The following is a 72,089-nucleotide window of genomic DNA, read 5'->3' on the forward strand; positions in this document are numbered from 1 at the left end:
CAATCTCCCTTTAGAGAGATCCAAAGTGGCAGCCATCACAACTTCTTGTAGAAGTGGATCCCAAAGTTTAACGATGTGCCATATAAAGACATGCTTTATTTTCGCTGCCCTGCATCTCCCACCAGTCAGCTTCCTGTGATGACCCTTGGATTTAGCATTATGGGAAAGGAAGAAAAATGTCACCCTATCCATTTCCCCGGACCATGCATAATTATGTACACCTCTGTCATGTCTCCTTTAGTTGCCTTTTTTCTAGGCAAAACAATTCCAAATGTAAGCTTTCCTTATAGGGGATTTATTTATTTATTTAGAATTTTTGTATGCCATCCCATTCGCATGAGCCTTGGGACGGCTTACATACAATAAATAAATACAATACAAATAGTGCACATAAAATCCAGATTCACCTTAGCTGCAAATTTAAAAACCTATAGATGACATTAAAAATGGTTAAAACATTGTTTAAATAAAAAGGTCTTAGCCTGGCACCAAAAAACAAATAACAATGGCGCCTGGCGGACCTCTCTGGGGAGCGCATTCCATAGGTGGGGCGCCACCGCAGGGAAAGCCCTCCTTCAGGTACTTAGCCTCCTAATGTCTTTCATGGAGGGTTCCCGGAGGAGGGCCTCTGCTGACAATCTCAGGGGGTGGGAGGGCAAATATGGAAGAAGGCGTTCCTTTAGGTATCCAGGTCCCAAGCCATTAAGGGCTTTATAGCTGATTACCAGCATCTTGAATTGAGCCCGGACTTCAATGGGGAGCCAGTGCAGCTGGTAGAGGACTGGGGTTATATGAGAATAATGCCCAGTCCCCGTCAGCAACCGGGCAGCTCTATTTTGCACCATCTGAAGTATCTGGACTGTCTTCAAGGGCAGCCCCACGTACAGCGTGTTACAGAAATCCAATCAGGAAATAACCAATGCATGTGTCACTGTCGCTAGGCAATCGTCCTCCAGGTAGTGATGCAGCTGATCAATTAGCCGAAGCTGAAGGAAAGCGCTCCTCACCACCGCAGTCACTTGAGCTTCCAAAGACAGCTCTGGGTCGAGGAGCACTCCCAAGCTGCGGACCCTGTCTTTTAGAGGGAGTGCAACCCCATTCAGGACAAGGTCCAAGTCACCTACCCAGGAGCCCGAATCACCCACCAACAGGACCTCCGTCTTGTCTTGGATTTGCTCCAGCTCTTGATCATTTTCATTCTCAAATCACCTTGCTACTTGGAAGAATCACATTTTCTCAACAACCATTTGTTGAATGTTTAGTAGATATTATTAGACCTTGACCAATGATTCTCTAGACCAGGGGTAGGAAATCTGATATCCTCCAGATGTTTTTAGTGGCAACTCCCAGCAGCTGTAGCCAGTATAGGAAATGGACAGGGGTAATGGGATTTATGCAGAACAGCTGGAGGGCCGCACAACACCTATCCCTGTGCTAGCCCTTATTTGATAAATGAGCCATAGCTGTGCATCAGTTGTACGATAAACCAAACATTTAGATAGGTCCATACTGCACTTTCTTCTAGTACGAGATGGACTTTAAGTGAGTTCCAGACAGCTGCTCCACTTAGGATCCCTTGCAATGGAATAAGTCTACTTAAAGTCTGCTCTGTCTTTTTCTTGTTGCAGGGGGCTTTGAGCAGGTTTTAAGCTTTAGGGAGCATTGCCCTTCTTACCTGGGATTCTGCTTTGGCGGAAGCAGGGTAAATGGGCATTTCTAACGAAGCTGCCACAGAGCTAGTCAGCCACTCGGTGTAACCTTGCACTTCTTATTTCTGTTCAATAGCTGATAGAGGCAGCATTAGGTATAAAGGCTTGCAAATCTTTAATCTCTCTGAGCTTCAGTTCTTAATCTGTCAAACTGTAATAACGATATCCCAGCTTCCCAGTGATGAAGATAAATCCATTGATGTGAAGATCTGAGGATAAATCCAGGCCACTGAGATGACTTCACAGGTGCTAGATAAAGCAATCGAGATTTTACTGAGCAACGAGTGACGAGAGACGGAAAGCTCCCAAGCTTGTTTGGTTGGAAGTGGCTACTCACTGGGGACACCGAGGGGCTGCTGAAGTGGATGTACTTACGAGAAGGTCAACAATGAACACATTGGAGGGCCTTTTCTAATTTTAATCCAACTGCTGTTTACAAGCTTTTACAAATGAAAATGCGGGACTGCAATTTACACTTCCAGAAAAATATCCACTTTCCTAACCTCAGGAAGGGGTTATAGGCACTGCACGTGTATCAGAGGTTTCCATTGGCAACTGCCACAGACTAGCATGCTACCTATTCAGAAACTTGCATGAATTGTTTCTTTGTAAAACACTCATTTGCTAGCCCTTAAGAAACTCTCTCTCTCTTTCTGTGCATGTATGTATGTATGTCCTTGTTTTCTTCACCAGCAAATAGGTCACAAAGAGAAGAAAAGAATACTTCAAAATGATGCTGGTTTTTTCCCATTTGTGATTGCCAAACTGTTTTTCCACAGAGCTCACACCTTGCAGAAAATATCCTACAAACATTGCAGACTTTTCCATGATCACACGGGTTTAGGATTCAATAGTCAGCATATGAAAATTGTGCCTACATTCTTTAAATGGGCACGATTTGGGATTGTCTGTTTGTCAGATGTAAGTTCTTCAGCTGAAGGACCTGAATCATCAGTCTGGGATTTGGTTATGCCATGCACCCTTAATTACCATTGCTCTTAACTGCACAGATTGCTCATTATTTCTACAAGAAGGAGGTGTACAAATCTAGCCTATAGCTATTCTCATTCCCACTCCCACTGGAATGACTGGGGTGCAATTCAGGGCTGAATGAACTGTAGCCAAAGTGCTCACTGAGGTGGCCTCACTGGAGCTGTGGGGTCTTGCAGTCAACATCTAAGTATTGGGGGGCTGATGAAAGAGATAGTACTAGGGAGTAGCAATGAGCTATGTGTATACAAAATAATGTAAGAGTTTGGGGGTGGGTACATGAGTCATTATATTTTCTCAGCAGCAGAAGGAACAGCAGCTGAATAATGCTTCATAAAACTTACCCTCTTTCTTCCAAGTGGAGAGGCAGACAGCTCCTGCTGGAAAAGGCAGAAAGGAAGAAACAAAAAGGAACCATTTTCCCTACCACAGGCCAAGGAAGAAAAAGAGTGAGTGTGTTTGTTTGTTTATTATAATGATAGATGAGAAAGTTCAGTTTGGCTTTCCCCAGTCCTAGCCTGCCATATTAACCATTTCAACACTCTGGCTCTCTGATTTGTTCTTGGGTGTTTCCTGTTGCATCCTCTCCTAAAACCTGCAGCAATTAGCAATTTTCCCCAGGTGTCTGTTCAACAGAGGCCCTGTGCAGCCAGAGTCTGCATTTGGGAGTCATGGCCTATTAGATTTTTGATGTGAGTGTAGCCTTATGAGATGTACATGCTGCTTTTTCATGTAGAATTACAGGACCAGCATGTTTTTGATGTTTTAGAAATTTCTGCATGTATGCACACATGTGGGGCCCTTCATTCTTTCATTATTATTCTTAAGGGAGCTGATCCTGTTAACGAAGAGGAAAGTTATCAAATGTATTAATGTAATTGCCTACCTCTCAAAGCAAAGTTGCCTTGAAAAATCCATGGGCAGTACTATAGCTAAAGGACCCCTTTAGGCCTTGGCATGTTCTTGTGGGTTTTATTCCTGCTAGATAGAAATAAGAGAACAGATAACTGGATAGATATCGGCCTCTTCCTTTTCTCCCAAGCAGTTCTACATTCCTTGATGCACCTGAATATGTTATGCTACAGTGTAGGTTTGAAAGAGCTGGAAGGGTATTCTGAAGACTGCAGGTGAGCTTTGATGCTCTGCCAGAAGTATGCAGGATAGCCTCCAGATAGAAATATTTTTACCTCTCACAAAGCAGGAGCCTCACAGGTCTCTGGTACATCAGCTGTATGTGTTCCTTAATCTCTAAGGTCACTAGCAAAGCTTGTGCAATGCTGGATATGATTGAGGATGGGAATAGAGATTGCCAGGTTGAACAATCCTTGATGGTCCAAGGCAGAGCTTGCTGGCTTCCACCAGCCAAGCCCAACTCAGAGCATTGCTGATCAGTGGCAAAATGATTGCTAGTCATTCCCTGACCTCTAGTGGCACAAAACAACAGAGCACAGATCCTGCCCAATTGAAATAATGCTGACTTGGAAATTAGAGATCAGAAGCACTTAGATCTTCTGAGTACCTGTCTCACTAGCCATGGACAGACTTTGTTAAGCCTATCCTGCCTGCGTTTCACAGATTGTAGGGGGTCTTTCGGTCTGTTGTCCACTCAATCACAGACATAAGAGAATTTAGTTCCATTTTGTGCCAAAGCACCTGAGTGCAAGTGCACATTAGCAGAAGGGTGAATTTGTATTAACACCCCCCCCCCGCATTTTTTTAGAAGTTCACAAGACTGTGTAACTTAGTAAAAACCAGTTCACAGCAGATCGGATCAAATTTGCAGAAATCAGAATTCATTGGAATCTGTTTCATCAAACAGTTTCTAGAGTGGTTGAACCATAATGGACATGAGGAAAGTTAATTTAGAACACACAGACCAAAAGGATCATGGTACTTCAGGGTTGTCTTCGCCAATGTGATGCCCTGTCGAGACATTTGTCTAAAATGGAAGAGGGCTGACTTGCCTTTGTCCTGACTCTTTCACCTTGTGTGTGCAGATATCGCTGTGAAATGGGTATTTTGTTGTGCCTTGGGAGGGCAAATGTGCAGTCTGGAACCGGATTTCCCCTCTGCCTGATACTCAGCTTCTTGGCCATGGTACTTGTCTCTGAGATACATCAATCTGACTTTGGTTCAATTGGTGTTGTAGGACAAGTCTGGCCAGCTGGCATTAGGCAGGACTCAGCTAGTCACATCTCGAGCATAAACACAACAATAGAGAACCTACAGTGCAATCACACAACCACAGAGAATCACCAACAGCCAGAGATTGAGCATTCTCCCAGACCAGCCTTCCAGGTGTGCACAGGGATCACACGGATTCAAATGTGCCAACCAGGAATCCTGGTGGGAATTTCAACCCAATAAGCAACTATGTGCTGTGTGTTGTTTGTATATGGTTGCTTTGTTTTTTTGTTTTTTGTAAGCCATCCATGGCCTTTTGGTATTGGATGGCATATAAAACCGTTATTTATTTCTTTGTTTTTATTTAAACTGTCCTTGCTGCCTGGTCATACAAGGTATAAAATGAGGCTCTGCCATGCTCCTACATTGATTGCTACTTTGCTGTGACTGGACTTATTCTCAAGAATAAAGTTAATTTTTCAAAGTCTCACCCTTGTCGTGCTTAATTGGCCAAGCACACCAAGGTCCAGACCCCTCGTATCCAACAGTGTTACCTCAGAAAACTGTGGGTTCCCAAGAGCAGTTTTGTGTTTTGAAGTTCAAACACTTCCTCTGTTTAGGCTCTTGACCAAGCTACTTTTCTCTAGTCTCACTAGATTGCCTTTCTGTGAAATGGCTGTTTAGTGATTGGCCATGCCTACCGAGGGAGCTATTTTATGAAAACTTAGTACCCATGGGAGTCATTTTGTGAGCATGCCCATGGCTCTTTCTCAAACTTTTCAATGTGCCCATTGACTCAAAAAGGTTGCGTGTAACTCATGTCTCTTTGGTCAATTAAGCCTGTTCCTGTACAGACCTTGCTTCCTTAGCAGTAATTGTGTGATTACATGGGAGGGGAGAAGCAGACTGCCAGAGCTTTGCAAGTTATTTGGACTAATAGCAGCTGGAGCAGAATCCAGGGCAGGCCTGGCCTACCTAATTATTGTAATGGGTAGCCCCTACTTAGCTAGTTGTTATTATCTTGGGCACTTCCAAAGCCATATGGAGATGGAGGATGAAGCAAAACTTTCTAGCGGCAATCACAACTTCCCTGCCACATTCAGAGCAAACGGAAAGCATGGTTGCCCAGCAGAATCTCCTGGGGGATGATATGACACATGAATACAAATGGTGACATAGACAGTTAATGCATGGCTAATCATAGGCCTGAATGGGATTGGCACAGGCAATTATGATTCCCAGCCTGCTATTGCCTATTTTCTTTCAGTCAGATACAGGTGATAACTTCAGCCTGTTCCAGAGATGTTATGCTAAGTGGGAATTCATAAGAAAAGAGAGGAAGTTGTGGACATTTTTAGTTAGGTTTTGAAAGCCAAATTTCTTTAAATTGTGATCTTCAACTATTAAAATATATATTTGATGCCATGTCTTTACTCCAATTAACGTGTTTAATTACTTACAATGAAAGTCAAAAATGTTCTTTTGGGTGATTTTAAAGTACCCTTTTGTCTTCCTCCATCCCAGTTAAAAACCACTACACCGCACTGGAGAGCCAGTGTGGTGTAGCGGTTAAGAGCATGGGACTGGGACTCAGACGATCCGGGTTTGAGTCCCCGCTTGGCCATGGAGCCAGCTGGGTGACTTTGGGCCAGTCACAGACTCTCAGCCCAACCTACCTCACAGGGTTGTTGTTGTGGGGATAAGATGGAGGAGGAGATGTAAGCTGCCTTGAGCCCTTTGTAGGAAAAAGGCAGGCTATAAATAAATTTAAAAAAAGCTCTGCTTTAAGTTTAATGCTGCTTTCCTTAATGCAGTGCACCATGCGTTGGACCACAGGTCTCATGAATCCTAGTCAGCATGGCCAGTAATCAGGAAATAAGTCCAAATGTTAACTGTTTCTTCAACATATATGGGTATTGCGTTATTTAAATTAAACTGTATTGTGTTAAACTGGGGTTAAACTGAGGGGAGTGCACAGGATTTTAGCAAGCGTGGAGAAAACTCAGCAAAACGCACTCCCAGGAATGCTCCCTATTAGAAGTAGAAGCAGCTCCTTATTTTAACCTGGATCTTTTTTGGTTAGTCACCACTTAAGGCAACTGCAGATCTCCTTGTGGGCCAACTAGCAACCATTTTGTTTCCTCAGAATGCCTGGGATCAGTGTCAATCCAAAGTATTGTTTGTATGTGGGGTAAAATGGATCTGGTGGCTGCTATCTATGTCCCAGAATGCCCCAGAAGAGTGCTGCAGCCAGGGCATTCTGGGAGAAACAGTGTGGCAGCCAGGATGCTGAGAGAGAAGCCTGCCTGTGGAGGCAGCTGAGGGTGGGGGTGGGGGGAGTATGAAAAGAAAGATGCTTTTAATAGTGTTCCCTGCCCCAGAATGTTCCATCTAATGGGGCAGCAAATGGGGCAAGGCATATAGGAAGATTGCTTCTCTGTCATTCCCTTAGTCATATTTTTATGAGTTGCTCTCCTTTTAATATTTCAACATAAAAATGAAATTTGAAGACATGCTGTTATTTCATATTACAGCCAACTCACTTATTTTTCTCATAATATAGTGTACCCCTTAATTTTTCATGTTTTTCACCCTGAGGAGGCATCTTCATTATGCTGTCAACAATCTTCCCTGGATCTTGTTGCTTAGATTTTGAGATACTTCAGAATATATATGATTTTTTTTCTATCTTAACTTTCTGTGATGAATTACAGGGTGTTTAACCAAATAGTCAGCAGGCTGAAGAATGAGGGTCGCATAAAAAAGATGTATCATGATATGGAGCACTGACATCTACGTGCCGGCTGTCTAGTGAGCAGAATTATACTCATGTCATTAAATTAGCAATAGCAGCATTTGCATCTAGTAAGTCCTTCTTCACGTAGTATGCAGTTAAGCTACAGAATCTGATGGGCAGTAACTTAAACCATTAAGTCCATGGTTCAACTTGATGCACCACTGAGCTTTTTTTCATATATTTCTTTGTTCTTTGTCCTTTCCTATGCAGAGTCTGAGGTCATGGTACATGATCCTCCCCCTCTCCATGTTATTCTCCCCTGTAAAGTAGGTTAGGGTTAGAGGTAGTGCCTGGCTCAGATCATCCAGTGAGAAATAGCAGAGAACACTTCTAAGCTATAAAATGGGGTGCTCCTATTACATTCTTTACAGTGGAAGAGAAACCATGCTTTTGCTTCCAGCAAAACATGAAAAGTGACTTCCACTAAAATCTGTAGTGGAAAATGTTTCTGCATTATTATTCTACATCATTGCCTGAGTGTGTGTGAGGCCAGTAATGGGGACAGACTCACAGAAAATGGGTAGCCCAGGGCCTATTGCGGTCTTGGTCAGACTCTGCCTATGAGAGTCTGAGGATATGAGTGGCAACAGTGGCGGTGGCGGCAGTTCAACAGTTTGGGCCTATGTGGATGCTCAGTTTGCCTGATGGCTTCTTTACTACAAGCATGCTGCTTACGGAGGGAGTACTGGATTCTTCTGAGATGATGCCCCACTTCTGCTAACTGTCTAGTTTCCTTACGGACAGTGCCATAAAATAGCACTGCAAGTTTCCAGCATGGCAAACTAACTGGGTCTATTTATGAGTGAGTTTCTACTTGTAGCTTTCCATCAAAACAACCATCTATCTGGAAAAGATCTTCACAGTTCTCAGGATAGTTTTCAAGGTCCAGAATTTTGTATTGATTAGAAAAAAATCGAATCAAGTCCATTGCTTAGATGGCTGCATATTTTTTTGTTATATTATCATTATTTATGTATGTATTTATGCATTCTTTGTGAGCCGCCCCGAGGCTTTGTTGCGATGGGGGCGGCATAGAAATGTTTTAAATAAATAAATAAAAGGGCAAGTTGGTCTTTTTCCTTTGCAACCACAAACACAAGTTGATACATTTTCTTGTTTGGCGATGTGTTAGTGTCAGATTGCATTTCCCTGCTGTCCGCAAGACACTGTAATTGTGCATTATCAAGAAGTGGGTGCCCTGCCTTAATGGGTATGCTAGGACTTAATTCATGCAAGGAAGCACACTGCACAATGCTCGCAATGCTCCCATCATCCATTGAAACCTCACACTTTGTTGGCCCAGTAACACTATGACAAACAATGCTTTTGTGGGGGAAGTACTAAGAGTCTAGACATGAAGTTCAGGTTCAGAAAGACCAACATCACTTCCACCTGCGGTCTGCGGAGTCTACAGTATCTCCTACATGTCTTGGTCCATTTCTCTTACTTTCTTTTTTCTGTATACACTTGGAAGTGATCCAGTTTACCAGAATGTACATGCAGGACACTTTGACTTTTTCTCCTGATGTTGCCTGCCACCGTAGATGCAGCTCATAACAGGTGCAGAACTCTGATTTTCTTGTTCCTGTTTTGATCTGACTGGGGATTCCCTGACAATGTGTAGAGCAGGTACTGCTTGCATTCCTAGGCAAGTGGTTGGTTTTGGAGGCCTCTGCAGCGCATGTGACATCCAGGCAGTTGCCTAAGGTGAGGTCACTTTCTCAGAGCAAGTGTTCTCGCAATTGGAGAGTCAGCACGCCACACAAAAGCCTCTCCCTGATCAAGGAATCTCCCAACTCAAATGCACTTGCTCATGTTCGCAGCACGGTCGCACAGTAATCCAATCCTCTCTGTAGCTGATTTCTTGCCAAGAATGTCTATTGTTCCAGTGTCTTTTTGCACTTTGGAACAGTTGGCCTCTAAAGCTGCTAGCAGAGTTAACAGTATTGAGACAGTCTTGACCTCAGGCTAGCATTTATCTTTCTTCCCCGCTTTCCAATATGATAAAATTAAAGTTTCATGTCCTGCTTCCCTTTACTTCAGGCATAGCAGCCATGTCTATGTAGAATCTAAACCCCTGCTTTCAGTAGGTCCACTTTTTGGGACAGACTCTTGATTACAAAATTCAGGCTTCCTGGAGGTCTCAGTCCATGTGCCATGCCTGCTTGTTCTAAAAATTACTCAATGTATTTGTGCTTTATTAGCATGTGGGCTTTAGATGAGAGGAAAGGCTGCTATTCAGCTTCATGAGCACTCAGCCAGTCAGCCCCAGGCAAGCTGCAAGGAGCGAGGTCCTTTCCCAGTTCTCTTAGTTCCCTACTAGATCCAGAATCTCTCTGCTTAGAGAGGCGCTGCCCCTCCACTTGGGTTTGGTTACCATGGCCAGTCCCCAATCCTCTGTAAACTCTGGCTTTGGTGGGACAGGTTTCTCCTCTCCTGGAGTGCGGTATGATTGTAATCTTTGATGGAGAATCTTTGGCTTTCTTCAACATTCAGCTTCTTTTCTGTCCCATATAGAAGGACATTTGCAAATGTTGGTTAATTCCTATTGAAAATGAACCGAACTACAATTCTCAGCCATGCCAATTCAAAGAAGTATAAACCTTATAAAAGGAATAATGGTGGGTCTTAAGTATAGAGCAGGAACTAAGATAAAGAGGGATCCTTGGGTGTTTTCATTGTTCTCCGCATCAGCATTACCACTGATGTTTAAAAAGGTTCTTTCTAAACATTTAAAAATAAAAATTGTTTGAACAGTCTTTGCAGCAAAGTCTTTCCTCTGCTATTTTTGGACAAAATCATGAATGACATGAAAGATCTCTGTGTAGATTTTCATTTTGTGAAGCAGTTTCAGAGTGCTCCTTTTTCGAATAGAGCAACAATTTTCCCAATCTGAATGTCTACCCCCTCCAAAGTTTTTATTAGCTGTATAGCAGAGAAAACAAAGGCATGGCAGAGGTGCCTATATTTTTTCTCTCCACTTTTATGCTGGTCACTTTTGCGGCTGTGTGAATCTGACAAAGAGGACAGAGAGAAGAGTCCCCTCTACCCCATTCTATTATTTAGGAAAAATCACACACACACACACATATCCATTATGCCTTAAAGATTGTCTGCCTGTCTGTCGGCTAGCATAAAGGCTTCTGTGTTGGATGTGGTTTGGCCCTTACACACTTTTAGCTCCAGTTATTGGCTATCAAGATCAGAGATGGACAGAAGTTTGACCTGGATTTACTATTAGTCTGTGGGAATTGTGCAGTAGATCAATAAGGCTTTCAGAATCCCAGTTGTTGAATAGTAACAGCTACGCGATAGCAAAGCTTACACAACATGACAAGCCAGCCTGTGAATAAGCTACACAGCACGGGTTGTTCTTGGAGCAACCCATAGTTCACCTGACAGATGGCTAAGGTCACTATAGGTTAGACTCTCCCGTCCTTCTCCATCAGTTGGCCTATGGGTATTCCGTGGGACTCTGTGGCAGGATCCAGCTTGTCTCCTTGTGCTGACCATAAAATCTGCATATTTCCATCAAAAAACCATGCGCACACACAAGATGACAAAACAATGACAGTTGCTCTGATGTGTCTCTTCAGCACTTTGAAGGGCTTGTCACTGCCTGTCACTTTGGATATTGCAAGAAGCAATTTCGGGGGAGCGGAGAAAAAGGGGGAGGCCATGGGAACCACAAAAGGGGTCACAGTCAGCATGAAGACCAAACTGCTGGCTGCCACTGCTAGTACCTCAGGTAACTTTGGTAAGATTTTTGCTGCACTTGCTGAGCAGCTTGTTTACCATTTCCTTATATCCACAAAGGAGTAGTCACTAAGGTTCAGATGACATGAGTATCCATTGTGGGTCCAACAATCCTAGAACAAGCCATGGATTGGTGAGGGGGGGAAGTTGTTGCCCACAAACAAGCCAACCTGCAAGAAATGGCCCCACTTCAAATAACCTGCCAACCCCATGCAGATAGTTACTCATGCTCAGTTGGCATGCTGAGCTAATCCACTCTGTGACTCCTTTCCCAACCCAAATTATACTGATGAAAGAGAGAAAGCTTTAGCTAACCAGGAGCAGATTTTTAGGTTGAAGGACTGTATGCCTCGTTCACTTCTGGTGTGCAAAGCAAACTCCTGGGCTCCGTGTTCTTTCATTTTCAGTGTATAATGAAAATGAAAGAACTCTTTTTGCACTAGGCTCCTGTTGGTAATTCTTAAGGCTGTTGTAAAAAATAAAGTAGATATTGCAAACCTGAAGTCTGCCCACTCCTACATGTAATGTAATCCTGTTAACAGAGTTGTCCAGACTCCATCTGGTCCTATTTTATTGGATAAGTTTCAGTTATTGAGGCCTGAAGATGTGGACAAGGTACTTGGGCAAATTTGGCCCACCACCTGCCTTCTTGACTCTTGTTCCTTATGGCTGCTCATCAAAGCCAAGGAGAGAATGCATTCCTGGATCCAGATGGTTGTGAAGGCCTCTCTGAGGGAGGGCATGTCCTGACTCTGTTAAGAGAGGCAGGGATTAATGCCCTCCTGAAGAAGGCAAGCCTGGACCCAGAAGATGTTAACAACTATAGTCCTGTGGCCAACATTCCCTTTTTGGGCAAGGTGCTCAAATGGATGGTGCCTGGACAACTCCAGGCACTCTTGGAGAAAACCATTTCAGTCCAGCTTCAGAACTGGTTTTGGGACAGAAACTGCTTTGGTCGCCTGGTGGGATAACCTTTGCCAGGGCAAGGACAGGGAGAATGTGTCCTTGTTGGTTCCCCGGGATCTCTCAGCAGCTTTTGATACCATCAAACATGATACCTTCTGCATAGGCTGGCTGGGTTGGGAGACAGAGGCACTGCTCTGCAGTGGTTCCATGCTGCAGGGTTCCATCCTATCCCCCATTCTGTTTAATATCTACAGCAAACCACAGGGAGAGGTCATCCAGAGGTTTGGGCTAGAGTGACATTAGTATGCTGATGACACTCAGCTCTACCTCTCATTTACATTCGATCCAGGTGAGACAGTTTCAATTCTGAACAAGTACCTGAGCAGGGTGATAGACTGGATGAGGGCCAATAAAATGAAATTTAATCCAGAGAAGACGGAAGTGCTATTGATGAATGGAGCCTTCGTCCAGGGGGAATTTATCTGCCCTGTTCTGGATGGGGCTGCAATCCCCTGAAAAAATAGTGTGGAGCTTGGGGGTGCTCCTGGATCCAGAGTTGTCCCTGGAACACCAGGTGGTAGCTGTGGCCAGGAGCATCTTTTATCAACTGTGGCTGATATATCAACTGCACCCCTGTTTGAACAGGCAGAACCTAGCAGTGGTAATCAATGTGCTGGTAATCTCACATTTAGACTACTGTAGTGTGCTCTACCTGGGGCTGCCCTTGAAAATGGTCCAGAAACTTCAGTTGGTACAAAATAGGGCAGTCTATCTTTTGACAGAATGGGCCAACACAAACATATAAGCCCTGTTCTTTACTAATTGCATTGGCTACCAGTTGAAGTCTGGGCCCTCTTTAAGGTGCTTACAATGATGTGCAAAGCCCTAAATGGCTCAGGGTCTGGATATCTAAAGGAATGCCTCCTAACCCAGACCCTAAGATAATCTATGAAGGTCCATCTCTGGGAGCCACCTTTAAATGAAGTAAGGAAGGGCCTTCTAAGCAGTGGCTTCCCGATTATGGATCCAGCCCCCCAGGGAGATATGCTTGGTGCTGACCCTTTGTATATTTTGGTGCCAGGTTAAAACCTTTTTATTTTCCTGTTATTTTAACTGCTGAATAGACATGATTTTATACTAGTCTTTATCCATATGATGTTTAGTTTGCTGTGGATTAGTTGCTATTGGGTTGTGTATGATTATTATTTATATGATTAATTGTTTTAATATAGTTTATTATTATTAATATGTATATGTTTGGATTTTATATTTTAGGCTCTTTAAATGTTTTTAAATCCTTGTACACTGTTCTGAGAGTGTCTGCTAAAGAACAGTTTATAAAAACTTTAAATAAAGATGGAAATACACTAGATTACCCACCCAGAGATTAGTAACATTGCAGAGATTCACCCCACCTTTAAGGTCAAACTTGGCAGGAGGTGTGTGGTGGCAGGAGAGCAATACGATATAAGCTGAAACAAATGAAATTGAAGTAAGTCTCTTTTCTATGATAAAGAGGACTGGATTTACTTTATTTTTTAATATTTCTACTGTTAGGAAAACTTGTATCAAAATATTTACAATGACTGCACATGAAATAAACATTAAGAAATGGCAAGTACAATAGCTGAACATTATCCACCAAATTACAAATGTGTACATGTAAAAAGAATGTAATGAGAAAGAGAGAGAGAGAGAGAGAGAGAGAGGAAGAAAGAACACTGTTTATACTAAACTTGCAGTCCTGAACTGAATTTGTCTCCCTGTTTCCCATGGCTGGGGTAGCATAAAGCAACATCAGCCTCTTGCCATTCATCTTCTCCACTCATTTTAACTGTTCTCAACAGCTGGGTGTATGGACCTAAGATCCTGATGCAAGTTATGACATAATGATTCTTTCCATTTCCATGCAGCCATTTTCTGCTTGACTGTTTGCAAAATGTGGTCTGCTGGGCATCTCCTTGTCCCCTGGCAGTCATGTTATATGAGAGGAAAGTATGGGGGAAAATTAAGAAGGCACATCAGATTGAAGGCCCATGCCCAATGTGATCTCTAGCTAAGCAGAGAACTGACTCAGAAGCCCACTCTAACTCATAGGCAACATTTCTTCTGGTATATTAGGTACACATTAAAAAATTGTAAGGCCTTTTAAAAGGGACATATTATATTGTCAATGCAAGATCTCTTACTGAAAAACAGCTATTTTAAAAAACATCCTCCCAACTCTGTCTTATGCAAGAATGAGAGAAATTTGTCAGATTTGGTGGTGCTAGGTGAGATTCCCATGAGTCAAAGCTGAACGCCTCCACAAGCTGACCAGCAACAGCCTTTTCTGTCCTCCTTGTTGAATATGCACACCACCGAGCTGACAGGTCAGTGGTATCATGGTGACTCCATCAGATCCCATCATGCAGCTGTGTCAGGTAGGTGCATGGTGAGCTCTAATGGAAAGCCACAGGTTTTAATGCCATTACTCTGAGAGTGAAGGACCTCATTCTGCATAATTAAGAATTTTCCCCTTCCCCTCCCTATCCTGCCTTCTGCCCACCTCCCAGCAACCTCTCTTCTCATTCCCTGCTGGCTCACTGTTTTCCCTCTGATCTCTTCAGCAGCAGTAGCACGATTCCTTTTCTTTTTAAGAGAGGGGAGTGAAGATGTTAATGGAAATAGAAACACTCACATTGGTTCTAAAGATGAAAGTTGACCTCACTTCAGTCAGGCTATTCCTGGTGTTCATGTATTTCACTTTTTCGGAAAATCATGCTAGGGAGCTGTACCCTCTTTCAGTTGTGCAGGCCTGGCACTCAGCTCCCTGCCACTTTCACAAGGAGTGGGAATGGGTGGAGGAATGCCTGGGTGACGTATCCTAGTTGCTCATGGTTTAGGGAGGAAAGTGGACGAGCTTCTATCATTTCTAGTTTCTCAGCAGCCAGAGAAGCAGAACATCAAAGTCCTTTATCATAGGATGCACAGATAATTGTGTGAGACAAAGGAAATCGCCTCTGGCTACATTGGAGGTTCTTCAACTGCTGACATGGTCCCACCATCCATAAGAGCAGAAAGTCTGCAGCAGCCGTCTCTCTCTGGTGGATTCATTTCCACAGCTGAGCATGTTAGATGAGTAGGGGTCGGATTAATTACTTTTGGCAAACAGTTCTCATAGCAAAGTGACTTCACATCCCTCCCACAAGCCCCCTAATTTCCAATCCACCCTCCCAATTCCATCTGCATGACTCTCATTTCTTTCTGAGTACAAGATACAGGACCCCAATGATGAAGCTGAAGCAAAAGCAGATCCAAGCAAGTATGAAGGAGTAGCCATGGTGGTCATTCTTGGCTTTGTAGTAATGTGGAAATCGGGCTGTGTAGATAGCAACAGCGATCAAAATGAACAGCCCTGTGAAGGAAAGACAAATTGGAGAGATGCTTTACATCTGTGTCTCATCCAGATGGGCTCTGGAGACACCATGACAGCAGATGAAAATGAGCAGAGAGACCCAGAGACACAGGCTGGCTCTATAATTTGAAGATGAAAACATCCCACAGAGGTTTTTATGTTTTCCACATAGAGTCTGATTGTACAAATTTGTTATTAGAAAACATCCTGCTTTCAGTTACTGGGTAGCTCAACATCACAGAGTAATTCTTGCCTCTTCCACATGGATAAAGTGTACCTGAATACTTTGGAATAAATTTACTTTCACCCTAGGCCACAGCCCACTCCACTGGGACTCCTGGGCTAACACAATGGCTCACACTGAGGTAAGGCACTCGAAGGACTTTCTCTGCCCACATCTGTGCTTGTCTGGAAGTCTTTACTGGGGAGGCATTTCTCCCAGCACCCCTGCCAAATGAGGTATGGTGGATGGCCATGCATGACAGGGCCTTTTTATCAATGGCCCCCTGCTGTAGTATGGTTTCCCCAGAAGGTCTGCCTGGTGCCTACTTTAATGTTTTAAAATCCATGGTGGTTTAGCCCTCTTTTGATTCTAGGGATTTCTGTTCCTCCCCTTTGTATATTAATTTATGCAATGCTGTGAAGCTGTGCTCCCCAGCTGTTTTTAAGTGGACTGTGTTGTGTAAGAAGTTCATCCTTTTGCTTGTCCTGAACCTAAAGGAAAGCAATTTCATTGGATAACCACAAACCGCAGTATTTTGAGTGAGACTACAGTATTCCCCTTCCGTTTACTTATGTACAGTATCCATAAGGTTATAGCTTTCCATTATCATGGTCCCACATAATCATCTTTTCCTCCTAAGGAAAAAAATGTTTCAGGCACATTTTTTTTTTCACTGGGAACCAATCCATCTTCCCCTTCATCTGAGGACTGTTTCACATGTTACTCCTGAGAAGTCTTGTCCTGGATATGATTAATTTCAGGAGGTCCCACTGAACACAATGATGCTAGTTTAAGTTAATGCACATAAAATGCCATCTTAATGATGGGCCACATGCACAGACTGCCTGTGCCTGTAAAGGCTGTAGTTCCAACAGCCACTACAGGTATAAATGAATGAAACGGCTCAGGACTTACAGGCCTTTACAATGAGGGCAGAAGACCTGCCAGCTCAGTGCCAGTGAGTCATCTTATTTCTCTTCCGCCAGCTGGTGCAGTAGGTGGCAGCACTTGCCCAGTAAGTGCTTCTGTTTTTCTTAGGTGGGTTAATGCCCAACCATTTTTGAGGTTGTTGTTGGTCATCTCTGCCCTTCTAATGGCTGCACAGAGCCTTTTGACTCCAGTTAGACTTCTCCTAGCTTGACTTCAAGAAGAAGAAGAAAACTTCAGCCCATATTTCCTCTCCCACTTCTAGGACAACCAGAGCTTTCACCCTTACTCAGCTATAAGTATGTTCATGGAGGCACGAAGATCCAAGGGTGGAGTAAAGACATAACTCTTGCGCTATCTGTCCTACACTGGCCTGCAATCATGATCCCTACTGCAACCATACTCCAGATTTCTCCAAGTTGGCATCCTTTAGATATGTTGGACTACATTTCCCACCATCCATACCCAGCAGGGTCATTGTATTATGGGACAATCAAATTCATAGGCCAACCCATTTGGGAGGCACCAGGTTCAGAGGGTTGCCCTAACCATCGGGTGTGTATATGTGTCTCTTACTTACAGCAGACCAGCATAATGGCTCCCGTGATGTAAAAGCGTTTTCCTTTCTCCATAGTGAAGAGCTGCACCACAAACATAACCAGAGAGACAAAGGAAAAGATGATGGCCAGGATCATGAAGGCCTGCACTGCCTTGAGGGAATCTGGAGACACATGGGAGAGAGAGAGAGAGAGAGAGAGAGTGGCAGGGGTTGACTTTGAAGGAAGACACTGTCGATTTCAAAATGCACCAGTGTTTCAGGTAGTGAAAATTATTAAGATAGAGAAAAAGGTTTCTTACCAAGATCATCACTCACAAAAGGAAGATCCGTGCATTTGCCATCAGCACATTGCTCCCAAAGCCCTGAGGAGTTTGTGCTACCTCCGGAAGTCATGCCTGCCATCCAGACCTAAATCAAAACAGAAGAGTCATGATTTTTTAAATTGCCCTTCCATCAGGGAACCATCTTATAGTTGCAATCCTACACATGACAATTCAGAACTCCCATGGACATCTGTAGGATTTATCCCCAGTCAAGCATATTTCATTTGCAACCTTACCAAATCAAAACTAAGGAAGCAAAACCAGGCCAGATTAGCAATGTGCTTTTAGAAGTCCTGTCACCCCTTACTGTGCTTTACATTATTAGAAACAGAAAAGATTGGCTTTTTTGCACCAATAGCCTTAAAAAAACTATACTACTAGAGATCTGACATCAGTGGGGAATTTGGGAAATATGCACACATGTTTTTACTTTGGTTCAGTCTAATTGTAAATGTGGATGTGTTTATGGATAATCTCAGCTGAAACAATAGTTTGTTCAAATATGAAGGCAATCACTGGTCATGTTTAACACTAAAGGCAGTATCTCTAGACACTTAACATTTACTGTGCACTTCTGATTCTTCCCTCACAGTAGCATGAGAGTATTAAGTTTCACTTGCAAAGCAAATCTCATGTTACAATTGTAATGTACCACAGCTCTACCACAGCGCCACCCTGTGGTTGTAGAAGCATGGAAACATAGCAAGTCAGAAGGGGCCTCCTGGGCCATTTAATCTGACCCCCGGCTCCAGTTGACTCCACTCATGTAATCCCCAACATACAGTTGTCCAATCTTTCCTTGAACACCCTCACTGTTGGGCCCTCCACCACCTCCCATGGAAGCCCATTCCATATCCCAGGGGTCCTAACCATCAGGAAGTAATTTCTGACTTCCAACCTGAAACCCAGTTCCTTGGGGTTTGCCCCATTGGGCCGGGTTATTTCCTCCACTGCAGGGGAGAAGAGGTTACAACCCTCTGCTGTGTGACACTTCCTCACACACCTATATGGTTGTGTAATGGAATACAGAGAAAGACAGAAAAAGAAAAAGAAACACTTTGGCAAAGAACACACGTAAAGAAGCAGATATTAATCCCCCGTGAAGAATCTGGAAAAAGAAGTTGGTGAAATGGTGGGATAAAAGCCTTGTGTAGAAGAAGCTCTGAGGGTGAAATGTAATTAAGTTTTCTACAGATGAAACGGCTTCCATCAGCAGCACAGAGAGGTGGGGATTCCAGCCCCCCACTCCAGAGGGCCCTGTGCACCCCCTCAGCGCTGCCCTGGATTTCTGTGGGGTCTTCTGGAGCGGTGTGTGCAGTTGCAGGGGAAGGGAAGTGAGAATAAATCCCCTCCCAACACACATGAACAGAACTAAAATATCTTACATATTTATGAAGTAGCAAAGAAAAAAATGTATGTTATGAATAAAAATAACTACTATTATACATATTACTAATGATAAAAACAGTGCTTTACAGATCCAGAGCTATGGAGATGAAGATTCAGGCAGCAGGAAAAGATAGCTGTCACTTTGACTGGTACTGTAATTAAAAAGACCAACCAACTGCATGACAGGTCAGATCCCAATTGTGTGGGTCCTTTATCTATGGGGCACAGAACTTTCATCTGTAGTTAGCAGTTTGAAATATGCACAGAGATTTATCATCCATATTTCTGCTGTGTCTCTTGGAGCCTTGTCAACGCCGTGCTTTTTGTATAGAGCCAATTATTAGTGTTGCTATCACAGATATGGGGAAGTTTGGGACAGGGATGAGGATGATGGCAGTTGAGGCATGGAAGGAATACTGTGGGTGAGATGTGGTAAGATAAGAAGGACAAAGCACTATGGACTCTGGGCAATGCGACAGCTCTCTTGCATACAGTGGCCTTCAAGATCTTTCGGACTACCATTCCCTTCAGCCTCATCCATCATGGACAGAGTAAACATTTTGGGGGATGTAGTCCACAACATCTGAAGAGTACCAGGTTGAGGAAGGCTGGGATTTAGGAAGCTGCTTCCTTGTCCATTGAGTTCCATGTTGTTTATTCTGATGGGCGATGGCTCCAAGGTCTCGGGCCAGATCTTTCCATCATCTGCATCCTGGCGCTTCCAACTGGAAATGACTAGGATTTAAATCAGGACTCTCTGCATACAAAGAAGGTGCTCTAGCACTGAGTTGCAGCTCTCCCTCTGCACAGCCAGACTGTGATTTCCCTGGGGTTAGTGCATGTGTTCCTGACTGTTTGTGCATTCTGTGCACGGATTTTCAATCTTTTCTCTCCCACATTGAACGTTAGAACTGTTTAAAGGGAAAAAAGGAAAGAAAGAGAACAGAAGGCCAGATTCTCAAGTGCATACATATTTCATTGGATGATATGCTTAAACAGAGCACATCTGATAGCCCCTGCACTTTCTCCGAAGGTTCAGGATCTACTAAGCAAGGTGTTCATTGAGGTTTAGAGCAGTAAATCCAATAAGTGAATAAGTGAATAATGTAAACGATGGTCCATCCATGAAAATCACTACTTGACTTACTGCTGCTGTGTTAAACACTGGATAGATCTCCTTCAAAGCCTTTGGTAAAAATACACCTTGGTGCTTTCTGCCCTCTGAATATTGCACAGTATAATTTAGCCTGATCATCAGTAATAATAAAGAAGGGTTTGTTTGACACTCTTATTCAAGTTGCCTTAGTTCCCGAGGGCAGACTGTGATCTGCAATGGTCTCATACCTATTTTCTCAGTTATCTTAGTCATTCTGCACACTGCCCACCCTATAAATAATAAATTTCTAAGAGCAGACAAGTAATCTTTAGAAACTAATAAATTTCTAAATTTATTAGTTTCTTACCTGCTCTGAAAGAAAGGATCACAAATAGACCTCTGGATAGATCTTCTGTGATGCAGGTTTGGACAGATTTTTTTTTCTTTATGATTGATTTGTATTGAGTGAAGAAGTAAAATAAATTTTAGATTGTAAACTGTTGCATTATTTCTCCATTCTTTCATTGGATAGTAAATGTCTCTTTTTGCCATTTTACCTTGGTTGTCCCACAGGAATACCCATGATAGACCAAGGTTTATATGCAGTGGCTGCCATGGAAATCACTGAGTCTTATATTAGTTGTGACAAACTAACTCTTTTATTTCAATGAGTCTACTCTAGTTGTGACCAAATCTGGATCTAACCTTTACTTCTTTAAGTTGTAACCACATACACATTTATATGGGAGTTAGCCTTACCAAATTCAGTGGGATGTCCTTCTGAGTAGACATGCAAATAGCCACTCAGTTACCAAGATTAATTGCCTATGTTTTACCTTTGTTTCAGAATAACATAAAATAAAATTCCATGGGGCAAGCACCCCTTTGATATTTTAGAAAAAATAAAGCAGTGTATAAATATTTTAGATGACTGTAACCATAACAGGAAGGTTCATGGAAATTTGGGTACAGCAAGGAAGGTATGACCGTGAAATATGCTCTTCTGTCATCTCTTGTCACATGTCTGTGATTCTGAAAATGGGATGGAAATGGTTTCCTCAGGATTTATTATTTTATTTATTTATTTATTTATTTATTAAAACATTTTTTATGCCGCCCCATTCGCCGAAGCCTCGGGGCGGCTTACAACAATAAATTAAAATAACATTTTAAAATATATACATTAAAATACAAATATATAATATAAAACATACAATTTATCCCTTGAGATAGACTTCACCAATCCAACACCCACCAGATGTGTCAGACTACAATTCCCATTGTCCCTAGCCCAACTCAAACACAGGTCCTTATGTTCCATTTTCCTTAGAGCTTGCCTGTATGACTTTATTTCTGGGAGTTATATTCTAAATGGGGACATTACCCTAAAAGATAAGTTATACAGTGTTTTTAAATGTGCTAAGTGTGGTGCTTCAGTTAAAGGGGATTCCCACAGGTCCATACCAATGTCACACTAGCCTATATCAGTGATGTAACAGACAGGGGGTGGGGGGGCATGTAGGTATGTCTGGGAGGGATACAGCTCTGGGACTTTTTTTTTGGAGCAGAAGCAGTTCTGTCACCTGCCTTTCTTACTGTGACAAGTAAATGAGGTGATAATGAGGCTTTCAAGTTTTACTTGTGACATGTTTGCAAAAAAGAGGTCTGAGAATAAGCAAAGGTAGAGGTTAAATATATTCTCTTCTTTGATGGTGTTCCAATGTCACTCTAGCAATTTAAACAGTAACCCTCCTTTGCAAAATTGCTTGCATTTCTAATTAAAAGTCAATAGTTCCAGTTCAGCTAGCTGAAAAAGAACCTTTGTTACAGTTCTATGTGTTTTCCTAAATGAACCAGGGCAGTCAGAAGTTAGAACAGCAGTGTTCGGTGCAACTTACTATCAGGTAACTTGCATAGGATTTGAGTCATGCTATTTCTCTTACTGGAGCTCTTTGGTGCATGTCTGTGTGCATGTACACAGGCATGCATGCACGCCCCCCCCCCCCACACACACACACTTGTGACAAGTTTCCTTACTTCCAAAGTTATTATGACATCACTGGTCTGCATGGTCAATGCATCATGGGCAATTCCGCAGGGAAAATGGGAGCCGCCTTGTCCCAGCATGCTCCCTGCCTTCCATACCCAGCAAAGAGCATGGGAAGCTGCTTCTGGACTGGGTGTGACAGCGATCTTTCCAAGCCTCTATCTGGGTAGTAGGAAGACTGCAGAAGTCTGTTCCCTTGGCTCTCTGCCTGGGCAGGACCTGTGCCAAACCCTGGAACAACAGAATGCTGAGAAAGAACTCGCTGTGGTTTCCTGAGCGTTTTGGCTTCAAAATGTCCTTCCTGTTGTTGTTCAATGTTATGCTGCCTGGATCTCCTTTTTTTAAAGATAAGAATAAATGATAGGCTGTTTTCAGATAGGAGCATCCAGCAGGGGTCATCATAAACTAAAGCAAAGGAGCAGTTCTTGGGTTACATAAATACACACATTGTTTGAGTATTCATGAATAAAATCTTCCCATGCCTTCCTGCATTTAAAGTTCTGTTACTAGTTGGTGGCCCCCAGGAGTCCAAATTGAACCAAGATTATTCTGAAATAAATTCCAGGCAATACAACATAATTTGTTTCCTAACAAGCATACTTATTAAAGCGGGATTAGGTGTACATTATTTCAACTCCATTTTCTTTAGCGTAATCCTGGAGACACGTAAGCTTCTATTTGTGTCTTTGTTTCCTATTCCAAAGAAAGTGGTTTGGAAAGCACTTTGGATTCTTGCACCAGACATTTCTAAAAAGCCACAAGTATTCCTCACTGCCCGTACCCACCAGAACTGTTTAGCCTTGCAGTGGAACCATCACAAAGGAACTTGAAGAGCAGCACTTATACCCCTGGTGTGTGTATCTCGTGAAGATCGCACTCATCTGTGTGCACTGACATTTGCCCAGTTAAGATTATGAGCTGCTCTTAGCTCACAAGTTGCTTTGAATCATTTCAAGCAGGCATGTATGGTGTGGCATAGCAGGAAAACGACGTCAGCTGAGAGGACTGTACTTTGGAGCTAATTTTACAGCAGTACAGAAAGAACACTACAATGACTTCATTAAATGATAAAGAGTCTTGCAGTGGCAGTACGAATGACACTGAGCTTTCAGAGAGAGAAAAACTCATTCAATGAAATGTATCTGATATTTATGAATGACAGCATAGGGCTAAAATCACCCTACCTATAGGATTTAGTGGGTCAGTTGACTTGATTGTCTCATAACACTGGAAGCATCAAACAAGTTATCAGGCCAGATGAAGGAGCTTTATGCTGAAATGAGCCCTCCAAAGGCAGCATCTCATCTTGTAAATGAAATGTTGGGCTCTTGGGACCTACCTGCACGCCCATCAGCGGAGGTGATAGATGCTAGAAAAGCCAGCACTAGGGATCAGTCTATCTGTCAAGTTCAATTCGGCTCAGTTTTCCATTTTTCCAGCATTATGTTTCTGCCGTCCTGTTTTCACTTCACTTTCTGGCATTTCCCCAAAAAAGCTCACACAAAAATGTGTACATGCTTTTGTGCACATTACTCAAATTGTATATGTTTTTGGCATGCACCTCTACAAATATATGTATCTACCACAAGGGATTACCCAATATAAAGTGTTTTTGTATATTCTTTCATTTGTGCATTTTTGTGTGCCTCTTCCCCCAATAAGGTTATTTTAGTATATACCTTCTCTATTCTATACTTTTTTGTGAGTGTTTTACCATTTGCACTCCATCGCTAATTTCAGAATTTTTTGCCATAGATGTGCACTCTGGTTCATCCGCAGGTTGAGGAAGTGTGCATTTGGTAAGTTTGCAATACAAACCGAATCAATTTCTTTCCCACCTTTAGCCAAAGGTGAGCTGCTCCTACTTGTATACATCAGCTATTGCAGGCACAATGCAGATGTTGACACTCAGCTACTGATGGGAGACTCAGTTTACTACTGGCCTGTGTTCCTTTCATGTGTATTCATTACATTCTGTTTCTGCATTAGATTATATTAGAAAAAATGCTCAAAAATGATATTCCAGTCCAGTGTAAAAATATTTTTCTCTAACTGCACATGTTAAAATCTGCTATGATCATCTGGAGCATTGGGAAAGTACAAAAACCTGTAGATAATGTGTATCAGGGGGAGATCCCATGCATGTTTAGACAGAAAAAGTCCTCCTAGCAGAAAAAGTCGTGCTGGGAGTTATAGGGCTTTTTTTTCTGTCTAAATAGGCAGAGGGTTCTGCCCTTGTTCTCATCTGCACATTGGTCTGGGAGGTGTGGATCAGGGTAGTTTATACTGAAATTCACAAAGAACACATTCTTCAAGTAGCCCTACAGCTGACCATTAAAATCCAAATTCTACATATGGCAGTGAGAAAAGGAAAACAGAGCAAGAGGGTGTCAAACAGGAAATGAAGGGAAGAGAACACATCAAAGGCATGGAAGAATTGCTTGACTACCTTAAGACCCAACTTTCTTGGTTCAGAGGGATGATTAAACTGTGTTTTGTTTTTGTTTTTGTTTCTGTTTTGTTTTGTGTGGCGGGGGAGCGGGGACAATTATTCAGAGTAAGGTTTAAACACCCGCTAGCATTATTTTACCAATCACCGTGTCAGGCTACTTAAGTGCTTACTTGTACATTGTATTTTTTATTATTGGATAGTTTAAAGGTCTACTAAAGCAGTTCACACCTAAGTGACTGCTGAGAACTTGAAACCCATTGGACTTTGGTAAATCCACCTGTTCTTGGGGCACCTTTGAGTAAACGCTTCACTGGGTTACTACAGCGAGAAGTCAAAGGGGCTCAGACTTTGTTGCCACCCCATTCCTTGCCCACTGGACAATAAAAGGCTATCTGGCCATCACTGGAAACAGAATTCTTCTCCCTTCTTTCCTTCCTTCTTTCTCTATGGTTTCCCAGCCATTTTTATGGCTTTTTCTTTTTCAGGAAGGAAAATATAGCACCATTATTCATTACGGAAGCCTCATATATTTTTGCAAGTCTTCTCATCCAAAAAAACAAAACAAAACAAAACAAACAAACAGAAACAGAATAAACAGCCTCGGTAAAACACCAGGTTTTATGATTCCTTTAGAGAAGACTTCAGATGCCTGTCTGCAAGCAGCAGGTGACTGACTTTGTGCTGCCCTATTTACAATCTATTATCCTTCATTTTCAGGAAAACCCCAGTTGTGGCACAATGAGGCATTAATTGTAAAACACCAGTGGCCAGATCAGTTAGCAAGTACACAGAGGCACAAACCATTTTCTTCCCATCATTGCTTTAATCATCACACAGACCACCAAAACCTGGTGCATACCTGAAACAAGTATATATAATCCTATATTACTATATGCCTGTGTTTTGGGAATGGAGCAGGTCCAACCAATCATTAATGGAAGTGTCTAAAAGTGTCTAACTGTTGAGTTAATCAGTCTGTCCCATTAACTGGCTGATTCTTTGGGTTGCTTGGTTGGTTTAAATGCGCTGTCATGTTGTGGAATAACAATTGGAATGATCTCAGTTGCTCCATTTTCTTAGAGATTGGTGGAGAACGGGTGGAGCAGTTTGTCCCTTCCTCTCAAGGAGTCTTTCCAGCAAAGGCTCAATGGTCTGCGTGGGTCTGTATGTGAATATCCACTAGGGGGCAGGGATAATCATGGGAGGTTGAGAGGGGGAAGATGGAAGCTGTCTGAGCAGAGGGAGGGTGTCTCTTGTGTCTTTCATTCCTTAGACATCTGATGAGGAGAGGAAGTGATTGGCGGCAATTAAAGACTAAGGTACTCCATAGACTGATCTGGAGAGCTAGCATAGGCTTCTTGGTGCTACAGAACTCTTTCTGAATGCATTGAATGCACATTAGTGGCAATGTGTAAGATCTGATGAATATTAACCAAATTGTCATGTATCATTATTTGGTCTGAGAAACAAGGAAGCACGAACATCTGCCTGTCGTGCTGTCATGAGCTGTACACGGGCCTGCCTTGCACAACAGCTCAGAAACCTCAGCTGGGCCAGAATGCTGCAGCCAGGGAGAGTTACAGGAGCTTGTTATAACAGCTTCACTGATTACCAGCCTGTTTCGAGGCAGAATTCAAAGCATGGGTTATTACCTGTAAATTCCTGTACAGCTTGGCACCAGACTACCTGAAAGAGCACATTTCTTTACATGAGCCTGCTCAGATCTTAAGCTCTTCTGCAGAGGCCCTTCCACTAAGACCTGGGCCCTGCTGTTCTCCTATCCCTGCTGAGATGTGATAGTAAAATCAGTATTTGGCTTTGGGCAGGGAAGATAAGTCTAGGTTTAACGTGTAAATCAAGAACTGTGTTAGGTAATTCCTCCAACTTCCCATTATACTTGTCTTTGCTCAACTAGCTTGCAAGAATATTTTATGATTCCAGAAACAGATGAGTCGGAAAAGACATTATAATTATGTAGCAGACTGTCTGGCAGGTGATGGTAAAGCGACTCCAAAGTATTATGAGCTAATTCCCCTCACTCAGCTGGTTTCTGAGCAGGGTGTGACCCACTGTTTTGACTCCAGGATAGGAGAGTGGGAACATCACCATTTCACACCTGGAGGCTGCCTTGAATTACTGTTTTGTTTCAGCTAATAATTAGGGAACTTTCCTGTTTTCAGGGTGTAACTTGTGTGATAGGTTTCAACAGCCAAGAATGTAAATCAAGGCACCCTAAGCCATATAAATGACCTGGAAAAGTTTAATGTTTTATTATTTTTAATGGAGTGATTTGCCTTCTGGAGTTTAATCAGCATCAAAGCATTAATGATAAATTGGCACTTGTCGGTATTTGCAAGAAATCTACTGGACTCATGGGCAGAAAATGACTGCTTTGATTCCTTCAGTCTATACCAAACAAGGGCGATCACAAAGGCTTGTCAACAATATCCAGAAAGGTAACCTTGGAAGGGTCCTGCTACTTACATTAGCAATGGTGGAGACAAAGAGCATGATGACAGTGGCAATGTGGATCACAAAAATGCCAGCTAGTAGTACCAACATCTTGGCTCCTCACAGCAGTGGCGCCTCAAATGCCGGGAAGTCTGTTGGGGAAAAGCACATGCAGTTAAGAGCATTGCTCAGAAATTAACTGGTATGTGCGGGTAACTAAAGGTGCTTGCTTTATCCTCAGAAAATCATCAAGAGACACGGCACTGCAAATGCTAACAGACTGAACTGAATTCTTCTGTAATGCCAGTGAGGCAATTTAAATACTGCACCAGTGTTGCCGAAAATTAAATTTGTAGAAAAATCATAGGTGTGTGTTGGTTGAAACAGAAGCAGGGTGTGATCATAGGGCTTTTTGACATCACTGGATTTTTTGGAGTCCCAGCACCATGATCCTGGGACTTCAGCACTGCGAGTCTGAAGGCTGAGCCTGGCTGCCTCTCCGAGAATGGAAATGCCCCTTGGAGAGGGGCAGGGAGGGGAGGAGGTGGGGGCCACCTCTCTACCCCAATTCCTGTCCGTGCCAGAGCCTCCTTTCTCCCTCCACTCCCTGACACTGTATCTGGACAACCGAGAACGTCCATCCGAGAAAATGTGCAGTTGAGACAGCAGCCGCCACCCCTCGCTCTGGCCACCGGATACATGTCAGCCTCCAAGGCCAGAGGCTCATGTGCAGTAAGGGTGGGGCTCAGCATTGCACCTTCTTTAACTCCCCTAAAAAAGTGTATAGCTATGCTAAGTGTGCCAAAGAAAAGGAAGAAAGAGGCACTCTTTATTATATTTTTATCATATCCTTTCTCTAAAGCATGGGTGGGGAGCCTGGGGGCCGCATGTGGACCTTGGCCTCGTTTCATGCAGAAGTCAGCCCACGCGCTTTGCAAATGTTGTCTGTGCTCTCTCTGACCTCAGGGTCTTGGCGTTGACCAAGGTGAGGCAGACCCAGGCAGGAGAGAGTTCTCTCATCCTTGTTCTAAGATGCTCAGAGAGCTCCAAACTGTTCTTCCCTGCCCTGCTTGTTTTCACAACAAACCCAAAGGCCAGCTAGAGTGAGGGTTAGTGTCTGGTCCAAGGTCACCCAGTGGATGTCACAGTGATTGGGAATTTGCATCTCAGTGTTAGTCCAACAGGGTAACTGTTTCTGCATGCACGAGTATCATATTCCAGGCAATGATGTGCATGTCAGAGTCAAAGGAAAGCTGCTTTGCCCAAACCCTCGTTCTATTGCAAATATTCTTTATCCCAGGGCCTACCTAGATCTTACTTGGAAGGGCCATGATCAGATCTCCTGATACAGGGTTGTTTTGCTTTTGCTTATGATAGTCTAAAAGCAAATATAGGGTGGAAACAATCTGGATTGCATCTAAACTTCCCCATGCCATGTCCCCAATCCAGCCTCAGTTGCTATTTGCTGCTAATTGTGAGAAGGAAAACTTATAGGCAACTATTTCAATCATTCCTGTTAGAACTCCTCCCCTTCCATCATGGCCATGATCCAAAATATATCCCTGATGATATCTTTTTATAAGATAATTGCATCACAAGTTCCACCTGTGGGTTTCACACACAACATATAGTTTGGTCCACAATTTTAGGGCTGAAGAAGATCTATATTATTTACTTGTGAAACATATGCTCTTCCTTCCCACCAAAACTGGTGCTTAAGGCAGCATGTGGCAACAAAACAGAAAGCAAAATTCAAAATAACAATTAAAAGCATAAAAATAAGGCAACTGTAATGCATCAATAAAACCAGTAAAAATAAGCTACATCTATGGCCGTATATTTTCATTAGCTATTTACAATGCTTCATTGGATGAGACCAAAGAAGACAAGTCTGCCTCTACATGTCCCTAGTCAGTAGCCCAACAGACCTTGAGGGCACCAAGTTGGGAAAGTTTCAGTAGACCAGGAAATGGGCCAGCTCTCTAAGATCCCACAACCCCTCAGGTACATCTGGCTTATGGCCAATTGCAATGAAAGCCCAATAAATTCTGGAGAGCCAGAAGTTCTTCGGCTTCACTATGGGCAAGGGCCTAGATATGATCTGGTAGTGGAACGGTAGACCACGCATGATGGACAGGGTGGTTCAGGAGTTAGTGTTAGTATAAGGCACAGGAGATGGAGCCTCCTTTGGAATTTGCTAAGTATTTCCACAATAACCTAAGATCATATAATGCCTCAGTTCCCTGCCTGTAAATTGGAGGGAAGAAGACTTCCATAGCTTTCTTGTGAAAATAAATAAATAATAGAATAGGAATAGGAATAGGCAACTCAGGTAAAATTTAATAGCCTGCTGGAATATATTGACACTCTGTCGGGTAGAGGACAACCTAGACTTCATGAAGCAAGGGATTCCACAGTATTGGTGCAAGTACCAAGAAGGATCTGACCAAACATATGCTAATCATCCATGGGACACATGGGAGTACATCTTGACTTGATCCTAATGAGCTCAAAGAGCAATTAGGCAGTCTATCAGGTAACCTGCACTTAATCCATTTAGGGTTGTAAAAGTAATTGCTAACACTTGAATTGTGCCTGGAAACTGGCAACCAGAGCAGACATTGCAGGATAGGTATATTACAGTCCTAAGAGCAAGCATCCAGAGCTGATGTGGTCCCCATCTACAAAAAAGGGAAGAAAGATGAACCAGGGAACTATAGACCAGACAGTCTAACTTCAATCCCTGGGAAATTACTCGAGCAAATCATTAAAAAATCAGCCTGTACACACCTTGAAGAACATGTAGCAATAAACAAAAGTCAACATGGATTTCTTAAGAATGAGTCATGCCAAACTAATGTAATCTCATTCTTTGACTGGGTTATTGCCCAAATGAACAAAGGAAACACAGTGGACATAATTTACGTAGACTTTAGCAAAGCCTTTGACAAAGTCTCCCATGGCATCCTAATAAATAAATTAGCAAAAGGTGAGCCTGACAGAACTACTGGTAGGTGAATTCACAACTGGCTTCAAAATAGGTCACAAAGTCTGATAATCGTCAGTAGCTTCTCAACCTGGAGGGAAGTTCAGGTGGGGTAGCAAAGGGCTCTATCCTGGGACCAGCACTCTTCAACATTTTTATTAATGATCTTGATGGGAAAATCCAGGGAATGGTAACTAAATTTGCAGACGATACTAAACTAGGTGGAATAGCTAATATCCTGGAAGACAAAAAGGAGATCCAGGGAGTTCTAGAAAATCTTGAATGCTGGGTGGAAAACAACAGAATGAAATTCGAAATGCCAAATTCTCTACCTAGGCAAAAAAAAAATCAGCTACATCAATACAAGATGAGGAATACTTGGCTCAACCATTTTGTGAGTGAAAGAGACCTTGGAGCTGTTGTAGACAGCAAGCTAAATATGAGCCAGCAGTGTGATGCAGCTGCAAAGAAGGCAAATACAGTTTTCAGATATATAAATAGAGGTATTACTTCCAGAAAAAGAGTAGTACTCATTCCCTTTACTCTGCATTAGTCTAACCTCACCTGGAATACAGAGTTCAGTTCTGGAAACCTAGGCTTAAAAAGGATGCTGATAATCTGGAAAGGATTCAGAGGATGGCAACAAAGACAGGGCCTGGAAATAAGTCTTATGATGAGAGACTGAAAGAACTGGGCCTGTTCAGCCTTGAGAAAAGAAGACCATGAGGTAACATGATAGCACTCTGCAGGTACCTCAAAGACTGTTACAAAGAAGAAAGAAAAGACTTATTCTCACTCATCCCAGATTGTAGGACATGAACAATGAACTTAAACTACAGTACACCAGATGTAGGCTACACACAAGGAAGAAGTTCCTAACTGTAAGAGCAATACGACTGTGGAACAGGGATACATTGTCAAGAGAGGTTGTGTGCTCTTCCACACTAGAGACATTCATGAAGAAACTGACAGCCATCTGAGAGGGTTGGTGTAACTGGCGTCCTGCACCAGCAGGGGGTTGGACTCATTGGCCTTCTTGGCCCCTTCCAACTCTACTTTTCAATGATTTTATGATTGTCGTTGCTGCATTCCAATGTGCCAGTTCTCTCCCTCTCTGCCTGCATTCCAGCACGCAACCTCTCCACTCACAGCCTGGATTAGTATAAATTGGACCTCCGTACTGAGAGTTAAAACCAGCATCCTTAGAGCTATGTGCAGGATTATTTCCAGGCTGGCCACCATGACATTTAGAGAGGCCCTTTGCTGGAGGAGAAGGATCAGTTACTGGAGTGATTCCTGCACCAGAACAAACCCTGCTTTGAAACGTGGGGCCCACCCGATAATTTTTTAATACAATGATCTTGCTTCAGCACAGTTTTGAAGAAAGCCACCATTTATTGGTAATTAGCCTGATTCATTTCCCCATTCTTTCCTGTCTATGCAACAATTTCTGATTAACTGTGGAATTTCTCAGTGATGCTGACTATTTTTGTTTGGAAATGGGAAAAGCTTGACATCTTAAGCCACAATCCCGTGCATGTTTAAACAAAGAAAAGGCCTCTCGTTCCCAGCATGACTGGCTGCAGCATGTTGGGAGCTAGGAGCTGTTTCCCCCCCCCCCCCTCTGCAAAAGCACATAGGATTGTGTTAATAGAGCTTCTATTGCTGAATTGATCTGTTAATCTGTTAACTTAATCAGTTGCTTTCCGAGGCTTCTTCCCCATTTTCATTGTGGGGAAAAATGTGTGCTTTACAAGCTTTTTTCCCTCTTTCGGGAGTTTCTATTTCTCAGCCTTTCTATACAGTTTATTAACCAGCCACAAGGTAGTGCTGTGATACAGCCAGGCCCTGAGCAGATTTGCAGCATCTCACAAGGCCTTTGTGCCTGTACTGGACTTGTCTCAGAACCCACCCAAATGGCTGGAAAACACAGGAGAGGTTGTGCAGCATGACATTGTGAAAGGCCCCACAAACTTCCCTGAATGAGGGATCACGAGAGAACAAGAGATGCTCTGGGCAAAACACAGAAGGAGAATGATGACTCCCTCCAGCCCCCACAGGTGCATTTTCATGCCAGTGATGACATGGACCTCCCCCACCTCCCCAGTCCACCTCACGCCAAGAGCTTTTCCACAGGAGGCTATCAGTTGGCTGCTGATCCACCGTCTCTACTTTCAGCTTGCTTGGAGGAAAAAAGGCATGATATAAATTATATATGTATGCATGTATACTTGTATAATAATATATGGCTATATAATAAATAAAAAATAGATACAAATATGTCACAGAACTGAAACACTATGGGAAGAGAGCTTCCTCTCCCCCTTTTCTGCTTTTTAACCTCTCAATGGCACAGCTGTACAGGGGATAGAGCAAATACACAAATGAAGAAACCAGTTTCTTTTGCTTTCATGATTAAATGCTGTATCCCTGGACTAAAAGAATTCACTAAAAGTGCTGCCTGAATGCAGAAGCAAAACTGGAGGGCCATGAGAACCCATAAATAACTGTGGATATGGAATGATGAGTGCGGAATACGTGCCTTATGTAGAAAAGCCCCACCAGGCTGGTCATTGGCATTGGTGCTGCCATAGAATTTCCCAGAATGCATCACACCCCTTTAGTGTCACTTGCTGTCAAAAACAAACAAACAAACAGAAAAACAACTTATGCCTCTGTTGCCATGCTGCCCACAGGTGCAGGGTTAAGCTTTTGCTGACAGCTGTTGTCAGCCGTTCTCTTACAAAGCAGAAAGTGAAGGGATACACCTGGCGACACCACTGTGGTAGCAAATTAGGCTGCCCTCAGCCTCTGATACTTCCCAACTGTGTCCCAGTTTGCAGCTATGTCCTCTGTCTCATAGATCCCAAATGGGACCTACTGCAAACTCAGCTTGCTCTGCTCTGGGAGGTCAATATCCCATATATGCTCCAGATAGTCCATACACTGTCTGATACACTGTTGCTCTATAATCTACTCCCATTATTTGAGAATTACTGAAAAAATAAAGGTCGCATGCTCAGCCCTTTTCTATTGGCCTATCTCAAAGAATGTCAGCCAGTCAAAAAGTACTAGAATTCCATCTGATTGCCAGTCATAGTTGGATCAAAAATTCGTAATTGAAAGATAGAGTGTTCCCTGGATTGTTCCCTAGATTGAAAAATCAGGGAACAAGTTCCCATTTCCTAGTGTCAGGTCTGAAATTTTAGGCATCTTGAACACCATAATTTAAGCACCAAAGTTTTCTTTGTCCTGCTTTTAGTTGATTTTATCTTGGTTTCTCCAATGTAGAAGCAGGCAAATTTCAGACTAGCAGTATGTATTCTGTTGTTCATAGAATGCTGAGATCCATCAACCAGAATCAGGTGCAAAAAAATGACTAAGCTGGTGGATCAAAATGGCTTGCTGGAGCCATGAACTCCCATTTTACAGCAGAGAAACACTCAGGGTGCTTTCAGATAAGTGGATCACAGTGCTACCACTCAAACAGCTTTGTACATAAATTCCATTTTTTCCCCTCTTTAACAGATCTGGTAAGAAAAAAGTTGGAAGATGTGCTAGGAAAAAGGGAGGGTTGAAATGGCAGGTGAGCTCCTCTGGACCTCCCTAAATGACCACGCTTGAGTCAGGAAAACTGCAAGATAAAGCACCGTATTGGGAAGCATCCTGGGGCTCAAGGGTTTTAGAACCATTCATGAATCAGGCCAGTGACTGCCCAGGGCTGCCAACCTTCTTAGTGTTTCACTGTTAAAAACTTGGGAGTGAGAAACTCCTGCTTGTGCACTCAGTGGCAGAGCACTCGTGTTGCATGTTGGTGATCCCACGTATGGCCAGGGAAGCCCTCATCAGAAACCTTGGAGAGCCCCTGCCAACCAGTGCAGACAATACTGAACTGGATGGAGCAGGGTCTGACTTGGTGTGAAACAGCTTCTTACCTCGGTTCAGCCAAATGTGGAGAAGTCAGTGTGGTTCTACATTCTGCCTGTCCTGGTCTAATCCACTAAGGTGGCCCAAGCAAAGGGGTTTAACTCAGTAGTAGTCGTCTTCTTTTATCCTTGCGCCATATCACAGATCAGAATGAGATGCTGGAGTAGATTAGAGACAGGGGAGTGGTACGATACAATGCATAGCACCATGGTTTATTTTAGTGACATATTTTATGCAAAGCTTAACCACAGGGCTTTGCAGAGTCACATGTGTTACTCATTTATTCTGTGTTCCTCACTCCCTCTTCTAGATCTAATTGCAGTCCTGCGTGCCTGAAAGACCAGCTTTTAAAAATTATTAGGTCTTTTTTGGAACAAGATGATGTGACTTTCCCCAATTTTTTACAAACTGTCAAACTTAGCTACTCCTTTCCTACTTGTCCTCCACCAGGATGAGTAATCAACAGGTTTGCTCAGAAGTATACTATCAGTCTTGAGTTGGCACTAGTTTGCCCTGCTCAGATGATCCAGATACAGAGAAGGGGTAGATCAGAGAAAACATAATGATGGATATCTTTCTAATCCAAAGGAGGGAAACCCGTTTTTTCCTGGATATGCTTGTCTACTGGAATGTTTCTCCAGGTACACTGAGGAATCAGACATTCTGGTAGGACACATTATTCCTTCCCACTGAGGCGACCCAGTCAGGTCTAGGGATGTGTAAGCAATCTGGTTTGGGGATAGGAAACCATCAGAGCTCCTCAGCACAGCCCACCCCTCCCCGGCCCAGATTCTGACCTGTTTTCTCTCTACTTTCTGAAGTCCACTTCACACTGATTATTTGCATGGGCATCTGGCAGGAAGAAAGTTCAAGTGGAGTTCTGCTTCCACACATGTGATTTGTGGGCTTTGCATACTTTTCACAAAGAATTCTATACTTTGTGTACTTTGCACAAAGAAGCTGTTAGTGTTTCCAAGCCTTGCAGACTTGATCTCAGCACAGCTCGCGTTGTAGCCTGGCAAGTGCAAAAGAGCTGGATTCCAGCCTGATCTTCACTGCCCTAGTGAGGTCCAGTTCTGAGTTCCACCATTTAAATCAGGACTCCTTGGCCATGATGTACGCATTATTGGCACCAAATAAATGGGTGGTTTGTTATATGTTTCCAATCTGCCAGTTATATTAAACTTATGTGAGAATCTTCTAAATCAGGGGTATGGAAACTCTTTCAGCTGGAGGGCCAAATACCATACGGAGAAGTTTTCAAGGACTACATTCCAGCGGTGGGGGGGCCAAAGACCAATGGGGTGGAGCCAAAACAACAAAAAATACTAGCACATTTTAGAGTAAGCTCTTACCACCAGTAACTAAACCTTAGGAGAGGTATTTCAGCCTTTAAGAATGAGGAGGAGATGCACAAAAGCCAGGAAACCACATGTGGTCTCTGGGGAAAGAGGAACTGGTCATGGCCATGTAGGAAATCCTAGAGGGCTGGGCTGATATCCCAAGGAAGCCAGTTTTGTAACCCTGACGTTGTATACCTCTGCTCTAAATGCATCATTTCCTAGCCTCAAAGATAAAAGAAAGAATGAAAAATATGCACAGTGCATGTGAACAGCATTTGCCTTTGCTCTTTCCTCATGGCTTCACCCCAGTCCGAAATATAAAAATTCTGCACACCTCTGAACAGAGAATAACAAAAAGAAGGAGAGGAAGGAAGGAAGGCCTCAGCCCCAATTCCTTCTGTCCTGTCAAGTGGAGAAGATCAGAGTCTGTGTCCCAGACCTGGCATGCTGAAAAGCTGAGGCCCTGTCACAATAAAGCCTGGGACAATGAAATCATTCATGCTACGCAGGTCGTCAGACTAAAGTACTGCGATCAGACAGAGGGATCAGAAAGGGCAGGAAAGCAGAAGAGAAATGAAGAATCTCTGCATAGTTCTCCAAAGCCTTACAAGAGCTCACAGGCTGAGAGCAGAGGGAGTTCCTTTACATTATGTCCCTATGGGCCAGTGCCATCTGTTCCGGCAGCAGCTCCCATCACCTGCTGTTGGAACCTCTGAAGAAGAGATGCCAGGAATTGAGCCTGTGGGCCCTGCGTATGAAAAGGAGGCACCCCGCCACTGTTGCTATTGCTGCTGCCATCAGATCAGCACATGTGTGGGGAGAACCAAGGGCATGCTGGGAGGGGTGGGGCGTCCTCACTTACCATTCACCAGTGGGATCATGAACGCATCAGGACAGTGCGGGAAAGGCTGAGGGAGGGGTGCAGACCTGGGTTTCTGCTGGTGAATGATGAAGTAGGCAAGGAACTGTGGGTGGCGTGCCAAGGAAGGGATATGAAAGGAAGGGAGCACCTGGAGAGCTAGGTATGTTTGGCCAGCCCAAACAGATTTCACTTTGGAGGTTCCGTGTATTCATGAATTTCCCCTTAGACAAAGACTCTCCGACATCATAACATGGTTGCCCTTGCACAAAAAACACCTATTTGAGACAATCCATTGAACTGATAGTTCTTGAGTCCAATCCATGATACTATGGAGCAAGGCAGAAAATGGGCCAGGGGGGCCTAAAACATGTTTTCAGATCTATGAATCAAGCAGAAGCAGAAAACTTGTGTTGTCTCATCTTACGACCTACAAAGAGAAGGCTGCCCTCATCGGTTTCATCAATGGAAGCGGCAGAGCTTATCAGCTCATAATACATTCACAGTGAGCAAGGCAGTGGAGCCTTGTGGGCATGAATCAGACCCCCCAATCTCTCCATGATGCAGGAGCATGTCCAGGCTTCTAGCAATGCAAATGTGTTTCCTACCAGCTGTCACTAGTAGCAGCTCTCACTCCTCATGAAACTTGTACTCTCCCCAGTCGCTCAGCTTTGAGTGTTCTTTCTATTTGCATAAAACACAAATAGGATGGAGAGAGAGGAGAGGAGAGGAGAGGAGAGGAGAGGAGAGGAGAGGAGAGGAGAGGAGAGGAGAGAGATGTAGGTGGGACAGATGAAAGAAAGTGGAATACAAAAAGTAATTGGAAGGGAAACAGAACGAGAAACCTCCTTTGAAGCAAGATCCACATGACAGGTTGTGGAGGAACACATGTCCTAAGGATGTCCTCATTTTGCAGTTGTTCCTGAGATTCTACCACCTCAAGAATAGGCAAAAGTGTGAACATCCCAATTATTGGAGTAATCTTTAACAGATGTCAAGCAGGAATTTAAAAGCTTTAAAAATGTGGGGAGGGGGCAGAAAAGCAAACAGGTATATTAATATCTTTTCTAAATGACCCCTTTAAAAATCATTTTTGAGTATCATGTGGAAAATAAAGCTTTACTTTTGACAGTTGTCAAAAGTTACTACTCCCATAAATGGGGTGTCTTATACTTTTCTATGTTGTGAGGTTCCCACTTTTTTTATTTTTTTGTGCATGATTGAGTAGGTAGGTGGGGGAGAGAGGAGGTGTGCCTGTATACATAAGTTAGCTGCAGGCCCTTAAATTGGTTTTGTTCATCTGTTTGGAACCTCATAAACTAGAAGGAGATGGAACTAACAGGCAGTCACCTTGGAGAAAGGGCTAGGCAATAGTGTTTGCCTGGTAAGAGCTGGTTCCTTCCACACAAATGAGGCAGCCACCAGCAAAAAGCTAGCTCTGATTCTAAAGAATGAGTAATAGAGCAAATAGTGACTTAAATCAAGGGCCAGAACAGTTGGAAATTAAAGTGATGAATCAAATGCTAGAGCAAATACATGGTAAGATTTGTGATATGCCAGATACTGGATGCCTCCCTCAATACAATGCACCATTCATCTGAAAATCAGTACGGCCGCAGTTGGGTTTCCTGAGCTATTTCTGCCAAGCATCTGCTGAGGTGAGGAAGTCAGGAGGCAAGAGCACGTTCTGATCCCTGTTCTCACCATGACCCGGAAAGACAGCCTATGCAGGCTCTGCTGCTGAGCTCCTAGGGCAAGTTCCAGTGGCTCAGCACTAGCTTCCGGCTGCTTTCCGTGCTTTGTTCCATGCTCATGTGCATACACATCAGCATGCTTTCCTCCTACTACGAGGGAAGGGGAGATACAGTAGTTGAGTGATAGAGCACCTGTCTGTACACAGGAGGTATCAAGTTCGATCCCAGCATCTCTAGTTAGAATGGTCAAGCAGCAGATTATGGAATGATAGAAAAGGGCCACTACAGCCTCAGACCCCAGAGAACTAGTCAAGGTTAGCAGTACTAGGCTAGATGAACATATAGTTTCGCCTTATGGAAGTCAGCTTCCTATGACATAAAGACGAAGCCACATTCTACTCTTCCATCCTTACAGAGGAAGTAACCAAGTTCCATCGTGAGCCCAGCCTAGGATATATGACAGCAAAATTCAGCATCCTGGGATAACCCAGTGCCAGGTCTCAGCACCCACTGACTGATTTGTTGGAAAGGATGAAGTAAGTGTGAGGACAGGAGTCATCCCCATTCCCACCATCACCATCGTGTTGTTTACATGGAGGTACTGACACAAAAAGATGGTGTAAGATGAAGCCAAATCAATGCTGCAGGGAGAGGTCTCCTCTTTCTGATCCTCCTCTTCTCCTGTTCCTGGCTGCAGTGCTGCAGATGTGCTATTACAGGCAGGCAATCATAACTATCAGCCAGCACACTCTGTCCTTGACATGTTGACTTGATGAGCAAGTCAGTTCTTTCTACAGGGAGATCCCTGAGATGGTTGTCTGGATTGTGTTTGTATGCAAAACCCTCCGGGCTTTCCAATTTATGAGTAGAATGTATAAGGATTCAAATATACACTCTGGTGTGCATAGAATGACTTGGATTGCTGGGGGCGGTGTGCTGACTGCCCAGGAATACACAGCAACGTGGGGCTAAAGCAAACAGTAACGGGAAGTGCAGCCAAGCCAGCAAACATGCGTCGGCTGGTTATGAGGAGCGGTTTTGTAGAAGGGAAGCCCATGAAGAAATGGAACCATCTCCCAAGGGAAGCAGTGGAAATACCCATTGTAAAAATGAGGACAAGCCTAGCCTGACAGGACTTGGCAATGCTTTGAACAGCCTTCTGGAGGGAATCACTTTGCTCTAGCTTGTGGTGATTGTAGGAATGGAAAAGATGAAGTATGTCTTCGTTTCCCACCACTGATTGCTATGATTCATTCGGAGGGGGGTGACACTGTCAGCTGTGAAGGCCAGTGCCAAGCAACTGACATTTGCTCCAAAGGAGATGGCTCTGAAGTACCAAGCCCCGCAAGAGCCTCAACAGAAACTCCTCAGCCCTTTTGGCAGAAAGGAGGGGCAGAGGCAGGTGCCTGGGGCCTGGAAGGCAGCCAAGAACAAGCAGTTGGTGAAAATACTGTATCTTTTTGCACCCGCCCAATTCTACTCCAGATGAGAAGGAAAGAGGGAGGAGGTGAGCACAGGGACCAGAGGGGAAATCTTTGATTGACGGAAGCCATGCAGAGGTGTCCCCCACCCCCTGCCCCAGTTAGTCAACAACACACTTTAAAATCATGCCATGTCTCCCTGCAATGTCAGGTTTCTGTGCTGTCCATGTATGTCACATCAATAGAGGCTCCTGGAGAATTCTGGGTTGCTGTTGTTTTTTAAAGCAGCTCATTGGTATACACTGAGGTTCAGTGGCTGGCTATGGCATGCTAAGGGCAAAAGGATACTTTCTGTCTAAACATGCATGGGATTTCATCCTTAGGAAGACAAAGGAAAAGCACCTAAAATTCAGTGGGGGAGAAGAGCTTGCAATGGCCTACTGGACAGAGCTGTTGTAGTGGTTAACACACTCACATCAGCAAAGCACAAGGAATTGCCATCTGGGTGCTACCCAGAGAAGCAATTTTACGCCACTTAGAACTTTTCTTAGGCAGTTGTCATGATGTCTGACTACTGAAAAGGCAAATGTTTCCTTTAGAAATGGAAAGCACAGCCAAGAAGTCTCATTTTGAAGCAGGCTGGGTAGATAGGGGCTGCAGCTCCATTGCAAGTATTTACATGTACACATTCCACCTCCGTGGGAACATGGGCACGGAAGTCTTGCACACTTTTAGAAGTGGGATTCAGTGAGGTTTGTTCAGGCAGACTAGGAAAAGTCATTTCTTTCATATCAAAATGTAAGCAGATTTTCGAAGAGGGATAGAAACAGATTGATCAAAAGTGCCTCATATTGGCAATGTTTACCACCTTTTCAAGGAGACCTGACATGGAGTTCTGTCTTTAGGACAGACTTGCAAATAAGTCCACAAAAGATACTAGTCCTCAAAACTATTTACTGGGCTGTCTTTGTCCACACATACCTATGCTAGTCAAGAGCACAAAATAAATAAGTTTTATTTTGAAGTTGAAAAATCACCCCAAAGTTCTCTAGTTTCTTTGGAGTAATTTGTCTTCACTGCCTGCAGCTAAGTCTGCTTTAAGTGTGACTTGTTCTACAGCAATTAGGAGGTGACAGCATTTCTAGCCATGCGCTGAAAGCTTCTCCTGCTAATTGTCGAAGAACAAGCAGCTGTTAAAAGGCACAGCTGAAGAAGCTTGTTGGAAAGCCTATAACTGCTACTTGCAAATACCAGAACCAGAGTAAGAGTTACCATAATTTCGGTTGTCCAAAGGTCTTTTTTCTTGGTGCCTGTCTGGTTCAGCATCACTTAAAGAGGATCATGACTGTGCACTTTGTATCCCTGAGAGGGAGCTGAAGCTCAGTAGGTCCTAAAGGTGGAAGTCCTAAAACCTGGGAGAGCCACCACCAGTTATGGTCTTACCAAGGCAGGTGGACCTTTGGGCTGACTCAGAAAGAGGCAGCTGCCCAAAAATTTATTTAGAACGAAAACCACCTCCTGCTTGCATTTAGCTAAATAAAACTCTAGCTTAAGTATAGTAAAAACATTGAGCTGGACATGCAAAAGCTTGATCTGTGAGTACAAGGGGGTCAGAGGGTTTAGAGTTAGGTAGTGCACATGAAACAATCTTGAGCAGGAGCCTGCAGTGCAAATAATGACTTCTGGAGAATGTGGAGTTGGAAATGAGCCAGCTTTGCTTCTACAAACCCTGGAATTGTTTGCATTTTCCTGCCTGGGGCACTTAAGTTCTTCTTGCTGGTCTTCATTCCATTTGTGGTGACTCTGTTTCCCTTCCAATCGGTTCCCCCACACCTCTCCTTTACAAGGACCAGAGGCAACACATGGCCTCATATACCTGTACATTGGACTCCAAGTATTCTATTTTAATAGCTGTCAAACAGACTCTGACCTGAACCCTTGTGATGGAAAGAATGCAGTGCACATGCACTCTGTTCTCTTTTATCAAGAGGTGTGTCCCCACACAACCCACACAATCACCAGGGAGGACTCCCAACTGTAATAGTGAAGGCTTGGAAGGAGGGGGAAATAAGGTGTGGGCAGCTGGAAAAGTGAGATTCCCAGAGCACCGCTCTCATGTAGCAACAGCCACAGCATGGCTCGTGCCCTCTCCTCCTGCTCACAGATCTGGAGAACTGGCACCTTTTGCCTGAGCAACTGGTGACTTTTCAGATAATGTTTGAAGTGTGGCTCTTCTCTTGAATGTGCAAACAGCTCTTGGGTGGGTGCAAAAGGAAACCCTTCTGAAAAATCATGGGAGGCAGAAAAGGAATTTCCCTGAAGTTCTTAAGAGGGGGTTGCGGTTTCCCTTGCTTAACCCTTCTCTTAAATACAAAAAGGCTGTAGTGGTCACAAGGATGTGAAATCCTCTCCATCCCTTTCCACAGGCCACATGTCTCAGAATGCCTTGCAAGTGACACATCGTTGCCTGTCGTGTTGCTCCCACGCCACTCCTGGACGCGCAGTGAGTGGCAAGTTGTGGGGGCAGGGGGAGTCTCAGGCTGCTTTGAGTGGTTTAAAATGCAAGATACACTCTCCCCCCCCCCCCCAAAAAAAAAGTTCAGCCACTTCATAAGTTTAAGCAATCTAATCGGTAACCCACTCCTGAACATTTTTGACCTATTTTTCTCCTTTCAAAAAGCAATAGAAAATTAGCTCCTGCTTTTACACTGCTGAGAATATTCTCAGGAGTCTGGCAGGGGGAATACTAGCTGACCTTTAGTGCAGTCCTTATGTGGAAGGGACACATCTCCTGAGCAACTCTGCCTGAGAAGAGGACCTAGAACCTTTGAAGCCAGGTGTCTCCGGGGAACAGGCCTATTCAGAGGCCACATGGACTGGCAATCTTGTGCTTTTGAGCTTTTGCTCACTTACTGACTTTGTTAAACAAATTTGTCCCAGGACTTGGGCCTAAAGCAGGACTGCACCAGCAATCCACCCCTCTGGTCTTCACCCATTGATCTGCTCCCACAGAGTGTGTGGGTGTGCATGCAGGCTATGGATGAGCAGTCTGGCCCACCGCAAGTTCCCTACACATATACATGTTGTACACAAGTAGTGCAAAGCAGCTGATGTGGGGATAGCAGTGCAATCTCATGTCCCTTTTTTATGCATTGAGTATACATGCTTTGACATCTGGAGAGCCAGCAAGGTGGAGTAATAGTTACAATATGCCTTTTCATTTAGGCAATTGTTTTAAGGGCAATGCTTCCTGATGCCTGAGATATTTTGCTTTTTAAAATAGTGTATTTGTTTGAGTATGCACAAAATTATTTCTAAGTATTTTCTTATGGGCATGTTCTGAAGACTGATGGTTATGACAATAACAAACAAGCTCTGTCCAGCTGTCAGACACAGTTATGAACGCATGCTGAAGAGCATAACTCTCCAAACCCTCTGTCCTTGCTTTGTGGTGATTATTTCTGGAAAGCAAAAGGAGATGAAGCCAGAGACCTTGTTACCTGGCTGAGGAATACACACCAGATTTATGGACAACTCTATCCAGATTCTCTCAATCATGGGTGAGGGAAAGGGTATCTCCAGATGTTATGGACTTCATCTCCCACTATTCCTGACCATTGGCCTTGCTGGAAAGGGACTTCTGAGATTTGAAGTCCAAAATATCTGGAGATCTTTTTTCTGGTCACCTGAGCACTAAATCGTCACACTACCCCTCCCTTCCCCAACCTGGTGTGCTGCAGATGTGTTGGACTGTACTTTCCAGCATCACCTAGCTGGGAATTACACACAGAGAGAAGAACAGGGTGTCAAGTCAAAGGCTCAAAAATTAACTCAGGTCTATAGTTGTGCATATCTCAAAACTTGGCCCTTTCCAGATTCTTTTGAAGTACCAGCACATAAGTCAACACTTTCTTTTAGAAATGAAATCTATTTAATTATAGAGGGCCTATTTTTTTTTTAAAAAAAGGGTTCTTTGCTTAAAGGTCATCACAGCTTTACAATAAACATTTTCAAGGTGGCTTGCATAAAGCATCTGTTAAAATGGCAATACAGCAAATAACAGCTTTACAAATAAAGCTAACATAAAACACCAGTAAAACAGAAGAACTGTAAATTAGCAATAGTTATTATTTTGGCCTAGTGAAAAGCCTGGGCAAATAAATAAGAAAGGTCATGGCAATAGTGCCTGAAATTCCTAAAACTAGGCACCAGATGAGCAACCCTGGGGTGAATATTCTAGATTTGGGGTGTCACCACTTATCTCCTCCCTGACAACAGGAACACACAGAGAGAGGCCTCTGGTTATTATTAACACACAATCCATTAATGTGGAAAGTCATGGTCCCTCAGACTCCTAAGTGAACATAGGGTGAATATACTGAGAGATACTGGAAGGATTTTGGTCAAGGTTAATCACTGCTGGTTACCAGCCATGGTTACCAGTCATGGTAGCTAAATGGAACCTCAGTGTCCAGAGGCAGTGTACCTCAAAATACCAGCTGCTGGAGAAAAGTATAGGAGGAGGCTGTTGCCTTCCTGCCCTGTTGATGGTTTCTATTTTATTTTATTCTTTTTAATTTCTATACCATCCAACAGCCAAAGCTCTCCAGGTGGTTCACAAAGCACAAGCCACTGTTGGAAGCTGGATGCCGGACTAGATGCGCCCCTCAACCTCATCCAGCAGGACTGTTATTAAGGAGACAGATGGGTCCCATTCCCTGACACGCGATGTTCCTTGAGCAAGTTCCAGCCTTTCTTTCCCTTCCTACACACTAGAGGCTGAGTCACCTGAAACTTTTGGGCATGAATGTGTGCCCTTGCATTTCAGTGCAGCCCTCTGTCATGTGGCCTTGCACGTGCAGGGCACCACCCAGCCATCATGGGCACGGTCCACATGATGCCTCTAACACGGGAGCTGCAATATGATCCAGTTGGGGGGAAAGACCATCATTACTCTGAGAGCTCCTGCAGTTCGTTGATCGGTCACCCAGACTTGCTCTGAAACTGTTGGGCTGGGGTTTGACCAAAGCTCCTTAGCATTAGCCTCACTTCTTTGTCTGCCAATGCAATTGTTTCCCAAACCCATTTGGAATTAATAAGGGGTAGGTGGGGATAAACGGCAAAGGTATTTTCATAGAAGCCCAGAAATGTTTTTTGGATTCTCCATGCCTGTAATGCAGACACATGCACTTGGTCCGAATGCACATGCACTTTTAACACACACGTTTTTGCTTTTTAATGTACATTAGCACATCAGTTGTTAAAACAAATTAGCACCACCTTCACACATGCACTAAAGAGGTTCCAAGGCATCATTCATGAACATGCTTGTAGGCAGGCATTTGGAATCAGAACATAAGAATACAAGAAGAGCCATGCTGGATCAGACCAAAGTCTTACCCAGTTCAGCATTTTATTCTCACAATGGTTAACCAAATGCTGCCCTTGCAACACCCACAAGCTGGGCCTGAGAGCAGTGGAACCCTCCCACTCGTGTTCCTAGCCACTGATAAGCGGCAACACACTGCCTCTGATACGGGACGTAGTATATAACCATCAGGATAGGTAGCCAACAATCATCCTTCCTCTCGGAATTTGTCTAAGTATCTTTCAACACCCTTCAAATTGCTAGCCATCAAATCTTGTGGAAGTGAACACAATTAGCAACACACTGTGTGAAGAAACACTTTCTTTAATCTATCCTACTAACTCTCATTGCATGACCCTGGGTTCTATCATAAGGAAACACCTACTACACAATGCAAAATTTTATGCAACTCTCTTAAGCCCTCCCATCCACATCTTTTCTAAATCAAAAGTTCCAAATGTCATAACATTTCTTCATCAGGGAATTGCTGAAGTCCTTTAAAAGTTTTGGATATCTTTTCCTGCATTTTTCTAGCTTTTTGCAGTATCCTTTTTGTGATGCACTGAGCATAACTGTATACATCTCTCCAACAAGAATCTGAGTTGAACTCCTATCTCTTTAAAAGAAAAATCCCATCATTTCTTTTAATTCAGTGTGCAACCCATAGGCAGTACAATGGGATCCCAAGCTTTAGTGGAATATTCATATATATCACACAGTAATGATCTGCCAAAGTAGGAGATTGCCAGTTATTCCTACAGCAGGCTAAATAATTACCCATTAGGATCTGGAGACAGGGACCATCTGTCTCCAACCTGGTGCCCTATAGATATGTTGGACTACAACTTTGACCATCCATAACTGGGCATGATGAATGTTACAGTCCTGCACATCTGCAAGGTACCAGGTTAGACAAGGTTGGCCTGACTGGTTTAGAACTGAGGAGAAAGCTTAACAGGGCCACTTAGCTTACCCTGGGGGCAAAATGAACTATATCTTTATCAAAATCAAGTTTCGTTCTCTTTATTGAACGTGCACCGAAAGAAGCCTCCTCTCAATGGAAACATGTTGAAATAGACCACACCTAGGGAAAGCTGCATTCCTTCAGGCAGCATGCAAGTCTGTTCAAAGAAAATTTTTCTACCATTGATAGATGGATAGATAGGTAAATTGCTAATAACAAATAATACGCTTTTAAAGCATAATACTGCTGCTATTAACCAATGCCTTTTTTGCACATGGGTCTAAGGTTGCAATCCTATGCATGCCCAGCCAGAAGAATGCCCCACTTAACACTCTACTTTTGAGTAGATCAGGCTGTAATACAATACTAGAAATGTTTTCTCATTTTATCCACCACTGGAATGCAGCTGCCTCCAGGGTGGAAAGCAAAGGGTGACTGGCCACAGAGATAGCCCAGTGGAAACTCTCTACTTTGGACTGTCACCTGATTCAGATTTTCAAATTGCTTGACAGCCTGCCAACCAAATCCTAACATTAATTAAGTAAATATCACTCTCTCCAGGTGATATTTGGTGAGAGGATCCAGACATCTGCAAACATTGCTTACAACAATAATGTCATATGCATGGTCCAATCTACATTCAAAATAGCATGCTACCTGCATCCATTAACTAATTAACACTTTCAGCCACATAAATGCACTGTACATCTATCAGTTGTTCACTTTTGGAGGAAATACATGCAAGAAATTGCTGGAGACTGAACTTGCTGGGGAATGTTTTGAGTTATAGGACTTTTGTCTAAGCATGTGGAGAATTGCGCCCTCTAAACTACTCAAACTGATGTAACATAGAAACATAGAAACAGAGCGAGTCAGAAGGGGTCTCCCGGGCCATCTAGTCTGACCTCCAGCACCAGCCGGCTCTGCTCACGACATGTACAGCTACAGTTTTTCAAATACACCTCCCACCCCTTTAAAAAACAGAATCATCATCATGCCTTTCAACAGGTATGCCTTCAATATCGTTCTTGCTATCTAAGAATCCTCCTAACTCAAGCAAAATTCTCTTGGCTATGGGGGCTGGAGAGGAGGCTCAGTGCCATTTGGGCAAGACCTACTCCTAATAGGGCTCACTAAATTATGCAGTGACAATATGTTGAGCTCAGCCAAGTATGGACAGCAATCCATGATCTGTTTCTTCCAGTGCTTATCTTCTAAAGCAAACAGACTGATCAGAAGTGAGCCCTGTGGCTTTAGTTGTGGAAACATCAGCTCTGCCTGCTGTTGACGTTTCATAAGATTCCTTGACTGTTACCTACCAGTGAAATTTGCAAAGGCAAGAGTGTCATAACAAAGGCATCATATGGCAACTTCCCTCTTTGGAGCAGTCACAAATTACTAGACTCATCCATCGCTTTTTCCTCTTTAAGTCAACAGGAAGGTTCTCTTTGTTGCAGGCAGCGTTGCCTCTGGCATCGCTTCTTCTGCCTGGGACGCAAGCAAAAAATGTTGCTGGAGGGAACTTCTAAGTGGAATAAATGCCTTAACACCAGGGACAAAACCCTCAGAAATGTCCCAGGCATGGCCGCGGAGGAAGAGCGAGGCAGCCTGCTCGCAGCTCAAAGCAAGCAATCACAGCTCACAAACGCAAAGCAGAAACATGCAGCCAGGTATGTCAGAAAGCAACCTTACCTGGTAGAAAGAAGTCTTCTGCGGAAGGAGCTTTCTTCCACTTGTGCTGCCTTAAAATGCAGAACTGCAGTGAAGGGAGTGCCCTGGCTGGCAGCGTTATAAGTTTCCCCTGCTGGTGTATTGGGATGTGCAACTGGGTGGTGTCCTTTCACTGTGTTTTGGAAGAGTTTCTATGAATCAGTCTGGCTCTAAAGTAGCGGGAGGTTGGAATTAATACACTACTACGCCCAGCTTACTTGGCAGTGAGCCAGACATTGCTGGGTGGGAACCAGAACTTGCAAAGCCTCCTTTTCTTTGTGACTCAGTGTAAGAAGGGTGACCTCCAGCCTTATGAGTAAGGGGGGGGGGGGGAGAGAGAGAAAGAAAGTGAGAGAAGGCACCCAGTCTACATCTGTTTAAACAGACCTGAGCCCTGGTTGCCAACCATAAAAAAGGGGGAAATGCCTGGTTACCAATGTGGCAACAATGCAAAGGAGACCCAGTGTGTACAAACAGAGAAGAGACTGCTCAGATACAGGGTGGTGATGTCCTTATGAGTCACTCACCAACACCACCCCGCCACCATGTAAGGAATGTTGGCTATTCAGAGAGAACAGCACTCAGGATACCATGAACTTTGGCTTATTGGAATGCCAGATAATCCAACGGCAGGGCGTGCCTGCTGCGAAGCTCATGGTGAGTATGGAGAGACCGGCTCGTGTCCATCTTCTGAAGGCAAGTGTGCCTACAAAGCACTGGTGCTGTGGGAATGATATCCTTGTGTGGTGCACCCAGACCAGGGGGGCTTCAGCCCATGAAGTTCCCCTGCTGTCCTCAGGTTTGCAGGCCTGAACAAGATGCCCTCAGTTTGCCCTCCCTCAGCTCACTTTTTTGGAAGGCAGCCACCCATTTTGGAGAGCTGGCAGAGGATAGTCCTCTGTTTGAAGGTGTCCTGAAGGGCTGGATTAATGCCAAATAACCAAAAGGAGGGCTTGTCTGCAGGGGCCTTGAAGTTGCCCATCTACACTCAGCACCTGGACAGCAGACAAAACAGGCAGGCACAGTTCAGCCAGTTGCAGTCTTTGTCACCACAGTGAGATGCATTGCATTTCCATTAAACTGACCCTCTCTGGGGACAATGTGTCCGTGCCACCAGTGACCATTTGTTTGCCTTCTCCCTTGGGCCCCATACCACACAGCTGCTCAGAGAGAGAGAGAGAGAGAGAGAGAGAGAGAGAGAGAGCACAAGGCCCGTGGATGGTGGAGCTCCATCTTCTCCCTCACGGCACTGCTTGGTTTCTCCAGGAGCACAGATGAAAAGGCAGCGGCAAGGTGGGAAAGTGGCACAGCCAGGAGCCACTGGGGGTTGCAACAGGCCTGTGTGAGCTTGGCTGTCATGGTGGAACCAGCAGCAGCTTCCCTGTAATGAGAACTCTGGAAGATTTCCTTAGCTAATTGTTAATAAGTTACGACTGAGAGAGAAAGGATGGGAAGTTGACAGTCCACTGGCCTAACTGGGCCTGCAGAGTTTCCCCATCTGGACCATGGGGGCTTGTGGACCCCTCCCCAAGTCCTCTCCTGGAGGCTGCCAGGCATTTAGTGCAGAGCTGCTGTCTCCAATCTCACAGAATAGTCAGGATTCCCCTCTCTTAGCACACCACTTCTCCTCCACATTGGGGAGGGAGGCCTTCTAGTTGTTCTCCTGCCTCTTTTATCTACAAGCCTCTGTAGGGTGCGACACCAGATGGAGGAATGCTCTGCCAGCTTAGACCTTGGCTAGAGAGGCTTCACTGCAGGGTGGTCCAGAACACAGGCCATGGGCTCCATGCAGCCCCCAAGGCCTTGTTGTGCGGCTCTCTTGCCACCTGAAGCCCCCATTCCCCCTCCAGGTTGGGTCCCAGCAATGGCATGGGCATGCTTGCAGCAAGCTCTCCCGAGGCCGCTGGCCCATCCCACTTTCTTCCTGAGTCTCAGGGAAGAGAGTGGGTTGGGATGGCGGCCTTGGGAGGGCTCGCCCCAGCATACCCGTTCCGCTTCAGCTGAAGAGCGCCTTTGCTTGGGCTGCGGTTGGAGAAGGAACTGCCTGTGATTTTGGCAGAGATCACAGGCCCACAAACTGTTCTTTTTCATTCAGTTAGGGTTCCCCAGCTCTGAGACCTCATATCAGTTTTCTCCCTCACTTAATTGTTAATTAAATATATTCATTTGCATATATTAAATTAAATAACTCTATTGTGAAACCTTTAATGTAATTCACTATCTGCCCCCCAGTTTCCATCTCAAAGTCTTCATGCAGACCCCTAGGTATGAAAAGTTAGATCACCCTGCTTCACTGGGTACAGGATTTCCCCAGCCAGGAAAAGTTGGGGCACATCTTAGCAAGTCCAGGAGCTCCAGCTGGCACTTTGGCTTAAGACTAAATGCTTCCAGGTGGGACCACACAGCCCTGATCCTCTGACTCCCCACTGCACCCCAAACAAGTTTGCCACCCCTCGCCTATGAGGAAAAGCATTGCATCATTTCCTATTTCACTTCCCTAAGAAGATTTTAACCATTTAGAGTTTTAACGGACCTTGGCATGTGCCCTATGATACTGACCCCTGGTGCAAGTCTTCTTACCTGTCTACAGCTTTGACAGAGACCTGTCTGGGACAGAAGGAGAGAATCCAGGCAGGATAGCTGCCTTTTGCTTTCTAAGGGCTGAAGAGACTTGTTTCTGAGGAACATTCCTTGTGCTGAGCTTTACAAGCAGAACTCCCTTTTATGATATGAACACATGTTAAGATTTGAGGAGCTCATAGTTTATAGATGGATGTAAGAGTGGGCCTTCTCAGAACATATCCATAAATTCCCTGCAAGGTTTCCTTTGCCTTCAAGAAGAATGATGAGAGCTGCCTTGGGATTCTATACTATTGTGAAAGGGAGAGTAAGAAGTTCATTGAGGATGAGGGGGTGGGTGAGCTTGTCTATGCAACAAGATGCACTGAGGTGCCATCAACACTCTGAAAGAGGGAACATGACAGTTAGTAAGGCCAGCATGATATCAGGAGATGAGTCTTTAAGCCTGGTCTCTCTTCCTTAAAAGGGAAGTGTTGCCAGGCCTGATTTAGTGCAAAATGGTAATGCAAAAACAAGAGCAGCTCCAGTGCAGACATTTCCATTGCCTCTGGAAGTGACTGAAGCCTTGGACTGGTGTATCAGCCATTCCCAGTGTGAAGTCATGGAGGACAGGGAAAGGGCCAGATGACTGGAGAAGGGATACTCTTGTCCCTATCTTCAAGAACGGGGAAGAAGAAGAATTTGGGAACTACAGACCAATCAGTCTGACATCAATCCCTGGGAAAATTCTGGAGCAGATTATAAAGTAATCAGTCTGCAAACACCTTGAAAACAATGCAGTGATGATTAGAAGCCAATATGGATTCCTCAAGAACAAATCCTGCTAGATAATCTGATTTCATGTTTTGATCAGGTAACCTCCCTGATGGACTGTGGGATGCTGTGGACAGAATCTATGTTAACTTCGGCAAAGATTTTGACAAAGTGCCCCCTGATCCCTTGATTAGCAAACTAGCTAAAGTGTGCTAGATGGAACAGTGATCAGGTGGATCCACAGGTGGCTACAGATTCAGACTCAAAGAGTGCTCATCAGTGGCACCTTCTCATACGGGGGGGGGGGGGGAGTTAACAAATGGAGTACTGCAGGATTCAGTCCAGAACCCAATGTTCTTCACCATTTTTTATTAATGACCTGGATATAGAAGTACAGGGGACAAGTATCAGTTCTGTAGATGACACAAATCAGAATGGGACAGCTAATCCCCTAGAGGCATTCAAGATGCAACTGGACAGTCATCTGAGAGGGATGGTTTAACTTGGAGTCCTGCACTGAGCAGGGGGTTGGACCCAATGGCCCTCTGGCCCCCTCAAACTTTATGATTCTATGTCTCCCAGATGGGTAGGAGTACCAATGCCATCATGCCTACCCAGCTCAGATGATGGGACCTCTAGTCCAACAAATTGGAAAGGCTCCAGGTTGGGGAAGGCTGGAGATCTGCATGCTAACATACAAACAGTATAAATCCTCCCCTCTCCACTCCCCAAACCAGTTCTAGCTCTATAGTTCTCTTTCTCTCTGGCTAGTTACCAAATAAATATGTGTAGAGATCATGTGAATGTTGGCTTCACAAAGTCTGTCCTCATTTGACTCTGAAATGCAGGATGCAATGAATAGCAGCACGGACAGAAGGATACAAGCAGTTCTGGCAGGACAATCCCAGAAAGGTCAGCAAACTGGCTGGAAAGGCCAACTGTGGTCTATAAACAAGGAATCAACTAGCCATGTATGTGACAGTTTGTCACAGTAACATGTATTTGACTTGATATATTATATATCACAGAAACATTGTTGTTGTTGTTAGTTGCGAAGTCATGTCCAAGCCATTATGACTCCATGGACAACATTCCTCCAGGCCTTCCTGTCCTCCACCATCCCCTGGAGTCCACTTAAGCTCACGCCAACTGCTTCAGTGACTCAATCTAGCCACCTCATTCTTTGCCATCCCCTTCTTCTTTTGCTGTCAATTGTTCCCAGCATTAGGCTCTTCTCCAGTGAGTCCTTCCTTCTCATTAGGTGGCCAAAGTATTTGAGTTTCATCTTCAGTATCTGGCCTTCTAAAGAGCAGTCAAGGTTGATCTCCACTAGGACTGACCAGTTTGATCACATTTCAATCCAAGGGACTAGCAGGAGTCTCCTCCAGCACCACAATTCAAAGGCCTCAATTCTTTGGTGCTCAGCCTTCCTTACGGTCCAACTTTCACAGCCATACATTGCAACTGGGAAAACCATCGAAACATAGAACTGGAAGGGGCCAAGCAGGCCATCAGCTCCAACCCCCTACTGTTGCGGGGCACCGATTTACACCATCCCACTCAGATGGCTGTCCAAGGTGAGTAAGTGGTGAGGAGAGAGCTAAATCTACTCTGAATATCAACATACAGATCCTTATCCTACTCAGGCACATGTCTTCAGGGCATGGCCTTTCCAGAGCAGTGAGAGGAGGGCTCTTAATTGTTTTCTCCTCCTCCACTGCTTTCCTCCAGTCCTCTCTTGCCACAAGGCTTCCCTCAGCATGGGTTTCAGGTGTGGGTTTCTGTTAAAACATGTTTTCAGTCCTGGGCTGAAGGAAAAACAACTGGGTGAGATGGGTGAGGAATTTGGAAGAGGAAAATGAGGGTCAAAGAAAGGAGAAAATCTTCCACTTCTCTGCAGAAGGAAGGAAAATCCTGCCCTCCCAGTCCTGTGTTATAAAAGAGAAGTGGCACCTGATTAAGTCAAGGTGAAGAGGGGAAATGCAGTTTCCCATAAGTGAGTGCAGTAATTCTTCTGAATTGTTGCCATGTGTCAGCCATAGTTTACCAGAAGCCTGGGAAGACTGAAATGCACAAGGTTTGATGGAAGGAGGCACACCGCTAAAAGACTGAAACACTGTTTTATTCTTGTGCACAAGGTCTGAAGATGTCCATGTGATATGGTGCTTTACAGAAACGTGATGTCTTTCAGGACATTGTGATGCACTGAATTTGTCATGCATGACCCTTCAGGGCTAGATATTGGAGCCACAGAAAAAAAGATTTCCAGTTTTGCAATACAGAATGCACTGTATTCTGCACCACCACTCCAGACAGAGTTCCCTGATTCAAAGATAAAAAGATTTTTTAAAAAATCAGGGATGGTATATAGATTGTTTTTCCTGAGGATTACAAGTCAAAATCCAAAGGGATGTGCAGATTTTCCAAGCTCAGTGGGGTTCTGAGTTGGTCTCTTCTAGAAGAGCTCTCTTCTCATCCTCAAAATACTCCCAAGAACATTCAAGAGCAGTTTCCACTGCAGCACAAGGACCTACCATCTGGGGCAAATCAAAACACCCCAGATGTGTGTTTGGAAAGGAGAGCAAACATACAAGCATCTAACCAGAATTTCATTTAGCAACAACTGGATTCTTATTTCCAGCAAACTTTGCCTGTGCAAGATGCTAACCAGCTGGTTGTTGCAGTGATTGGAACGCTCCTTCTTTCCCCTGCCCTGAGCATTGGTGTAAGTCTGAAACACATACACAGTTCCGATTGTCTTAAATGAAGTTGCTGAGTGGATAGACATGCTGGATGCCTCTGAAAGAAGTCAACAGCCAGCCCACAGCATCCCCTCCTCCCCCCACACACACACACATCAAACCCCATACAAAGAATGGAGCAAAGCACAGATAGTAACACAGATAGCACAGAGGAATGAGTGCAGGGTGAAACTGAGCTGTGTTTCACAGATTTGCCAGGTGTCTTTTGTTCCATCACCTGCTCATTGACAGTGCTGGATTTTTTAATGAGAATTTTGTTCCACTTGCAAATACAATTTTGTGCACCACCCTGCCACCCGAAAGTATAAAACCAATCCAGAAATGTGCAAAATCCACACAACTTGGCAAAAGCTGATCTGCTGTAAAAACCACAGGTGGGATTTATGGAAACCCAAACTGTTTTGAAGTCACTAACAGATTTTGTCATCCCTGTTGCTGTGAGTTTGAGAAGTTTGCTGTAGTTCATTTTTGTCCCAAATGTTCCCAGTTTGTAACTCACAGACCCAATGCCATCTGCAGCAGAAATCTATCTGTTTCTGAGCTTGCAGTATGATTCATGGGGCAGAAAAAGTTTTCCGAAAATGTGTACAATTTGACAAGTGTGCATGAAAGAATGCATACTTGGCTGATGTGCACATCCACACTTGCTTGATCTGGGGCCTGGCATTGTAAAGAAAGAAAGAAAATGCTAGGGCTCTATTTAAGTCTCAGAGGAATACAGACTGAGACTTATCTATTGTTGCACAGATACTACGAGATGAGACCTGCCTAGAAACCAGCCACTTTGTCTTGTCTCTTGTTGCACATGATTCCTGTTGTTGTGGTTGTTGCTGGCTGCCACGGTTATATTTGATAGCCTTTTTAAAATGCAAGCCAAGCTCCTTCCTGCAGGTGTACAAATGGCCAATTCCAATTTCACCCTCCCTTTTTTGTCTTTTTTGGCAGAATGTCAAAGCTACCATCCCTCTCATGCAAGGAAAACAGATTCAGGGATAGCATGTCATCTTTTCCCAGAGCTATTCATTAACAGCAGTGCAAAGCTAATCTCTCCCACAGAAATGTCTAAACAGTAATTAAGAGTAACTGATGCACAGGTCCACCCCGTGTACTTGCCTCTCTCACTAAACTGGATGGAACCTGCAATTGCATAACTTCAGCTGCGTCATGCCATATGACTGTATAGCTGGGAAACCAGAACTGTTCACTGGCAACGTTGGGCCATAACTGAAGACTCACAATGGACTGCCTTGGGGCTGGGGCAGTTTTAGTGCTATTAACACTTTTCCTAAGAAGACAATTTCTGGTTTTGTGAGGGTGGGTGGGATTCTAGCTCTCATGGCTGGAATGTGGTTGATAATAGGAAACAAACAAAACTGGGGCGTAAGCTTTTTAAAAGAGAACTTAATCACTTTTCCCCGATCTTGTGATTTTAGGAATCTAGCTCATGTGCTCTGAAAACTTGGGATTTCAATCATCACAAGCTGTCTGTGGACAAATAAAGCCAGAGTGGTGCAGATGTCCTCTTGAGATTCTCAACCCTATCAGGGGACACCATTTCATGGAATTTCTCCAGGATTTTCACCAATTCTCCCCAGTAGGGCTCACCATTGGCACTCCAGCACACTTTCTTTCTTTTATGTAAGGGCTTCTAGGTTTGTTGTGCTGCCGCTTTGCATCCACCGGTGTGCAGGTGTGAGGACAGCAGTGCTGTGTGCAGTTCCAGGGCAGAAGCGGAGCTTGTGCTGAGCCAAAATCTGTCCTTCAATTTCCTGAAAGTTTTGTCCCCCATGAAAGAGGTTTCTGCTGTTCTACCTCACTCTCAGGGTGATTTGTAATTTATTTATGTGGTGTTTGAGCTTACATAAGCCCTGTGAGGTGCTGAGGATACTGTGTGTGTTTCCTTTCCTTGAGACACCCTTCTGCTGCTTGACAGCCACCGGGCTGCCTGCACATGCTGATCTGGAAAAGCCCTACGGGAGCTGTTACCTCATGATACTTTCCCCTGGACTTCCGTGGAAGTGAAGCTGAAGAGGCTGCAAACCGTCAAAGAGATTATTGTCCCATGAAAGACTTAGCACTTGTGCACACCCTTGAAGTCACTTCCGAAATAGGTAATCACAAGAAACCAACTCCCACCCATGAGAATTTCTCTGAAATTTTCTTCCCACTGAATTCCATTTTAAAAGCAATTTCCTTTCTATCCAATTGAATGAGAATGACAAAAAAGAACGATCTTGGAGAAAAGTTTGGCACAGTGCTCATTAAATCCACTTTGGAAATCTGTAATGCAAAGCAATATGATTTCTGCTTAAAAGCTCTGGGGAGAAGCACTTGCCCAGTGGAAATAGACCATCCCACCTCTGCTCCACCACCCCAGCACCCTGGTGCACCGATTGGATGAACTGTGGTGCAGGGCGGAGGAGGGAACCCAAACAGAGGCAAAACACTGAGGCGTTCGGATTATGCTCAGCCCACTCAGCTGTACTGCACTCTTACATGAGTCTGTGTGGGTTGTCATCTGGCCAAAAAGCACATGCCTTGTCAATTAGTTTTGCTAGTGTGGTGCATAACTGGATGAGGAAAAAGGCTGGGTAATCTTTCAACCTTTTCTACAAGCAGAAGGGATAATAGCAGCAGAGAGCAGAAAAGAAAAGCCGTTTCTTCACCTGCTATCGTTTGCATTCGTTCTGCATAAGAATGGGGCTGTGGCTCAAAGACATGATGCCCTCTGCATGCAGAAAGAGCCAGGTTCACTCCTTGGCTTCTACAGCCAGGGCTGCACAGCCCCCTGCTTGAAATCCTGGAGAGCCACTACCCAGCTGTGTAAACCACCTCAACCCAGGTTCCTCCAGTACTTTTGGATTACAGCTCCCATTGACCCTGCTGGCTGGGGCTGATGGGATTCGAAATCCAAAACATCTGAAGGGTGCCCGGTTGGAGAAGGCTCATGTAGGCACCCTGAGCAAGACAGAGAAGTGACCTGACTCCATAACAGGCAGCTTCCTGTGTCCAAAGATTCTTCCCTGCCCTGCCCCCTCCAAAAAAAATCACCAAGCAGGGCTGATTTGGGCTGGCTCTGCCTAATATTGCTATTCTTTCCACCTCTACAGACCACTGTCCCTATTTGGCTGGAAACAAGCCTGACTTGAGGTAATCTATTCTTTCCACTGTTCCATGTTCCCAGCAGGGTTCTACTGCTCTCCATGTGCTGAAGTGGCTATAGCGTCACAAACTCAATGAGCAATCTTCTGAGCATCTCTCTCTTGAGCTCCAGCAATAAGATCAGAACCAGAATGACTACCATGCATTACATGGATGAAGTGCTTCACATCTTGAAAGGCTAACAAAAGTGCCCTTAAATGCCAACCTTACGGTGAACATCAGTCACACCTGCTGTGAAAAACCTTCAACCCAACTCTTCAGGCCCATTAATCCATGAACTCTCAGGTGTGGTTCATGTTGTAAAGCCACTCCTGGTGGTAAAAGTCGTCACAAGCACTCTTCGCACCCCTGCTGCATCAATTAACTGTGGATGATTTGATCATGCAGAATGGCTCAAGCCAGACCAGCAGACTCAGTAAGGGGAACACTTGCATGCAAAGAAGCAATTTTACAAAGGGAATAGTTGGGAAAGGCACCAATTCAGAGCAATCCAAAGGGCCTGGCTGGAAGTCTTGGGATTTGCAACATCTGGACTCCCCAGATCAGTGGCCTTACTCAGCAGGTTCCTGCCGCTCTTCCCCAGGGACATATGGCTCCATGTCCTCTAGGGATATCCAGTTATGCTACAAGAGAAAAAGAAAGAAACCAGAGCTGTGCTGCTCCATGAGGAAGTGAATAACAAGCAAGAAGAGGATGCTCTCCTGTACTGAATAGCTCGTTGAACTAAGCTGGCCATTTGTGGAGATGCTTCAGAGATCTCAGCTTTGTGGGTCTGGAGGCAGATTTACGTGATCCACACCTCCAGACTGCTGGGCCAATCCGAAAAGAATTCTCCTTCAGACATCTCTGAATTCTGCAATGCACAAAATGCATTTAAAATGAATATTGTAAGATAAAATACTTCCATAAATGCATACATTTCAATTACAATGCATATTTTGTGGGGAAATATGTCCAAAACCAGTGCTTAAATGTGTAATAATATACAATTTTATGTGGGGGGGTTTCAGACATATTTCACATATTAATGCAGAAAGGGGAGCATATGGACATAAAGTGAGCACATGAAAAAATCGACATGTACTGCAAGTAGAACGATCTCTGCCTCTCTAGTGACTTTGAAGCAGGGATACCGAATCTGACACTTGTGGTCCCAGTTGGAATGTCTGCCAAATGGCCCTCCTTCTCCCTGGCACCACCACACCTTCCTTCCAGCCACTGATGGCCTCGTGGTTTCCTGGCTTTTGTGTCGTTCTTTCCCATTCTAAATGGTTGAAATGCCACTTTGCTTATGAGCAGTAATTGCTGGAAGGTACAATAAGTTGGTCTTTTTGACCCTGCACCCTTTGCCTTCAGCCCCACCTACTACTGGTCTGTGCCCTCCGCCCCATTTTTCTGACATGGAGATTGCCCACCATGTTAAATGAGGCTTTGCACCATGGCTTTAAGGGAGCAGAGCTGGCATGGGGCACTTACAGCCATGGGCAGGGCAGGGTAGGGCAGAGGAGGGGTGGCAGAAGAAGGCAGTGAGAACAGCACAGCACGGTTCTTACTGTACTGCACTGCCCTGAGCATCCCATGCTCAAGGAGGCTTGAAGGTCACCCTGCAGCAGAGGGATGATGCCACAGCCGAACGAGAATGTGAAGGTGCTTAGACCCATGAACTGCTAAGCAGCTGCCATTGGTTTTATGGCAAAACAGATGTATTTATTTATTTATTTATTTATTTATTTATTTATTTATTTAAAGCTTTTCTATCCCATCCCCTACAAATGTCTCAGGACAGCTTACAATAAATAGACTTCAGTGTCTTTGGAGTTTCTCGGAGAGATGACATTTTTAAGATACAGCACTGTTGTTTTCCTTGGACTTTAAATTGGGGGAAATGTGATTCATATGATATGGAATAAACAGCTTTATTAACAATGATACAAACTTTTCTTGTTTTCACTGTTGTAAGTGGCACAGCAACAGTAGTAATGTTACCTTTTCCATTCACAATGAATTATGTAAAATACAAGTGATTTGTTTGTTTTAAAATCTCTTCTGTATTAAAGAGGGGGAAATAACCATCATGTAGAGAGGACCTGGAAGAGTTTGAAGCACTTTGCACTTACATTATTTTATAAGCTTTATAGACACCCAAGCCCCCAAACTAAGACAGTAATATGATCCCCACACTGCAGAGGGAGAGTGGGATGAAGCAGAGAGAGAGGTGGAGGCGGCTCTCATCAAACTACTACTGAGTTCATGGTCAAGCTGGTTCCCACTTGTGCTCTTAACCACTGTGCTCTTCTGGCTCTCCCCTCCAGCGTGGAAACCACATGCCCACAGTAACCCATGCAGAGGCTATGCGGTGTAGCTCCCCGAACAAAAGACTTTGGGCTTGTGGTGGGGGGGGGGGGTGGCCATGGGCAACCTGGACTAGTTTGTAGGCATGTACTAGAAACTGCTGCCAGAGCACTTAAGGATTGTGTTTCTGTCTCCCCACAATCCTTCAGAAGTTTATAAGAACACATGTAGAGTTGTGTGCATGCACCTTGGAAGCATGACCCATGTATTCAGCATTAGGGTCTCTCTCCCTCTCATTCTCTCCCTTCCCCCCACCCCATCTCTCTTTCTCTCCTCTTAATTCATGCACAAATACAGACACACAATTTCTTTTGGTTTTTTGAAAGCCCTGCTTCCCTTGCAATGCATGATCATTCCATTTTATGACTCCCTGATTTTTGAGACAACATATGGGCAGGAAATAATAGTGTGAGATTCAGCATAGAAATATGCGAGCCATTTATCTTGGGGAAAATAATGTGAAACAGATATTTCAGTGGGAGGGAGCATTTGGAAATTTAAAAAGGAGAGAGCTATTGTGAAAGCAGATGTCAGCTCAAGAAGGTGCAGCAGGGTGTTTGTCCTGCCAGTGTATTTGTGTTTAAAGCTCCGTGCTCAGCCAAGTCTTCACCCATGTTTTGGTCAGAGCAAACCGTGCTGCATGTTTGAATATGTTTCATTTCCCAGAGGGGTTCAGACTACAGAGGCATAGAGCTTTGCAACTGGCACGTCCTGGGGTGGGGTGCAGGTGTAAGATAATGGGGTAAGACTGAAGGGAAATGTTCTTGTAATAATGGTAAGGGAATGCAGTAATAGCTGTATGTCCAATCCAGATGCCCTCTAGTCTCTGAACTTTTAGGAACTTTTAGAAATGTCTGTCTGCCCTCCCTTATCACAGGGCAGACTAAGCCATAATATGCTGTTCTCACAAGCAAGGATGTTGGAAATTTTGCTTGAGTTCCAAAAGCAACCGAAAATGTCACATTTCCAATCCTAAATGTGAGTATGAAAAGATTATTTTAGGAGAAATGTTTGCAAATTCATAGAAATTACAGCTATATTCAAAACATTCACTTCTTTAATTCACACTTTTACCCTTCAGTTGGTTTAGTCAAAGGTATGCAATTTTGAAAAATATGCATAGAAACATGCTTTTTCCCAGTCACAATGTGTACATTCCTCATTGAATTAGTCAAATGTAAATCAAAAACTAAAATGGGAGCAAGTCAAAACAAGCTTGAAACTGCACTCTGAAGAATTTTGGCAAGCAGAAAAATCCCATCCCTAGCCAAAATACTTGCAGGCTTTAGGGCACAATCCTGTGCGAGTGTAGACGGGAAAAAACCTATAACTCCCAGCATGCCCCAGCTGGCATAGCTCAGTAGGGCAGGCTGGGAGTTGTGGGCAGTTTTTTTTCTGTCTAAACTTGCATGAGATCGCAGGCTTTAATCTATGAATCAGTCGGACAATGGCCAGTTACTAGAGTTTCACTTGCAGAATGCAGTTATGTCCCCCTATGAGTTTGTGGGGTGATAACAAGCAGTGATGGTGGGAGAGAACTTTTGAAAGACCTGCTGCTGTGTTGCTCCCTCGCTTCCCTTGTACCCAGGCAAGTCGAAAATGTAGCCGAAGGATAACCATTCTTTCCATGCCACACTGTTTGGATTTTGTCCCCCAGAGAGCCAATTCACTTGTCATAGGATTGTTACATCACCTGCATGATAACAAGTAGCCACATTTGAAAATTTAGCCAAACATTGATCTTAACATTTAAAGAATTAGGATGGAGAAACTGAGGATAAAATTAATACAACTTCACTATGTGCTGAGCATGTAGCCAATGTAAAACCAGGCCTTATCCAAGACCGTTTTGAGGCTGCTGATGCAGAAATGGTATCCAGTACATGGACAGAGCAATCCTATGGCCCCTAGACACCATCTGGAGGTCCACAGGAGTTTTTAGATTCCCAGCTCCAAGGTCAGGTCAACCCTGAATTGAGCTGAATTCTCACACTTGAATTCTCTGCCTCCTCACAGCCAGTGTGGAAGAACTGTGTGGCTGCCTCTCCAAGGTCAGACAAGGGACTTTGGAGAAGAATAGACCATCTAGCTGCTTTGCAGAACGAGAGAAGCATGGAGGCAACCTTCATCTCTGTATGCCTCCTACCCTGTATGGGATGCCCATAATCCCTCAAACTCAGAGGGCTTTGGGCATCCCCATTGGAATTGCACCGTAATTAACACTGGGGCAAGTAAGCTCCATAGAACGCAGCAGTCATGTGGTCCTGCATAGTGCTTGTTCTAAATATGGGATTTGTGTAGGACCATTTCTGCTGATTTGTGCCACATAGGTCAGCAACAGTCTGACTCCCATTCTCCAATCCTCAGTGGCACAGAAAATTGGCAGCCTCACTTTGTTTCATGGTAGAGCCATCTTTGTGTCATGTCCATCAATAGTTCGAATCACCTTGATCAATGGCACATAGAAATGGAATCTTACAATTTCAGTTTCTCATTCTTCCAAGCTTAAGTATGGTTTGTCCCTAACTTTGAGAAAGTTTCTAGTCTTAAATTCAGTTTGTCCCAAGTTTTTTTTAAATCTCATAAAATTTGTGCACATTTATGTGCATTTTGAGTATTATTCTTTTATTTATGAATTATATTTGTATCCCACCTTTTTACCTACAAGGAACCCAAAGGAGCTTATGTAATCCTCCACTTCTTGTCCATTTATCCTCCAACAACAATCTTGTGAGGTAGGTTAGACTGCAAGTGAGTGGCTGGCCCAAAGTCACCCACTGAACTTCACAGCCAAGTAGGGATTAGAATCTGCTTCTCCTGAGTCCCAATCCAGCACTCTAACTATTATGTCACACTGGCTCTGCATATGTTTTTGTATGCAATTTTATCTAATAAAAATGTTCCCTAAAATATGCATTATTGTAAATATTTTTGTATCAAGAATATCATTACAAAACTTGAACAGGTGCAAGTTTTAAGTGAAAACTGTGTTTCAGTTTGCTACATTGGTCCAAAACTGTGAAAGTGGGTAAATTAATATTAAAATATGAACCAGACAGATTTCTTCTCCATCCTTAGTTTGGCAACTTGGTGATTTGCAGTCATTCATATTCACACCTAAAGAAAGGAAATATGATTGTGATATTTTAGGGAGGATCTTTGGAATCATCCAACCTGTAAAGCACTACAATTTTGGATAGGATTTTAAAAGATCTATAGGACTTTTTTTCTTCTCTAATGTTGCGGTTTTTGTTTGCTTTTTGTAACATGGAGTTAAGAATGAAAGAATATCCCAGCTATGTCAACACCCACACACAAAGCTAACATGAATGACTACCTGGGCTTGATTAACTGCCTGTCCGGCTGGAACGAAGCCAAGGGGAAAGATCAAACATGGCAAGGAGAGACTTCAGAGCAACTGAGGACAACAGCACCACTCCAGGTGAAGGGATTTTGAATTGCGCTCGCCGTAGCACCCGTGAGATTGCATGGCTGAAGGGGTGTCTGCCTCCTAATACATGAACACATCAAACGGCTCAGGAAGCAATGCTATCAGAATATCTCCATGGAGCCACAGAAGCCAGGCAAAATGGACTCTGAAGAAACTTCATGGTGCTTCAGCATGGAAGGGGCTACACACTGGAGGGCCTGATAGAAAGGCTGCTAGATCAGTGGGCTGAAGGACGTGGAAAAAGGCAAGTCAAACAAAGAAAGGATCATGGGCAGTGGAGATATGCAAATGAAGTCAAAGATGCAAAAGTACTTAAGTAAAATCTTACATGGGGGCATGAAACAAGATAGACTGCACTATCAGCAGAAAGCGGAGGAACAAAGAATGGAAGATTGCAAGGTGGGAGTTGTGGGCCCAGTCTTTGTAAACACATTGCTGAAAATTCTGCTGTTCCTTTAAGATGGGCTTCCACGACCTGATGCCCTCCAGATGTTCTGGGCTGCAACTTGCAAAATTCCTGACCATCAGTTGTGTTGGCTTAGCCTGATGGGGGTTAAACTATGTGGAGCTACTTTAGGTAATGCACAGAATGTGTTTTTTTGTCCATTTGGTTTTCCATTGCCACTGCTGAACGGTGATCTGAAAATGTCAAGTGGGGAAAGCGGTCCGGAAGCGTTAGGGTGGAGATGGGGTGGAGTGACTTAGCTGGGGCCAGAGAGCTAAATTTCCCCTCTAGATTATACTAACCAGCCAAGTCATTGCTGTATTCAATATGTTTGCACTGTTTATGGTTTCCACCTATAAATGTAGAAACTATTCTATCAGTGAGATGACAAACTCTTGCCGATAGAAATCTTGTGCGCATAGCAGAGGAGAGCAATGGATTGAGAAGGGTTGGGTGTGGGAGAGATTTGGAGAGCAGGAACACCTACAGGGAACTGAATGCTTCAGGTGCCTTTCTACTTGCCTCTGGGCCAAAGAGGAGGACCTCCTCCTGCCACTCCCCTGTAAGAGGCAATTCCAACTGCCAAGTGCCAGAAAAATAAGTGTGGGGCCATTGTTTTTGCTGTTCATTTTTCTAACATGATTTTTGTTTTCAAGGGAATATTTCTATTTCTTGGCACCATTGGATGAAATTTGCAGGTACCTTCATCCCTTTCAAGGGGATCAAGCCTGGCGCAGTTCAGAAGGATTGCAGGGTTTTCGTGCAAGAGCAGCATTGGCATTCCCTCTGTGCAAGCCCACTCCCCATTTTGGGGGGGCAATTGGTATAGAAATAGTACACGTCATAGATGTGCCACCATCAATGTAGGACCCTTGCAAAGGGCAGGAATGAGAGCATTAAGCTGATCAAAACACCAATGTAAAGCCTATTTTCATAATGAGGCATAGTGTCCATCTCAGGGTTCCATCCTTGCCATCCTCCAAAGCACAATGATTGGAGCGCCTGGTAAAATGAACCTACAATTTAAAGGCAGTCCAGGCAGTCCCTGAAGTACTTTACATATGTTTAAACATGCTGGAGGCATAAAGTCCCTGCATCTCCCACATCTCTAGAACGTGAGTTGTTAATGAAGCCTGATATTGGGGCTAGTTTGGCTCCCACTTCACCCCAAGAGGCAACAGCACAGGAACAAAGAGGCCAGTTCTGCTTAGGCTTCAGGCTCCATCCAAATCTCATGCATACCTTATTATTCATACTCAGTAGTGGAGATGCAAACTAGCCTTGAGCAAATTCTCACCAAAGTCTTGGTCAATACTGTGCGAAGTGGAAATTACAGTACTTTTCTAAGGATTACTGAGGTGAAGATCATAAAGCACATGTAGCCTGATCCTAGCCCTTTATACTCAGACGTTTGTCCTGCTGAAGATTCCTGCTCATCAGAGGTGCCTCTACCTAGAGAAGAGGGAATCCCCCAGATCACTTTATATCCCATGCAGCAATTCACCTGATCCTTTTCATAGCTTGGCAGGTGGTTGGAGAGGTTGCCATTGGCAGCTGATGGTGAGGACAAGGAAGCCTGTTTTTATCAGCCTGCTGCATTTAGTTAATCTGGATCCAATCCAGACTGAATAGAAAAAAAATTCTGGTATTAGATAGGTGGTAGATAATGTAAACTTTGATAAACTGGGCCAGTAGACATGCACAATCTCTAGTTATTCTCTTATGGAGTGTGTTTGAGAAGTTTACATTGTGATTAACAATAGTAGATGACTTCAGACAGAGTGTGGGGGTCTTGGTACAAGCAGCATTGCCAACTTTTTTTTCCTGAGACAATTGACTGAGCTATAGATGCAGGAATGAGGTTTTGCTGATGGCCAGGGTAAAGTATATGAGGAATCTATGGGAAAGCCTACAGGCCAGTGCATGGTTGAGCACATGGTTTGCATGAGAAGATCCCTGATTTGCAGCAGGGATGGAAAAGAAAAGAACCTGAAGCCAAAAGATCATGTGCCAGGAGCTCAAATATGTGGTTGCCACTGACCCCTGGCTCTCCCCTGCTTCTGGAGAAGGGAGGGGCCTTGTCTGATATCAGGCTAAGCTCCAGAGCAATTTGGAAGCCAATAAAACTCACTGTGATTCATGGAGAGGCCTCAGTCTTTTTCCAGTTCCAGATGCAGGAAAGGGACTCGACTCTGCAATCCTATGGAGCTTTTAAGGACTTTGGCTGTACCTAGTGAGTTTACCGAGCATCAGGGCAAGATGAGCCCTTGCAAGTCTTTCACTCTGCACTGGCGCAGGCATGCACAAATCTTGTTGAAACTGAGGAGCTGGTGAGAACACATGTAGAAAGGTCTCAGACTGAGAGCTGGGAGAGCCACTGCCAGTTGGAGCATGATCAGCATGAGACAACTTCACACATATATACTGTATAACATGCTGTCCTCTAGATGGGACTGAGAAGGAATTTATAGGAGGGAAAGGAAGAGAATGAAAAGCACAAGCATTGTAAGTATCTGAAAGCAGAAAACATGTTTGAAAAAGAGTTAGTGAAGTTTCACTGGCAAGCTGCACTAATAAAATAACAAAATACAGACAAGCCTAGACATTCTGGATGTTCAGTCCGGACCATGGGTTTCAGCAGCCTCTGGAAATGGCTGTCAGTCCTAGAGATCTGTGTGGTGTAAGTTATGCACAGACCTACATCAAAAAGTGATGGACACAGCTGTTGCTGCCAAACACAGTTTCAGCTGCATTTGCTGATGATCGCTTCCTCCGTGTCTCTCGGGAGGAATTTCAGAATGTACAATGGAATCAGAAGCCATGAGTGGCGGGGAGGGGGTGGACTTCCTGAATGTTAACTCTCTTCCTCTTTATCATCCATTTGACAGGGCCCATCCCAGGCTAACTTGCTTTAGGTTGGATTACTGATGGCAGATCTGTAATTTAAAATACTACCCTATACACAGGGGGGATATTATTTTAAACACAATGCCTACCCTGACATGTTTCACACAGTGGTTCACTTTTTCCCTGGCTGCTTCTATGGGGCTTTGTGCCTCCACCACCATCTCCTCTTTTCCCTATGGTGGTGAAACCGATTTTCTATTTCACTACCGAGAAGCAGTGAAGGCACGCCCCTGCCTCCTGGCCCCCTAAACCTGGGGAAGGAGAAGAAAATGTCCACATCTGGAGATCATCTACATTTGGAGGATCTCGTTTGACATTCCTTCCTTTGAACTCCAATCCACAGAGTGCCTCACCATAGAACTTTTTGAATACTAGATTGTGAAAAGAGTTTGATGAGGGGGAGACCCTGAGAATTGCCTGCAACAGAACTGGCCATTGAGGATCAGAACTAAGCACTGCAGGAACAGTGCGGCGGCTTGGCAGAGAGGCTTCTTCACTATGGACATGAGAGGGTTTGAAGTTTTTATTTTGTTGTTTGTTTGTTATGGGTTTACACAGTTCATGCATAAACTGTGGAGCAAGACATGGACCCAAGTGCAATTCATGGTTTGAAATCTGCACATTCCTGAGCCTGCTTGGCTAATGGGTGTACAGTGAGCAATGGGGGGGCTGAGGGCAGTGGAGACTGAAAGCTAGAAGCAACCCCTTCCATGGCTTCATGGTGTTCCCGCACCAGCCATGGTAAAATGGTGATCCTGGGTATGGAGAAGCCACAGTGTGCTTCACTGTGGAGGCCGAAAGGGCTGCCCTGCCCTTGCCTGCAGCTGTGGCAGCAGCCATGGTGGGGCTGAGAGGAGTGTGTCCCTCCCCAAGAAGAATCCCAGCCACAGACACCACCCCCTCCACCTTCAGTTGGTAGGTGCCAAATCAGCCAAGGGCAGGAGGGTGAGCTGGTGTTTGCCCCACACCCTGCCCCGAGTCCTGAGCTGGGCTTGGAAGGTGGTGTGGGCACAGCCCTGGTGGCACAGCCACCTATCCCCATGCCGCCTCCTTGAGAAGGCAGAAGCACCCAGGGTGGGGGCAGACAAGGGGAGGCGTGCCTCCTCTCCCCCATACTGGCCAGTGCAATGGGGAGAGGGGTGAAGGGGGCAGAGGTGTCTCCTCCCTTCCTGATTGCCCAATTTGCCAGATGAGGAGGACAACCTGCTCCCACTGGCCATCCAAGGCCAGTGCCGAATGCCTCACACCTCTCCCTCAGCTGGTGGGACTTAGAGGCCAGTGCCAGGTGGCTTGTCCCTCCCCCCACCCAAGCCCAGGGAGCCAGCACTCACCTGAGCAACAAGGAGGGACTGTGCAAAGCCAGTCAGTTTGGCAACCGATGGTCAACAACCCATGGTTAATTAACCTATGGTTAACCGTTACATGTGGAGCAGGTGGAGAACATTAATTAAACAAAACATGGACAAGTAAGCATAGAAGAATTGGGCTGTGATTCTGCAGCCAGTTTCCTGCGCGTGGAAACATATGGGGTTGCACTGCTAGAGAGATGTTGTTTTTAATCTTGTGGTAAGATTACTAGCTACATATGAGCCATTGGCACCCAGTTCATCCTCACTTCGACATAAAATGCTCTAAATAAAGAATTTGAAATATTTCAATAAAGAATCGATAGAGCTCTATAGACATCATGAAGACTGAATGGAAAATAATTCCAGTGGTGGTCCACATTCTTTCTATGTATGTCTATGTGTGTTTGTGTTTACTGGTCTGTCCTTCAGCATAAAAACATTTCCAGGACAATTTACTCCGCAAAATCAAGCCAAAAGAACAGATAACAGATAAAAATAATAAACCAATGAATAAGCAGCAGACTAAAACTGGAGTTAAACAATTCAACCACAGATTGTGTTTTTAAACACTGAAAAGCTGGGAGAATTTATTCATATTGTATTTATAGGAAATATTTCCATATCACCTATCATTAATGAATTTCAGGTCAGTATTTCAAATTCAATTCAAACAGAATTAAAACTGAAATAAAAGATCCACAATAAAGCAAAAAGGGAAAGGTTTTCTCCTTCAAGGAGAACATTCCAGAAACAAGGCACCTGTTGCCCTCATCCTCATTCACATGGACACGTAATGTAGATGTGTACAGTGTGGGACTAAAGGGGCCTTAAGCCCCTTAGGAACAGGCTTGGGAACACTGTAACTACTAGAAGGGAGAGTGCAGAATACTCTCTGCCCTACTTTGTATATAGGGCATGGAGTCAAAGTTAATGAAATAAAGGTCACAGTTTTCTGTTCTGCAGCATGCTCTGGATATTTCAAGGGGAAAGGATGCCAATATGCGCTGTACTTTTTGGAACACAATCCTTAAAATAAAAGTACTTGGAAAATGCAGGACATCTGCCCACCATATCATATTGCATGGCTAGGGATTCTTACAGGCAGGCTAGATGGGGTGTAAAATATCACATTTAGGCAAACCTGAGCTCTCAGATATTGAATAGCTGCCCTGCCTGCAAGCTGCCGCAGCTCACCTTGCTAACTTGGGTGTGACAAGAATGTGCACTCTTAGTCTATTACTACTAGAAGTTTACATTCTTGTGCTTTTGTTGCAAATTGTTTGAGCTTTGTGCAGAAAGAATACTCTGACAAATAAACTTTCATAAAAGATGCAAAGATTCCAACACTCTTTCCCCTTGATGGAGATTAGCTTTACTTCCTGTTTTCATGCCAAAAGTGTAATCTGCAATCCAAACAATTTAGTAGATACCCCTGCAATGCCTAAAACATCTATTTGGCAGCAATATTCCTTATTAGTGAGTGGAACTGGCTTTACTTGGATCAGAAAAGTCCTGATGCTGCACTTTGATACAGTGAAGAATTCAAGCAGTTGTGCAGCTGTCAGGGTAGCACACATGATGCCCACCCTGCTTGAATGAAACCTCCAGATGTGTTAAACTCACAACATCCCTGCCAATGCAGGAGACCAGGCCTGGGGAAATCCTTCTCAAACCACTATCTCACATATTTGACCCTTGGGCTGTCATAGCAGGCAAGTGGCCATTTTTAAATATCCAAGCCACATCATGTCATGTGAAGCAGGTGATGTGGTTTTTAGTGTGGTTAACAAACCACCCAGAACCCACAAGCTATTTTAGGGCTACGGGTAATTTGTTAACCACATCAACAATCCACCCTCATTAGGTTCCTTGAATATGACATGCGTCCAGGCTTGGATAATTAAAAGTTGGTTGACATGTGCCACAGCCCATGGCTTATTTAAGTCACCCTGGGGTGTTATGATTATGCAAACCAGGGCATTGCTCTTTTTAACTCTTTTGATGCTTCTTAAAACCATGGGAAACACACTCAAGATGTCAGTCCTAACCAAGCCCTTTCTGGGGCCCTCTGTGTTGATGTTGGCAATGAACAAGACCATTATTCTTGGCATGCTTTCTAAGGTCAGGCAGATATGGGCTCATCAGACAGAGAGGGACTCTGGGAACCATAATCCTCAGGCACTGGAATGGAAGAAGCACAGGGGCTTATCTTAAGGGACCCTTCCCAGGTGTTCAGAAGGATATTGAGAATGGTCAGGATTTACAACTATAGGAAGGAAGCATAGGAAAAGAACTCCTACAGCCAGCCGAAGCTGGTACAACTCTTATGCAGCTGTGAGAGCTGCACAGGTCCTGCCCACCCCTTCTGAGTATAGCCTGCTGGCACCCTGAGCCACAGCCCTGCAGCACCACCTGGTAGCCCCTGAGGGAGGGCTCTGCCCACTTCATCCTCTGAGGAGGGCTGTCCCACAGCAGCCAGGGGGGCAGGCATCTGGGCACCTGGAGGGGCACTGCATGCAATGCTGCTTGGGATGCCACGGAGATTTCTGGGTGCATACTTTGGCTCATAGGAGGGTCTCACTGTAGGATTACTTGTCCACAAGTACAGATGGATCGATTAGCATTTGCATGCATGCAATTAATTTTATTTGCAACCCCTCTAAAAAGGACACTCAAGGCAGCTTACAAAACCAATAAAATGGATTAAAACAATACATTGACATCCAATAAAAATATAATACTTACAGATGAATATATGAGCAGGGCCCACTGGAGCCAGGGGGTGAGACTAGATGACCCAGGAGACGCTTTCTGACTCGCTCTGTTTGTATGTTTCTAAATTATTAAAACCAAACTCAACCCACCAGTACCACTGAGAGATAAAAGGCCTTCTTAAACAAAGCAGTCTCTGCCAGCTGGCAGAAGCGTGAAGGAGAGGGAGCAAGCATAGCCTCCCTTGGGAGGGAATTCTACACCCTAGAGGCAGCCACCAAAAAGGATCTCTCTTGGGTCAGCAACAAATGCTCCCTGAAGGTGGAAGTGATCTTGAAAGAAGAGCCTCCCAGAAGGTCTTGGGAACGGGATTCTCATATTAATGTGGACAGCGGCTGAGGTTTTTCATTTCTTATAAACACAGACAAACTAGTGCTAGACCTTCATTTGGACAAGTGAGAAATGGATCTCTCCTTCCTCTCCCATCTTTTCCTCCTCTTCAAACCCTGTGTGCCCCATAAACCAAGAGGGATTCTGCTGATTTGCCCAAATTGCCAGTGGTGCTGTGGTGGGCACTGTGCAGGAATGGGGGGCTGGGAGATCCAGGTTTTTTGCCCCTGCTCAGCTATGAAGCTCACTGGGTATCTTTGGGCCAGTCACTCACTCCCAGCCTAAGTACCCCACAGTGCATGGTGACCCTATGAATGAAGGCCCTCCAAAACTTCCTGTCCTTGACTGCTCTGCTCAACCTCGTAGACTCAAGGCTGTGGCTTCCTTTATGGAGCTGAGCCATCCCCTATTTGCTCTTCTTCTCCTGCCTCCAACTTTCCCTAGCAGTATTGCCTTCTCCAGAGAGCCTTGCCTTCTCATGATGTCCCAGAAGTACAACAGCCTCAGGTGCATAATCTTTCCTTCCAGGGCAAGTTCTGGCTTGATTTGATCTTGGACCCATTTGTTCGTCAGCCCAGGGTATTTACAAATCTTTCTTCTAGCACCATGTTTCAATCACATTTGTTTCCTCACATTTTTTTCCTCTCAGCTTTCTTTACTGAGTATCTTTCACTCCCATCCATAGTGATTGAGAATACCAAAGTGTAGATGATCTTGGCCTTGTTCTCCAATGAAACATCCTTACACTTGATGAACTTTCCTAGCTTCTTCACTGCTGCCCTTCCAAGTCTCTTTCTTCTAATTTTCTGGCTACAATCTCCCTTTGAATTGATGAGTGAGCCAAGGTAATTTTGTATGTTTTTAATTCTGTATTTTGTATTGCATTTTAATGTATTTTATGTGATTTTGTAAATCTTATGACGATGAAGAAGATTGTCCAGTCCAGCTCTCCTCCCAGTGCTGTCTGCCATTCAGGCTGCAGAAACCTACGCTAAGTAGGCAACTATGCTTCCAAATTCATTCCTCTAGCTTTTAATATCACATGCCAGAAAGCCAAGACTGCACCTGCCTCAAGGGATTGCATGAGTAGTTGCCACTGTTACTGTTAATCTGTCTTGGTATTCCTCACTTGCCCCAGGGGTCAGCAGGGTGTGTTTCTGTTGGTGCTAGTCAAGAAGGAAGCTGGGATGGGGCGGAGGCAAATACCTGCCTCTTTCACAATATATTTTAACAACAGTAACCCTCTCTGGAACTCCCTGCCCAGAAAATAATCTCTCCAGCTTGAACAAACAGTCAAAGGTGCTCCCACAGATAAGAGTCAGTACAAGAAATCCCTGACTTGATGTGAACTTTCAAGACACATCATTGGCACAGCTGAACACTTCAGCACGAGGTTTGTGAACAGGAGGGGATAAGCTGGCAAATACAAATCCAGCAGTTTTCAAAGAAAAGGTACTGAACTTGAAGAAAACCTTACAGAAAAGTTTGACTATAGACTATTGAGCTACAAACCAAAAACAGTCATATCATCATGAAAAAGTGAGAAGCAATCACTTTGGGCAGCAGATTCAAGCATAGTTGCCATGTTCTTTGACTCTTCTCTACATCTGAGCATCTGTAGAATAACATAATACATTCCATGCCAAAGCAAGTGACATGCCATTCTGAGACCAGGTGTGCAAAACTGTCTTCCAAGTCTAACTTTGCTATTCTTTCCAAAGGTACCTAAGAAAAATAGTCTCTTCTGTTGCCCTTGAGTCTGCCTGTATGTGCAGCATTTGCAGGGGTACAGTTTTGGTGCAGATTCA

At 44.2% G+C, this 72,089-nt stretch overlaps 1 protein-coding gene across 1 annotated transcript; it reads right to left on the reverse strand.

The window, feature by feature from the left end:
- Positions 1-13,783: 13,783 nt before the first annotated feature.
- EMP1 (epithelial membrane protein 1) lies at positions 13,784-47,576 on the reverse strand. The gene is made up of 5 exons (XM_044455551.1): positions 47,401-47,576; positions 27,180-27,298; positions 17,688-17,796; positions 17,410-17,550; positions 13,784-15,679 (listed from the first exon to the last, which is right to left on the reverse strand). Exons 2-5 carry the CDS (start codon positions 27,255-27,257, stop codon positions 15,519-15,521), a joined length of 489 nt encoding a protein of 162 aa, XP_044311486.1. The 5' UTR covers positions 27,258-27,298; positions 47,401-47,576; the 3' UTR covers positions 13,784-15,518.
- Between the last annotated feature and the right edge of the window lie 24,513 nt (positions 47,577-72,089).

The sequence above is a fragment of the Varanus komodoensis genome, unplaced genomic scaffold (genome assembly GCF_004798865.1).
Source record: "Varanus komodoensis strain SLA01 unplaced genomic scaffold, ASM479886v1 scaffold8, whole genome shotgun sequence".
In the NCBI taxonomy this organism is placed as follows: domain Eukaryota; kingdom Metazoa; phylum Chordata; class Lepidosauria; order Squamata; family Varanidae; genus Varanus; species Varanus komodoensis.

Coding starts and splice junctions, on each gene's coding strand:
- EMP1 (XM_044455551.1), bottom strand. CDS start 27,257: ATGTTGGTACTACTAGCTGGCATTTTTGTGATCCACATTGCCACTGTC. Junction 17,551..17,687: donor TTTTGTGAGTGATGATCTTG/GTAAGAAACCTT, acceptor ATGTGTCTCCAG/ATTCCCTCAAGGCAGTGCAG. Junction 15,680..17,409: donor AGCCATTATGCTGGTCTGCT/GTAAGTAAGAGA, acceptor TTTCCTTCACAG/GGCTGTTCATTTTGATCGCT.